The 60,948-nt window shown below is 35.0% G+C and overlaps 3 protein-coding genes and 1 pseudogene across 3 annotated transcripts; all 4 read left to right on the top strand.

Annotated features, from left to right (window-relative positions):
- Positions 1–1,271: 1,271 nt before the first annotated feature.
- Positions 1,272–13,518, top strand: LOC134376341 (olfactory receptor 52Z1P-like). Its single transcript, XM_063094926.1, has 3 exons — positions 1,272–1,383; positions 6,948–6,993; positions 12,615–13,518. The coding sequence occupies exons 1-3, from the start codon at positions 1,272–1,274 to the stop codon at positions 13,516–13,518; spliced, it is 1,062 nt and encodes a 353-aa protein (XP_062950996.1).
- A 9,921-nt stretch (positions 13,519–23,439) lies between these two features.
- On the top strand, positions 23,440–32,705 carry LOC134376340 (olfactory receptor 51I2-like; annotated as a pseudogene).
- Positions 32,706–32,850: 145 nt separating this feature from the next.
- Positions 32,851–33,801, top strand: LOC134376339 (olfactory receptor 52A1-like). Its single transcript, XM_063094924.1, has one exon. It carries the CDS (start codon positions 32,851–32,853, stop codon positions 33,799–33,801), a length of 951 nt encoding a protein of 316 aa, XP_062950994.1.
- A 23,589-nt stretch (positions 33,802–57,390) lies between these two features.
- On the top strand, positions 57,391–58,329 carry LOC134376964 (olfactory receptor 52A1-like). The gene has a single exon (XM_063095564.1). The coding sequence runs from the start codon at positions 57,391–57,393 to the stop codon at positions 58,327–58,329; it is 939 nt and encodes a 312-aa protein (XP_062951634.1).
- Positions 58,330–60,948: the final 2,619 nt, after the last annotated feature.

Below are 60,948 nucleotides of genomic sequence, written 5' to 3'. Positions count from 1 at the left end.
GATTGTTTTCCACAATTTATAAGAGAATAGTGAAAACATATTAATGGGAATTAGAAAGGAATAAGAACAACGAACCAAAGAGAAAGTTGGTTGTATAAGGATGAGTGATTGACACAGAAAAGACAAAAAAGTCCAATGTGTATAAATGGATTTCCTGAAAAAGCAAAACCAAAGACAAAAACAACAACAACAAAAAAGCAAAACAAAACAATACTAAAATTAAAATTATAATTTATGAAGTATTTCTGAAAACAAAAAGAAACAAAAATTAACTTTTGCATTGAAAGAGCTTATCATATACCTGAGTACCTGAAGCAAAATAACTCAGAAAATTTAATATATCTAGAAAAATTTTTTTAAAAAAAAAATTATTGAGAAATAATGTTATAATAAAATAGAGTATATTAAATAATAATAATTTATTGAGAAAATAAAATAATAATAATAATAGTATATCAAACATTTACTTTGCCATTCATAAGGCAAGAATAAAAATTATGGATAAAATCTGTTCCAAAGTTAACAGGAAACTATAATCCTTTCAAGGACAAGCTACAACTGTAATATGTTTTAATAATCCCTTTCTTTGGGAAATTACTGATTTCTTGCTCAAGGGGAGACTGATTTCTATAATCAAAGAGTATCAAAAGCTTTGCTGTACTAAATTATATTGAGAGAAATAAAACATTCCACTTTTCTTAGGAAATATATGCCACTTTGACACAAAGGAGCAGCCTTGGTTTACAACTCAGGTGCAGAGCTTCAAAGAAGGAATACCTGAACATGGCTTTCCACATTACACTTTGCAGTTCAAACCTGAACCCCTTCAAATAGCCCTGTTTTGCTTTAAGTTGATCAAATCATGACTTTATTTAAAGTTTAGCTAAATTTCATCCTTATTGAGAATCCTGTAATAACAGTCAATTTTTTTTTTTTTTTTTTTTGATTGAGGAATGCCTCTGTCTTCTCTGGTATGCTCTCTTTCCCATTGAAATGAGTCAATAAACCTGATTTTGTCAGACTACAGTTTGTTCCTTGTATCTTCATATGTCATATCATGTTTTCTTCAATCTTCTAATTAGGTTATTTATTTATTATTTTTCAATTAACTTTTACTAGAGTTTTTTTTAATTTTTATTTTGTTATTATTATTATTTATTTTATGCTTATTTATTTATTTATTTATTTCTTGTTGCCAAACATAGACAGCATAAGGACTGCCATTTTAAGCATTTTAAACATACAATTGCTTGGAATTAATTACATTTACAATGCTGTGTAACCGCTACCTCTCTCTTTCCAAACGTTTCCGTCATCCTAAATGTAAACTCTGTGCTCAACAAGCAATGACTTCTCATTATTCTCCCCCTGCCCCCATTTCTGGTAACCTCTAATCTATTTCTGTTTCTGAATTTTTTTCCTTTACATTTATTTTTTTTAATTTGTCCATGATAATTATATATATTTATGGAGTACAATATATTTGGGTACATTTATACAGTGAGCAATGATCGTATCTGGATATTTAGCATATCCGTCATCTCAAATATTTATCATCTCTGTGTTGGGAACAATAAACATCCCCTTAGTGAGCTACTTGAAGTTACACAGTAATTTGATGTTGACTGTAGTCTCCTTACATCGCTGTAGAACACTAGGTCTTCCTATCTCTCTATTATTTTGTATCTATGATTCCCCTTACCAGTCTCTAGTAACCACTATTCTACTCTCTACTTCGTGAGATCAACTATTTTAGCTTCTATATATAAGTGAGAACATGCAGTATTTTTCTTTCTGTCCCTGGCTTATTTCACTTAACATAATTTTCTCTATGCTCATCCATGTTGTTGCAAATGGCAGAAATCCATTCTTTTTTTGTGGGTGAGTAATATGTCCATCAACTGATGATTAGGTATTCATTTCCACTATAATTATATTCCACACTGAATATTCTCTATGACACATGAACATACTAGTATAAATTTGAGAAAAACTATTAACTAAATGCTTTTTGTATACTATATTACTTAATTCACTTTCTTTAATAGTATGTATCATTCTCCACCTGTTACTCTGTTAAGATATCTCAGCATTGAAAAACATCAATCCCTATATTCCATTGTATCCTTCTTTCCTGATCATTATTTCTCAATCAAATCTGAATGTTTACGAATAGAAAAATAGTGAATAAATTATGGTACATCCAGCTTCTTAGCATTAAGCAACTGTCACAGAGAATGAAATAAAATATTTATTGAATTGAGGAATGTTCACAATGTATTAAGTGAAATAAATTAACATGCTAAATAAAACATTTAGTGTTTTGCCACTAGGACAACACACACTTAGACAAAAGTTTCATGTTTCTTTGAGCATAAAGAGGAATGAAATGATTCATCCCACCTTAATCATACTGAATATTATAAGAAAAAGAAAGAGATGGTTATTAATGTTTACATTACATATCTTTTATTTTTTGACTTGTTATAATGGGCATACATTACTTTTGTAATTAATCAAAACCAAATAAAATATATAAAATTGAAACAACAAAACCACAAGACAAAGGATTGAAGTATGTTTCTTTCAGTACAAGCAGTCATGTTAGTCTCCGTGCAAATTCGTCCATGGACAACAAAGATATTATGATATATTAGAAAGAGCATAAACCTCCTCGAGACTTAAAGGAAGGTCCTCGGTATATCCTTCCTCAAAACGGGTTACCTAATAACCTAACATTAGCAAAACTAAGAAATACTAATTAGTGATTCTTCTCAGATGAAGATCCTCTCTAAAGTGGCTCTCCAACTTCACCTGGACAGAATAAAACTATTCTTCAGTGTGGCAGGACAAAGTACTTTGAGAAAACCACAAGACTCCAGAAATACTGCTCCCAACCACTGAGAAACTCTACAGACTGCAAATGAAAAGAAAATAAATTAATAGTTCTACTCTCTTTTCTGGCACCAACTCACAGCTGCATTAGCTCACAAATGAGAAGAAAGCAGGGATCCAGTTATATTTAAATTGCTTGTTCAAAATAAGGACCATCTTTTACTCCTCTATTGGACTTTCCCTATTTACTTACCTACTTACCTATAGTAAGGTGAAAGGTTCATTTGATCTTCTCTCGTCTACTTTTAGGTTGAAATTCTAGCATTCAGGGTTTGATTTCACCTGTAAAACAACTATCTAAGCTCAGCTCAATCTGAATAATTTTACATGTTAAAGCAGAATTATAGCTTAAATCCCAACCATTCCAACATCCTTAATTTACAGAAAAAAATAATAGGCTCAAAAAATTTCTACCACTATTTTAGTTAACAGAGGCCTAATCCCTTATCCATTTTTTTGAAATCTGTAGAAATTTGAAAACTGAATCTTTTGGCAGCACAACCTGATGTAAAGTGATGGTAAAAATCTGACATAAACTGGTGTGAGGATATTTAAAATCTTTATTTATTCTACATAGTTAAATATTTGTATGTTTTCCGTAGAAATATCTGTATGATTATAAGGAGCTAGCTAAGACTCCAGTGACACTTTTTGGTAATATCAAGAATATGATCATGAAATTTTCTAAAATCTGGAAAAATATTTTTCCAAAATATGTGACCCAAGGACTTTAGAAGATGGACTGCAGATCTCTGTAAGAGAAGCTAAATGTATTGAAGGTCATGAATAACGATCAATTCATCTGCCTAGGATATTACTGTAGGTAACTTTCAAACTAGCAACAGGCTGGATTAATGCCTTGTTGCTTATTATATGTATCTGACATCATTATCTACCAAAAAATTTTGATGAAAAGTAGAATTTATGAATCTTTAAGGGGAGGGGACAACTAGATCTATAGAATTCCAATTTGAAAGTATCAGAATAAGTTATCTGCAAAGCCATACAATTAGATAAGTACTGTTCCTTTTTTATGTCCCAAACTGCAAGGAGATGCTATCTGATTAACTACCATTCATAGTTTCAAGACTTTTGGATGGGAAGCATTTGAAACACAGGGAACATTAAGTGTCTCTCTCTCCATTTAGCACTCATGCTTACATACCACCTTTCTTAGCCACAGAGCACAGGGATGTCTAGATAACTGACTAGGAGATTTGGGCACTTGCCTAACATTGATAATCCAATTAAAATCAGATGATGGTTAAACATCATATTTCTAGGGAAGTTCTACTAATATGGGTGAAAAAGTTTTTAGGGAGTCCTTAATAAATACCAGAAAATCATGACTATTTGGATGATTCCAGTTGAGAGAAGTTAATGAGAAAATATCTTCCAGCTTAACTCATCTACATGGAGTCAGTTTCATTTCTCATAAATACCATAGAACTTGTCTTTATCTCTTTTTTCTTCTATCTGTATCACTCATTAAAATGTTTTCCAAAGGCTGAAAGGAATCTCTAGAGTAGCTGACAGGCATTTCTGGACCCTTCTGATGCTGATCAGTCTTACCACGTGACCAATAGAAGAAAAGGCAGGACAAGGAGCTTTAAAATGTCAAAGAAAACAAATGAGATAATCTTTTAGGAGCCTTCTAACAAGCATAAAATCCTTCCATATATGGAACTGTCAACTATATTTGCAGATGACTCCATGGGAACAGGATATGCCTGCAATAGCATGAGTCGGACATGCAAAGAAGACCTGGATATGTAGTTGTATGTGTTAACTTGGGTGTCTGAGAGTGACAGCCAGAGAAAAAGTTGCACAAATTAGAGAAGAAATAAAAGCAAGGATAGTTCTCCCTGTGGACTAAATACCAGAACCAACTCTGAGTCACCTCCTTGCATAGGAGAAATAAGATTCAATCCTCTGGGGCTGAAAATATTGGGCCCAAGAGATGCCTAGAAAGTGGTATAAATAGACAGTTCTAGATTTCTTATCTGTGTTTTGGACATCTCCTTGAATTTAATCTTTCTTCTCTCAACTGGTTAAATATCTTCAGGATCCTAAAAATATACAGGTAAGTAGACTAAGTTATACTTAATGAAGTCATGTAGAAAATGATACCAGAAAAAAACTACCAGCAAACTGCAGAAGCTGGTTATTCTTCCAAGAGCTTAATCATCTCACATTTTCCTCAGTTCTGATATATGGGGTACTGGACTTGGCTTTAGCTGGAGTTGATCTGCCATTGCACTATCTTTTTGTTTTTTTAATTAATTCAGTCATCTGTTAAAAATAACTTTTTTTCTGTTGAGAATATGTTTACACAATGATCATCTTTGATATGCAGATCTGAATCTTATGCATAGATGCAAAGAAACGATATCTCAGTAGCTAAAAACAAGGCGCAATGATTAAACAGTTTTAATAGTTAAGAATAATTTGTATACACACACACACATACACACACATATGTACATGCATGCATTTTTTTTCTATAAAATTTACTGAGTATTCATCAGGTGCTAAACTAGGAGCAGATTAAAAAGCTGAAACTAATACTTTAACTCTTTCTCTATGTAACAATGACGATGCATTGGCGGTAGGGCAGGAATGAAATTCCATTGCAAAACCTTTGTGATCGTCAGTGTGCTGAACTGTCAATACCTTGTAAAAGTAAAATGACAGATTCAGGGTGAAAATTACCAATTGATATCATGTGACCTGTATAATAAAATGTCTTGTTCTTTATGACTACCCTGAACCAATTCAGTCTCACTATAGCAAATCATAAGCCTGAAGTCCAGAAAGTTAAACTTGCTCAAAGAAGCAATTATTCTGATTTTAAAGATGACAATTTTACAAGTCCCTTAATATCATCCGTTTTGGGTATAAAAATATATCTGATTTATTCAGCTACCATCCTAAATGCTACCTTCAGAATTCACTGGAATTTTTAATTGATACTTATTTTTAGGTATTTTGCAAGCTAGGAGACTAACATTCAAATTAAGTAACTTTCCCAGGCCCATTCAGCTAGAATATGATTTAGCCTGGATTTAAATCCAATTATATGTATCCCTAGAACCACACTGTTTCTGTTACCCCATACTGCTTCTGTGCATATATTCATGATATAGTCAGACTATGCCATCAGTAATATCATAGAATAATGATACATGGAGCCCAGGCCTATCATGTGGGTTATCACAGGTGATAATGTTACAGTGAAAAATAAAACAAAATATCATTGGTGTCCCAAAAGATACCTACCAAAGTTAAAAGAAAACCTGCAAAATTTTGGGTTTTTTCCCTCTTACCTCTATTTCTGTGTTTCCTTCACTTAGACTCTCTTTCCCCCAACCCTATTGTCCTGACTCACTGCAACCCTATCCTTTACCCTGTGATTACTCTTCACACACATGCATGGCTCTTGCATAAATCTGTGTCAGACATGCTTCAGAATTAATTCTCTTTTTCTCCCTTTGAAACATCAAAATCCCACTTAAAAATATTCAGTGTCAGCTATATGTTAAATGATTAAACAGTAGTATTATGTAAACAAAATAGATCCACAGACTTAAAGACCTTAATATTTTATTACAATATTTTTAAAAAATTGTATGCCAATGTAAAGCAAGGCCAAATTGGCTGACCATGTGGATGTTATATATTCTAAGCTGTAACTCAAACAAAATGGTCCAAACATTTCAATCATATAAAATGTGAGATCAAGATATTTAACACTTAATAAAAAATTGAATTCAAGTTGCAAGACTATATTGTACAATGGTTAGTATACTGAACTGCAATGGAATGAAGGAATGAAGAGGTAGTCATGTCTTAAGCCCATGTACTGTCTTGAAAAATAAGAACTTTAGCCATCTTTTATTTGAGAATGGGGACTGGAGGAGTATAGAAGACAATTGGCATTCACATATTTCATAATGTGGATATATTACATCTGCACTCATGTTTATTTCTATAAATATACCTCTATATAGATATAGATATACATAGATAGAGGTATAGATTCCCTATCCTAGTGTTACCTTCTAACCTACCTTTTTACCCAACATTGCCCTTGCTTCTATTCACATTCCTTTGGAACTAGTAATCAGTAAATTACTCCCCTTTCCCTTTGTTGAAGGGCTATGCACTCCTGCTTTATAATGTGAAAACATTAAGATATTTGCTGCTGTGGTGATAGTTGCACGTACTGTGTATTGTTTAATGTTCAATTAGTGATCTAAGTGGAATAGAATAATACTAACCATATACACAAAAGATCCCAGCTCAGTTTGACATTGCTAATAGTTTAGATTTTAATGTCTCATCTGACAGTTTGGAGAAATTGATTGACTGGTACATGGAAATTGATTTAATTCACCTGTATGTCCTCCATGGCTAGCATAGAGTTAGCATTAAGTCAGTGGTCAATGAATGTGGAATAGAGCATCTGTGCTATATTTCTTGAAATCTAAATTTTGTCAAACATAATCCCTCCTTCTTCCATGGGCAGTACAAATCAATTTAATGTATATATATTTTCCTCAGGGACATAGTCAGTGAAAAATCTGATGCTATATTTTTGCATCTAGTTTTGTCTTGGTGGGCAGTATTGGATGGTGGTTAAGATCAGAGCTTCCAGATTTACCTTGCCTGACTTTGAGCCCTGTAGGACCTAGAGAAAGAGGCTGAAAGTCTGTAGGACTTTTTTTTTTTTTTTCTTTTTTCATTTGGAAGAATAACAGTATACATGACATGGGTTATTGTAAGCTCTTTTCAACAGGCTGTTGTGAATATTTAGTAAGTTAATATATGTAAAGTGCTGTTGCTTTGTCCCCCATGGATATGTCACCCCTCTTCCCCTGGGTGACGGAGCTGCAAAGGATTACTCAAAGCCCATCTCTTCTGAGCAGTGAAAAGCCCCGAAGTGGTTAATCTCCTGGAACCCTCAAGAGCAAGGCATTGCTTCCATTTGGGAAATTAACCACAAATTGGGGTTCTCTTCCTGCATTTATTCTCCAGACCAGGAAGTAACAGGGAGAGAACACAGGTGGGGTTATAGTTTAACAACATAGGCTGGTAACATTTAGTAAAACAAGCAAAATGACATTCCCTAAGGCAATTTAAGTGATCCACCCACAAAAGCTTGACCTCAGCAAACATTCCTTCTTCCTAGAGCAGCTTCCCAGTATCTTTACATATCAATCAGTAACTTGTTTGTGTTTGAACCAGCAGCCTTGCTGTGTTACAATTCTTTATCTTACAACAGAGACTATATATAACCTGCAGAAAATTTTCTATTTTTTGCAAGGTGAACATTTTATATGTACTTTTAAGAAGTTAGACTAAACCTGAAAGGACAAGAAACTAGGCCCTGTGAAATATATTTGCTTTGTAGTATACTGCACATCTCCCCCATTTTATTTATTTAAAAGAAAAAGCAAAAGCTATAGGTCGGGTTTTTACAGTTAAGACAAAGCATTTTGCTAAAGCAAAGTTAGTATCATTTAGCATGGCAAGTCCTTTTAATTTACTTCAGGTGAGGACTGATGATGTCATCTCCCAGAGCTGTTGAACGGGCATCATTCCAGGTGCTGTGAATTGAAGTGTAATTACCAGTTGTTGAAACTCCAGAATGGGATTCTGCTCCACATAATAATTGATTGAGTCCAGAGAGTTTGTCAGTGTTCACCTGTCCAGGACATTACTGTTTTTAAAGCATCTAGTCTTTTGTGAAATTTTTTGATTGATTACAAATCTTTTGTTTAAGAACAGGATGTCTCATCCAAGTTACAAACACCCTCTTTAAGGCTGAAAAAATTTAGAGAACTGCTTTTGTAGAGAAGATGTTATTTCCCCCTTAATGATAAAGGCATTCCTCATAAAAGCATTGATGATCAATATCTTGATTGAAAAGGTCTTACTTTTTTTGTATAGATATCTCCATGCTGGGAATGCTGATTTTTAGGTTGTCTGGTCCCATGTCAGGGATGAAGCAGCAGTTAGGTGAGACATGCTATCTTATAACTAAAGTTTTAAATTATATCCTGTTATAAAGAGAGAGAGTGAATTTTTATTGAACTTATAAAAATAGCCACATTGTCATAATAATCATAAAGATACTTAAAGTTATTAAATTTGGGGGGAATCAAATAGGGAGAAAACAAATGCTTTACTTTTGTCTTAAATGATATTTTACAAAATTGTTGTCAGTTATAGATAGCTTAAAAGAGAGATTTCTTAAATCTGGAAAACAAAACATTAAGAGAACCAGCAGTGTTTCAAAATAAGGAAATTGCAAAAAACCATAATTCTTTTTAACTAGTTCACTAATTAACTTTTGTTGTTTTGACCTTTATGAACAATTTCACAAACCCATCAGTATCTTCATTAGAATTTTGGAAATTTAGTTTAAAGGTATGAACTCAAAGTTTGTCAGGAAACTGTACCTATCAGAGTTTTTTCATGAAGTATTTGAAGATATAACATTTTAAAATTATAATTGAACCAAGATTATGACTGGTAGCGTTTATATCAAGACCCAGATTTTTAAGAACCTTACAAGATTTGGGAACACATATTAATAACATTTTAGTACTGACAATGCTTTCCCATAGAGTTCAATTTATTAAATAAGCCAATTAGTTTGGATACATCTTTTATATATCCTTTGAGAAGCTCCAGGGCCCTTGGAACTCCTCAAAGTTAAAATTAAAATGTTGAGCTTTCAGAATTTGGTATTGCAAAGTTTTGTTAAAGAACAAAAGGCTTAAAACATTTAGTTGAATAAGATCACAAATTACTACAAAAAATAAAACCGAAGTGACAAAGAGTTTCTAAGGCAGAGAGCACAAGAACTTATCATGAAATAAGTTTTTTAAACCAGTTATCTAAAGGACAAAGAAAACCTTTTACAACTTTGTATCAAAAGAAGTTAAGTGAAAAGACCTTTAGTAATCTTGTTTGGTGAATAAGCACAGTCAGCAAGGTGTGCTGATGAGAACATTTTTACACATACAGGTTAGTAAATAGTCGTCCATTTGTCAGAGCAGATTACACAAAGCCCAGTTTGAATTTTAGCTATTTTTACCAAATAAATATTTATGGTTTTTCAGCCAAAAAACTTGGTGTATTAAATATATTCCCTTATCAGTTCATGTTAACTAGGGCCTATGTGATATTGCGCATGGGTTTCTTTGTGTTTTTTTTGTTTTTTTTCACTAGCTATTTTGGGTCCCAGGTTTCCGCGTGGCATTTAGAGCCAAGTGGAATCCAGAGATACAGAGGTCAGTATTCACAAAGATAATGTCAAAAAGATATTGTTTCTCCCAGCATGGCCAGGAGGCAGAGCTGAGATAACGAGGAGACATATTGACCCAGAGATAGATTTAGGTAAAAGGTTTAAATCAAATTTTGAAAATATTTTTATTTTGTCAAAACTTTAGAAAATTTAAGTCACGTGGACTTGAAAAGTATACTTATTTATTTAATGAGCGTGCATTAATTATAAGCCAATTTGGTACCATGTAGACACACAAATACACACACAAACATGAACATATAGACATAACATACAGCTTACATACACATATATGCAGAAATAAACAACAAAAACAAATAAGGGTCTTATTGGTTTTGTTTAAAATGTAATAAAAAAGCTCACTAGTAAAAAGGAGAGTCAGGTTTAGATTGTGACCCTGTTTTAAAGAAAGCAAGGTAAAAAATTTACATTGTAAAGCAAAGTATGCAAGCCTTTTCAAGAAGATGCAGAGATTTTCTTCCTTTTAAGAAAATAGCATAGAATTCTACCATAGGATTTTGTGAAGAAATACCTAGATGGGACTAGAAGAGAATTTAGAAGTCTGTTTAAGACAACCAGCTGGATGTCAGAAAATTTGAGACCATCTAGTTAAACAGGTAGATTTTAGTCTAGTTTTTGTTTCTTAAACGGGTTACTGAGCTCAAGAGCTGAGCCACCAATCAAAGATGAAACCATTTGACTCTTGAGGTTTTTAGGAAAAGAGGAGTAGACCCAAAAGGGGTCTGGTTGGCACCATGACTGCTTTTCTTCATAAAACCCCAGAGTCTTCAGCGAAAAAGTGTAGCATGTGCAGTTAAGAAAAGAACCATTGCTTTTAAAAGAGGAGAGAAGCATTGTGCTGATAAGAAAGAAAAGCATGCTCAAGCAATACCAACAGTGCAAAGACATATTAACTTTTTTTTAGTTTAGACTGTTTAATTTAAAGTTCTCTCAGTCACTGGCAAAGATTAAGTTTTATACTTTTTTGGTGACATAAACATGTCTTAGTTTTTTGTTAAGGTCTTGAACAGAGGTCTCAGAGCAACTTGACATAGGTTTCTAGTTGTTAGGTAGGAAGCCTTAACGAGACCCAATGCATAATTAACCAGTGATCAATTTGTTCCCAAATTTTTATGTTAAGGCTCCCTTCCTTGAGGTATCAAGGACATGGTTGTTTAATATCCACTAACAGTTTTACAAGCTGCCATTCAGTTACTTACACCCTGCTGTTTTAAGGAGACATTGGAGTTGTGATATATGTTCAGTCTCCCCTTTTGTTAATGAATTATCCATATTTTAAAAGTGAAGAGAAGGGAAAAATACCTTCAGGGTTGAAAAGATCTTACTTTGACCTGCCACAGGCGTGCAATCACTAATCGAAAGCCACCAGTGTTCCCTTACTGGGATGCATCTCCCTTTAATGGCACTCCCTTACCAGGATGAATCAGACGTTCTTTTCCTCTCCAATGCTTGGCAGGTCAGTCTCTGATCTGTGGAGAACATCCTCACATGGGGCACCATTTTGTTGCTTTGCCCCCAATGGATTTGTCATGCCTCTTCCTCTGGGTGACAGAGCCACAAAGGATTACTCAAAGCCCATCTCTTCTGAGCAGTAAGAACCCCAAAGTGGCTAATCTCCCGGAACCCTCAAGAGCTAGGTATTCCTTGCATTTCGGAAATTAACCACAAATTGAGGTTCTCTTCCTGCATTTATTCTCCAGACCAGGAAGTTACAGGAAGAGAACATAGGTGGGGTTATAGTTTAACAATATTGGCTGGGAACATTTAGTAAAACAAGCAAAATGACATTTCATAAGGCAATTTAAGTGATCCACCCACAAAAGCTTGATTTCAGCAAACATTCCTTCTCCCTAGCAGCAGCTTCCCAATATCTTTACATATCAATCAGTAACTTGTTTGTCTTTGAACCAGCAGCTTTGCTGTGTTAAAATTCTTTATCTTACAACAGAGACTGTATAGCATGGGGGAAATTTCCTGTTTTTTGCAAGGTGAACATTTTATATTTACTTTTAAGAAGTTAGACTAAACCTGAAAGTACAAGAAACTAGGCCTGTGAAATATATTTGCTTTATAGTATACTCCACAAAGTGCTATGCCATATTAAGCAGTTATTAAATGAGAACTTTTTTCAAGATGCGAGAATGAATTAGTCAATAAAAGGAGTAGAGTTTTAGGCTAGTTGATTTATCTTACTGTCTTTTCACACAGAAGAAAGTATAAGAAAGAAAAAATTCTGATCAGACCTCATTTGGTCTAATGTGGTCCTCCTGAGTCCTCAGCCCTGTGGTCTTGTATTAAAGGTACTAGGTCTGTAACGTACATCTCAGATGGCTCCTGCCTTTTACAATCACACAAATTCCAAGGATGTGTGGTATGTCCTGACTGGAATTCCAGGACTAGAAGACTTGCATGCCTGGATCTCCATCCCTATCTGTTCTATGTACATTGTGGCTGTCGTGGGCAATATCTTCCTGATCTTCCTGATCGTGACTGAGTGCAGTCTCCATGAGCCCATGCATCTCTTCCTTTCCATGCTTGCCTCTGCAGATGTCCTGCTCTCCACAGCCACAGCCCCCAAGATGCTGGCCATCTTCTGGTTCCATTCCACGAGTATATCCTTTGATAGCTGTGTGTCTCAGATGTTCTTCATTCATTTCATCTTCGTGGCAGAATCTGCTATTCTCCTGGCCATGGCATTCGACCGCTATGTGGCCATCTGTCATCCACTGAGATATACCACCATCCTCACCACCTCGGTCATTTGGAAGACTGGCATAGCAGCTGTGGTCAGGAGCTTTTTCATTTGCTGTCCATTCATCTTCCTGGTACACCGACTTACATATTGTGGAAGAAACATCATTCCCCATTCCTACTGTGAGCACATGGGCATTGCCAGATTGGCATGTGACAATATCAATGTCAACATCATTTATGGCCTAACAGTGGCCCTTCTCTCTACAGGATTGGACATAGTGTTCATCATTATATCCTACACAATGATCCTTTTCACAGTGTTTCAGATTCCTTCCTGGGCTGCCAGATTCAAGGCCCTCAACACATGCGGCTCCCACATCTGTGTCATGCTTCTGTTCTACACCCCAGCATTCTTTTCATTTTTTGCCCACCGCTTTGGAGGTAAAACTGTTCCTCTCCACATCCACATCCTAGTGGCCAACCTCTATGTGGTGGTGCCCCCTATGCTCAACCCCATTATTTATGGGGTAAAGACCAAACAAATTCAAGATCGAATGATTTTGCTCTTCTCCTCCATCAGTGTCTGTTGCTAAAATGAAGAATAATATTAGATATTTCTGAATAAAACACACACACATTTTCTCTCTCTCTCTGTTTCAGTTAGGAATAGGGATAAATGAAATCCATAAAAGCGTATCAAACACACTTTAAAGGATAGTATTTTTTTTAAGTTTTATTTTATTTTTTCACCAGACACATGTGATGTTTCAATACATGTATGCACTGTGAAATGATCAAATCAGGCTAATTAGCATACCATCATCTCAAATATTTATCATTTCTTATCAGCTAAGGAGGAAATTTTAAATTTTTTAGCAATGTTAAAATAAAGTATACAAAACATTATTATTAGTGATAGTCACTATGCTGTACAGCAGAACACTTGAACTTTTATTTTTTTTGGTGGCAAGAGAATATTTTTTTCTTTTTAATTTATTGGTTATGAGTATTCATGAGATATAAAGCTGATTGTCACCACTTGTGCCCAAGATGTGATGGCCAGATCCATATTGGTAGCATGCCCATTACCACAAATTGCAATTGTACCATGTCCCCCACCCAATTATTCCCGACCTCCCTCCCCATCCCCCTTTCCCTACTCCACTTTGTATCCCTTGGTATGCTTTCTCCCTCTGCAAGTCTAATGTACTTCTGTGGTCTTTCTTTCCTTCCTTCTTTTTCTCTTAGCTCCCTCTTATGAGTGAGCACATGAGGTATTTATCCCTCTGTGCTTTGCTTATTTCACTCAACATTAAGTTTCTCTAAGTTCATCCATGCTGTTGCAAATGGGAAGATTTCATTCTTTTTTATGGCAGAGTAGCATTCCATGGTGTATATATACTACATTTTCCTTATTCAATCTTCCATCAATGGGCATTTAGCATGGTTCTATGTCTTGGCGATCATAAACAGAACTGCAGTCCACATGGGAGTGCAGGTATCCCTTCAACATGATGATTTCCATTCCTTTGTGTATATACCCAGAAGAGAGATTGCTGGATCATATGGACGATCTGTCTGTAGTTGTTTGAGAAACCTCCACACTCTTTTCCATAGTGGTTGTACTAATTTATGGTCCAACCAACAGTGCAGGAGCATTCCATTCTCTCCATATCCTCACCAGCCTTTGTTATTCTCCATCTTTTTGATTATAGCAAGTCTAACTGGGGTGAGGAGAACACCATAACTTATCCCTCCTATCTGACTGTAACTTTGTACCCATTGACCCATTGTACCATTGACCCATCCTAAAGCACTTAAAGACTTTGAAAAAGTACTTTAAAATAATTGTATTTTTAATTCTTTCAGACACCCTATTACCATACATTTTAACTTATTTAAAGGATATATAAAGACAACTGAGAAAAGATAAATATATTTTAGGATTTAATTCAGATTGACTTTTCCTTTGTTACATTAGGAAGTGGGGGAGGTAAGTAACTGAGCTTTTTTATAGTCAGCCTAAAATTTTGCTGAAATGTAAAACACTCCAACTGTAATCTTTGAATACTTGGACCAATAACAAGAAATCATCATATTACAATGTAGTTATATTTGTTGACACCTATTTCTTAAATTAAAATATTATTTCTAAAATTACATATTTCTTGAACCACTATCTCACAACATCTGTTTTATGGATTAGGCACATACTACATATATATTGAATGAATGGATAACTCTTAATGAAAATAAATTATAACCAACATTAAATTAATTTACATGAGACCTCTTGGAAAAATTTAAGGCTGATTTTTCTTTCTACATATTAAGGATTTTATGTTCAAATCATCAATGGAGCATCCTGGTTGTAACAGAGGCTTCACAAAAGAAGTAAATTTCTGAAAAGTTCCATACCCAAGCAAATAAAATAAAATAAAATAATAAAAAAAAACACCTAAAAAAATCCAGTAGAAAATTAAGTAGGATATTTACGTAGAAATTTATATAAAAGTAAGACCATAATCACACCAAATCTATGAACTTGTCTCCAGACTATACCTTAATTTCTTTATACCAATAAACATTTTTACCATGTCTCCCTAAGGGCCTACCATAATTCCATGAGAATGTAAAAAAAAAAAAAAAAAAAAAAAAAAAAAAGACCTGATTTACTCTTAAAAAATAATTTTAAAAAAGGTTGAGTAATTTGAGGTACTCTCTTAAATATTTGCAACCTTTTCATAGTTAGTTTTTGGTTTCTGTTTCCCTGTAGAAATACAAGTGTGTGGGTGTGTGTGTGAGAGAGAGAGAGAGAGAGAGATAATATATTTATCGTATTTATGTATGTATATGTATGCATATATGTATGCATATATACATACAAACACAGTTATTTATGTACATACACACACATATTTGACCACCAAAAAATAAGAAACCAAGGGCTTTTCTGTATCCTTTCCATTGTTGGGCAGGGAGAAGACATACAAAATCTGTATTTACTCATACTATGCTAAATATTTAAATACTATTTTTATTTATCTTCAAAGTAGTTGAATTTCACACCGTATTTGTTTAACTTCAAAGTAGTCAGTCTTCTGTTTGTTTTCTTCTACTGTGCTTTGGGCATTCTGCTGTAAAATTTATACTTAGTGCTTTATTTCTCCATCACAATAATACCCTAAGATTATTTAAACTTAAATGCAGGTAGCAATATCTACATGTTATAGGTGAGAGAGCTGCAGGTCAGAATGGTAGGGTAAATTTTTCAGGCTCTTGGAGAAGATGTCATTCTTAAACATTCTTAAACCAGGTCTGTACCTTGCAAATACCAATATTCTTAGCTGGGATACAATGCTGCCTGGTAAAAGAAACAGAATTAGTTTTACAACTGGTAGCTGCAGGATTAGTTTTACAACTGGTAGTGTATGCCAAAGCAAGAAGGGCACACTGCTGGGCTCCATTAGTTCTCTTACCACACATATCAAAAACTCTTCTTCCAGTCAGATAGAAATCAATTTCCAAAATCTTATTGACTGTATGTTTAAAATTTACCCCATTTCTCTTTTAAATCTCCAGTTGTTATTTATTTGTCTAATTCTATCTACATGCATAAGCAAATCTAAAAATAGAAGCTTTGTTGCAATGATTGAATTTTGTAATTTGTTTAACACTTTTATCTACTTTTTTTGGTTTGATAGATTATTGCACAAACTGTAAACACAGGACTTTTCTGCTTGTTTGTGTCATGAATAAAGAAAAGTATAGTTGAGTGTAAAGACACAGTAAAAGATGGAGTAGTGATGAGAAACAAATACGAGGGTTCTTCAAAAAGTTCATGGAAAGAGTCATATTATATTTCAATTCTATTTTTCCACAAATGTTGTTTTGCCCCCCACGGATTTGTGACCCTTCTTCCCCTGAGTGACAGAGCTGCAAAGGATTACTCAAAGCCCATCTCTTCTGAGCAGTGAGAAGCCCCAAAGTGGTTAATCTCCTGGAATTCTCAAGAGCGAGATGTTCCTTCCATCTGGGAAATTAAACACGAATTGGGGTTCTCTTCCTGCATTTATTCTCCAGACCAGGAAGTTACAGGAAGAGAACATAGGTGGAGTTATAGTTTAATAACATTGGCTGGTAACATTTAGTAAAACAAGCAAAATGACATTCCATAAGGCAATTTAAGTGATCCACTCACAAAAGCCTGATCTTAGCAAACATCCCTTCTCCCTAGAGCAGCTTCCCAATATCTTTACATATCAATCAGTAACTTGTCTGTCTTTGAACCAGCAGCCTTGCTGTGTTACAATTCTTTATCTTACAAGAGAGACTATATAGCCTGTGGAAAATTTCCTGCTTTTGCAAGGTGAACATTTTATATGTACTTTTAAGAAGTTAGACAAAACCTGAAAGTACAAGAAACTAGGCCTGTGAAATATATTTGCTTTATAGTATACTCCACACACAAACTTTTTGAAGTACCCTTGTAGAAGACTAGATCATTGTCGTGGGAACTAAAGCAAAGGTAGAAGGAGAATACAGAAACAGTCTTGATCTCTCACTGGCATATTAATGAGAGGGATGTTCTATTAATTCCTAAAAGCACTCTGAAAATAACCTCCCAGTATTAGCAAGCTGAAAACTCAGCGTTTCCACATATGAGGATGTGATTTCAAGGAAAAAGACCCACAAGACAGTTGCATTATATCCTGAGTATAGCAATTTTTCCCAATCAATCAGCATTTATCATGATATTTTCTTTAATCCCGTGGTAATATTATTCATTGTCAGGCCTCTCACATAAACTCTAATGGCCCACAGGTCATAGGTCTGCTATGAATGTGGAGTATTTCTTTGTAGGTGCTCAAAGAATTTGAGCTTTTAGAAGAAATTCTCCTTATGACATTATAGGAAGACAAGGAAGAAAATGATAGAGGTAGGGGGTAGGAGTTGTTTGAATATTCTTGGGATATTTATATTACACATAGTAGGATATAAAAGGCATTAAAAAGGCAATTTCCCTGGGAGCTTGAGCAGCAGGCTTGAATTTCAGCATTACTTGTATGTATTACACTTTATGTTGAACAGCAATATCTTCCTTTTTAGAAAAATGGCAAGCATGAGTATTAATGACTCTCTCAGGGTCAGGAGCATGGACAGATGGCCAATCCTGGGTATTCACGGTAAAAAGACAAGGCTGGTTTTAGCTTCAAGAGGGAAAAATGACAGTTTTGTTTTAGTTGGAGTTGTGGACTGAGACATAGGATGCTACATGCCCAGGAAGTTCACATATATGACGCATAAAACTTCAGGCAATCCAAACTGTAAGGGTATCTTAAAATTGTTACAGTTTGCCAACAGAGATGTTCTAGCAGGTTCTAGATGGCTGTCACATTAACCCATCCATTTATTTATTTATTCAATAAACATTTCTTGAACATCATCTGGCAGACATATTTTTTTGATGCCGAGGTTATAGATGCAAACAAGAAATGCTCATTGAATTCAAGATCTAATAATGAAGATACACATACAGGGAAATGAATGCATTAAGGATGTTTTGTTTATTTGAAACAAGTATGCCCAATGTGAGTGAGGAATCAAAGGATGAATGTCAGGGCTTTTAAGAGAACTTTTCTTTTTTTCTATTTTTTTTTAGAATAGTTTTATTTTTAAATTTAATTTATGTTTTTCATTGTACATGTTGATGGGGTACAGTTTGTTGATTCAATGTATATATTGTATAATGAGGACTTTCCATGTCCTAGTCTGTCCTTTGATCACTAAACCTTTAGGTAGTTAAAAATGGACAAAAAAGTGACAGAACACCACACAATTTGGAAATAGTTTCTGACATGGCTTAGGAAAAACTGACACGCTCTTCCAGATAGAATTAACCAAACCAAAACCAAAAATGACTAGGGTGCTAAGAGATTGATAAAGTGCAAAAAGTATGTCATATGAGTGAGACACTAGGTAATTGTTATTAGATATGGGACTCAGAGATGCAAAGGATACGTCACCTAGGTAAAAGAATTGCAGCTTCTCACTGGAGACAGATTAAGAGAGACTGCATAGTTGGAGAAAGAAAACTTCCTCCATGTGGTTTTTGCTCAGCTCTAAATGGCCTCAGACATGATAAAACTGTGACGTAAAGCAGAGAGAATTAAGAAAAGGGGTCCAAAGCTGTGAAGAATGGTAAAAACACAAGGACGCGCAAGATAGATGAATACTACTGCAGAATGGTGTAGCATAATTGAGGTCTTAGCTAATATAGATCAAACAGAAAAGGTAGAGGGATTGGAGGAAAAAGGACAATTCTGGAATCTGGAATGTCTTTATCTATCTATCTATCTATCTATCTATCTATCTATCTATCTATCTATCTATCTATCTATCTATTTATTTATTGCAGATGATATTCTCAATTAACTATAAAGCACAGATCAACAGATTTTCACAGGGGCGACATAAAAATATATAACGTTTTACACAGCAACAATAACTGATGGGAAACTAAAATAAAATAGAAATAAGGTTAAATTCAAAATGGTAACAAAATATATTAATACCTAAAATAAATGTGGTTGTTCATCCTTTAGTCTAATGATAATGATTATCTCCAAAATGATCTATAAATTCAATGCAATCACACTCAAAATACTAATTTGTTTTTATTGTGATTTGCCTGTTGATTTTTTTCAATTTTTTAATGTGGTAAAATATATTTAATATAATATATAATATAATATTTCATATATGTAATAAGATTTGACTTATTAACCATTTTCATGTACAATTCAGTAACATTAATTATATTCACAATGTTGTGGCATCATCCCCCATATCTAATTCCCAGACTTTTTTATTACCCTGAGCAGAAACTTCATACCTATCAAGAAAAAACTCTCCAATCCCCTGGTAATCTCTAATCTACTTTCTGTTTCTATGAATTTTCCCTATTTTAGATAATTCATATACATGGAATCATACAATATTTGTTGCTTTGTGTCTGGCTTGTTTCACTAAATGTAATGTTTTCAAAGCTCATCCACGTTTTAGCGTGCATTCACACTTCAGTCACTTTTATGGCTTCATAATATTCCATTATGTGGATATACCTCATTTTGTTTATTCATTCATCTGTTAATGTACATGTTAGTTGTTTCCACCTTTTGGCTATTGTAGGTAATGTTTTGATGAGCAGTTGAATGCAAGTATCTGCTTGAATCCCTGTTTATGATATTTTTTATGTCTGTTTACAATATTTTTTCTGTATATACCTAGGAGTGGTATTGCTGGGTCATACGGTAATTCTTACTTAAATTTTTGAGGAAGTGTCAAACTATTTTCCAAAGAGGTTGCACCATTTTACTTTCCTACCAGCAATGTATGAGGGTTCCAATTTTTCCTCATCCTTGCCAAGACTTATTAGTTTTTATTTATTTATTTTTTATTTTGAATTATAGACATCCCAGTAGGTATGAAGTCATATCTCATTGTGGCTTTGATTTGCATTTCCTGTGCCAACGGTCATTTTTAAATCTTATTTGAGGAAATGACCATTCAAGTCATTTTCCCGTTTTTAAATTGGGTCGTTTTTCTTTCTCTTTTTCAGTTGTAGGAGTTCTTTGTATATTCTAGGTACTAATCCTTATCAAATATATGATTTGCAAATATTTTCTCCCATTCTGTAGGCTGTCTTTTTACTCTCTTGATAATGTTCTTTGTTGCATAAAAATTTTTAATTTTGAGGAAGTCCAATTAACCTATTTTCTCTTTTGTTACTCATGCTTTTCATGTCATCTCTGGGAATCTATTGTCAAATAGATGTTCATGAAGATTTATCCATAAGTTTTCTTCTAAGAGTTTCATGGTTTTAGCTCTTATACTTAGGCCATTGATCCATTTTATGCATTCTGGCTTTCAATGTTTATTTGAAAGAATAAATATGGAAAAATTAGCATGACAATTCAAAAACGTAACTTGACCAATTAGACAAGAATTTATATATTATAAAAATGGGATAATAGCAATTTATACATGACAAAAAAAACACAACACTTAGATAATTGTGGTTACTAGAGGCTAGGAAGGGGAGAGGAGAAGGGGATAAGGGGTGAGGTGGGTTATAGACACAAAATTACAGCTAGATAGGAAACATAATTTCTAGTGGTCTGCAGTAGTGCTAGGCATCAATAATTAACAATAATTTATTGTGTGTTCTCAAATGGCTAGAAAAGAGGAGCTCAAGTGTTCTCTTCATAAAGACATGGTAACTTTTTGTGATGATGAACATGCTAATTACCCTTATTTGATCATCGCACATTGTATATACGTGTACTGAAATATAACTCTATACCCCACAAATATGTACAATCCAATGTGTCAATTAAAAATATTTTTTAAATAAAAAATTATTAAAAAGACACTTAGATCTAAGAGCAGACTAGAGACTCAAGAAATAGAACTATATTTATATGATAATTTAAAATAAAATATACATAGTCCCTCAAAATGGTCAGGAAAAGACCAGATGACCATTAAATACAAGGTATTGAAAAAAATGCTTATATATTTGAGAATATTTAAATAAAACCCTTAATCACCCAAGTTTCCAAAACAAATTTTAGATGAAATCAAGGCACTCTCTCTTTCTATAACACTATTACTATTTCTCTTTATCACTATTACTATCTCTATCTCTCATTATCACTATGTATATCACTCTATTGGCACTTCTATCTTCAGATATAGCTCCATCTCAGTGTCTACCTAATTTTTAATTTGTGTATGAAATAGCTTCCTAAGAATGAAAAGTTTAAGTTATAAAGCAAAAATGTTAAGTTGGCTACATAAAAGTTATTTGTGACAAATAATTTTATATGACAAAATTAACACGGATGAGGAAGGAGAAATATATGTGAAATATGAAATCACATGTTATATTTAAATTATTATTAATGATTTTGTAAAGTTAGTAATTTCTTTTATATTTTCCTTTGTCTTTCATTGGAATGTTCTTAAGTATAGTCCCCGGCATGCCTGCCGGTGGAAATCATTCCCTCCCCTTCTCTATAATCCACCTGAAGATCAAGGGAATAATTATTCTTGATTAATTGCTCCTTGAGGGATCCTGACTCTTTCTGTGTCTGCTCCCTCCAGTCAGTTAAGCACATATAAGGGGAGGTAGCAACTATGTCCATTGCCTAGTTAGGAAACAAATAGCAACAAAGAAGATGCACAAATTGATGTCCCAGCTCTCAACTCTACCTGGGTAAGTATGTATCTGAAAGCTAGAATCAGCTGTGGTTATGCCTCATATAAGGTATAAGGTGCTGGCTTGCACCAGCACTGGAAAGTTGATTATGCACATCTTAGCTCTGCATTTAGTGGCATCATGTTGGTAGCTTGAAATTTGTCACAGTAGGTATATTTAAAGCATAGATATTGGCAACTGGTACAAATCAAAGCATTTTTATTTGGAGAGCTGATTGTTAAACATTTATTTGCACTCCCTGATTATACCAAACCAAGAGCCCTGGCCCAATACGGGAGGAAATCTCCACCCTCAGTCACCATCTCCATCTCTGAGCCCCATCTTGAAATCCATTGCTGGTCCCTAAACTTAACACCCAAGGGTCTAGTAGAGATGCACGGAATCTTAGTGTTAATAAATTTGTCCACAATGAATACCCCTAGCCCTACACTCCAACTGCACTATCACATTCAGCCTGTGAGATACTGAAGGTTCTGGTGTTGCTCTCACCTCTGATCTCGGGTTCCAGCATGAGACTCTGACCTTCATGCAAAATACAGAGGAGTTTTCCCAATCTTCCATGGATAGCAGGTGGAGAAAGAGCAAACTGGTAAGTTAAAAAAAAAGACATTTAAAATACTTCACTCTGGGAGAAACTATCCCTGTGCCCTAATATATTAAACTATTCTTTTTACTTTATGTGTTAAATATTTACTATGTTCTAAATATAATGATAAATAATATAGACATATTATCTTATTATCTATATCAAATATCTGGGTCTCAAATATGTCAAGTACCTCACCAAGATCACATGTCTATTAAGTGTTAGGACCACGAAATAATGCTCTTTTTTGCTGTTATATTAATTTTGCTACCAATTCTCTCCTTTTACAAACTACAGCAAGATACCCATTCTTTCAATCTTAATTTTGACATGAAGGTGTCATCTCTGTGCTCATCATCGCTTTCTCTCACTGCCATAAATGGCACAACTAGAGATTTTTATTAATTTCTTCTGTGTTTTGGCATGTAGCCCATGTGGGAATACTCTTCTGCATATCTAATCAGGTTCTAATCAGTGTTTTCCATATACTGTAGTTTACATGTGTCCTTGTTTCAGAAATAATTTTTCCACCCCTTTTCTCAGGAAGTGTTTTCAATATGACTGTCAGGAGCTCAGAATTTAATATAGAATAATTGACTAAAAATGTATATATTTCAGTCCCCATGTGCTTTCCAAAATCTTCAGATGAAGTCTCACCATGATATTACCAATGGTTCCATAGAGTTCACACCTGCAGCATTCACTCTTGTTGGCATCCCAGGACTGGAAGCAGAACATATATGGATATCTGTCCCCTTCTGCCTGATGTACACCATCTTCTTCCTGGGCAATGGCATCATTCTTCACATAATCCAGATGAACCCTGCTTTGCACCAACCCATGTACTTCTTTCTGGCCATGCTGTCCTTTACTGAGCTTGGTGTCTCTACTTCCACCAAGCTCACTGTACTAAGCACCATCTTCTTTGGTATTAATGATATCAGTTTTGGTAGTTGTCTGCTACAGATGTTTTCCATGCACTCTTTCACCCTCATGGAGTCAGTGTCCTTCTGGCCATGTCTGTGGACCACTTTGTGGCCTTCTATAGCCCACTTCACTACACAACCATCCTGACAATTCCCCACATCACTGGGATGGGTGTCACCATTGCCTTGAGAAGTGTAATACTCATGTTCCCTCTACGCTTCCTCCTGAAGCATCTGCCTTTCTTTGGCTACAATACCCTCACACACTCCTATTGCCTCCATTCAGATCTGATCAAATTGCCCTGTGGAGACATACACCCCAATAGTATCCTGGGTCTGTTTGTCATTATCTCCATATTTGGGCTGGATTCATTGCTCATTGTGGATTCCTACGTGCTGATTCTTCACACAGTACTGGGAATTGTTGCTGGGGAAGGGCGGCGGAGGGCACTCAACATATGTGTGTCACACATCTGTGCTATGCTTGTGTAGTACGTGCACATGATCAGCCTCTCCTTGATGCATCACTTCGGATGGCATTTACCTCCACTCCTTCAGACTGTCATGGTCAATGCCTACCTCTTTTTCCGACCTGTGGTCAATCCCATAGTCTATAGCATCGAAACCAAAGGAATTCACAGTAGTGTTGTTTGTACACTGTCCAGCAAGAGGGGTGAGGTCTGGTAGAGAGAGATAATGCCCTGAGAGCACAGGAACTTGGATCAGACCATATCACCTGGATATCAGGTTTGCAAATGTGGAAAATTCCACAGTTTATTATTGCTTGTTAGTGAGCTTTAATATTTAGTTGATGAAGGAAAGAAAAATAATCCCACACTTTGCCCTAAGGATAGAGAATGTTATTATTTTTGAGTAAAATTATAGAAGGAGGCATGGGACACAGGTTTTGTCTTGGTGACATTCAACTAATTTAATGTCAAAATATTAGAACAGTACTTGCCTTAGAGGGATATAGAGGGGAGAGAATGATGGGGGAGACATGAGGCAATTTCTGGGAAGATGGAAATGCTATGTGTTGTATTAGGGATGTAGGTTACACAGTTGTATCCATTTGTCAAAATGATATAGTTAAGATGTGTGCACTTTAACATATGTCAATTTTACCTCAAAACTTCTAAATAATAATAAAATAGTAAAATACTGATGATTGGATTGCACAGTGGGTGGAAGTATAGCAGACACAAGAATGGCATGACGTTGATAATTGTTGAAGCTGTATGATGGGCACCTGAAGTGCATTAATCTGTTTACTTTATAAGTATTTGAATTTCTGTAATACAAAGTTTTGTTGTTTTTTAAATAATATACTAAGTGTGGTCATATTCAATCTTTGCTTGCCAACTATACATCTGAGAAGGGGCTGATATCCAGCATGCATACGGAACTCAACTCAATAGCAATAAAACAAGTAATCTGATCAAAATTGAGCAAAAATACTAAATTGACATTTTTCAAAAAAAAAAAAAAGACATACAAATGGCCAGCAGGTATATGAGAAAATGCTCAACATCACTATTCAAGAGGAAAATGCAAATCAAATTAAAAACTGCAAATGAAAACTACAATGAAATATCATCTCATCCCAGTTAGAATGGCTATTATAAAAAAAAAAAAAAAAAGAGGATATTTTTGGTTAGTGAAACTACTCTGTATGATACTATAAAGGTGAATACATGTCATTGTACATTTATTAAGGTCAGAAGAATGTAAAACACCGAGAGTGAACACTGATGTAATCTAGGAACTTTGGATGATAATGATAGTGCAGGTTCATTGCTTATAACAAATGCATCACTCTGATGTGAGATGTTAGTAGTCATGGAGGCTAACTGTGTGTGAGGGTGAAGGTTATACGGAACTCTGTCCTTTCCACTCAATTTTGCTATGAACATAGAACTACTCTAAAGTGGTCTATTTTTAAAAATTAAAAAATTTTTAAAAATAAAAGAATAAATGTAACAGGCAGTGGGTTTCTTGTTACTATAGTGAGAGGCTCCTATCCCCTAAAGTGGTAGGGGAAGAAAAGCTAAAGACCAAGTCTAAGACTTCATGGTAAAAGTAACTGAGTTTCAAAGAAGGTTAAACTTCCAACATTTGCAGGTCATCTATGCCCAAGTTAAGGCCCTGTTTCAAAAGAATGGATTTTTGGCATATGGGATGGGGACAGTTCACATGCATGTGAAACAGGGAAGAATATCCGTTTACATTCTTGTAACAGGGCTGTATGTTTCCTTTCTTGCCCTCTGTCACTGAAGAAATCTGGACTGGCTGGACATCCCATAGCACATAACACTGTCCATTATGTCAATGATTTCATGCTAATCTGACTGAATGTGCAAGACATAGCCAGTATATTTGGATCTCCAAAAGATACATATGTTCCTGGGGATAGGAGGAAAACACAAACAAATTTAGCTGTCCGTCAAATAAGTAAATCCCTTAGGCATAAATTGTCCTGAAATATTCCAGGATATGCACTCTTAACTACATAAAAAAAAAAAAATGAATGCATATTTCATCTTTCACCATGAAGAAGAAAGCAAAATTCTATAGCGGAAGCATATTTCACACCTGAGAATAATAAGGGACACAAAAGCCTGGCAAGTCTGTGTATGATCCAGTACAGGTAAAGAGTGTTCAAGCAGGTCCAGCCTGTGGTGAAAACAGCCTTCCTGTTGAACCATATGATCTCTCATACTCTATAGTATTATACAGGATTATTAGTTGTTGGAAGGGATGTCATGCATCAGTAATGGCATACCCCAATTTGTGAACTGTAGCGCAGAAGCCATGAGTTATAGGAGCATGACCATATATGTGCTACAGAGAGTTACAGATGCTTTGAATAACAACTCCTGGAATGCTACTGGTTTCTGGTACAGATGAAGAGCCTCACCATCAGATACAAATTAAAATACAGAAAGATTACCCATAATGATCTGGCACTTGTCACAACCCCTATGTCATAAACTCTTCTACAAGATGGAAGTGGTATATCAAGAATAGCACCCAACCGGTGTTATAGACAGTGACAAACATTTGGCCTCCTAGCTCAGGACTTGGAAAGAAAAAAGGCTGGAAAATTAGTAACAAGAAATTATGGGTTAGGTGCACATGAAAGTGTAAATACTTTCTTATATATTACTGTCCACCAGAAGGAAGTCTCTGAAATAGCAAAGAGCATGAAACAGGCCTATAGACAGATAACATGGAAAGTTGAGGTCAGGCACGGTCTGTTATCAAACACACCAGCAAAGGTGTGATACTCATAATGGTGATATTCATGAACATTGTAGCCATGATCTTAAGGATGGAGGCTATGAATGCCAATACAGCATGCATGCGCTCTAACTTAACAAGGCTGACCCAGCTACTCCCATATCAGAATGCAACTTCCCCCTAACTGATACAACTCCTCGGGGAGACAAACTGTCTACTTTGTGGCAATGAATTGATTACATTGGACCTCCTCTGGTTGGAAGGGTCAAGGATTCATTCTGATGGTTATATGCTGGGACAGGTTTGCCTCTTAGGCCCACAAGAATGCATTCAGAGTCTCACTGATACAAGGACATAAAATTTTACCCTCCTGTCTCAACTAGGGACAACGCTAAGTATCATCCAGTCTTCAGAACACTCTATAGGACCAGCTGAAACCTTTAATGAAACTACAAGACAGCCCATCTTTTCTCTAAACTCAACCCATCTTTTTTCCATAACCTTTCTCTGCTATTAGTCCTAGGTACATTTTGTAAATCATCATCTGCTGCACTGATCTCCATGTCAGAGTTTGCTTCCCAGAGAACTCAGTCTGTGAGAAGAACAGCTAATAGTAAAATACATGACACAAGGATTTAATTGTAAAATATAAATTATACTGAGGAAACATATAAATTTGGAGATGAAGACGCTATTAGGAAAATTAAATTAAAGAAAGAGTGTCTAGATCACAATGTTCAAATTTGTCTTTGGAGAACTCATGGGCCAATAGAAAAAAATAAGATATTTAATTATACGGCAAAGGAAGCAACTATTTATTTGTATTTAAATTCTGTGTACCAGTCTAACTGAAGTGAGGTGGGTATCTCAATGTGGTTTTAATTTGCATTTCCCTGATGTATAGTGATGTTGAGCATTTTTTCATGTATCCATTAGCCATTTTTATGTCTTCCTTTGAAAAATGTCTATTCAGCACCTTTGTCCATTTATTTAATTGGGTCATTTATTTTTTTACTGTATAATTGCTTGAGTTCTATTTATAGTCGGGATATTAGTCCCTTGTCAGATGCATAGTTGGCAAAAATTTTCTCCCACTCTATTGGTTTTCTTTTCATTCTGTTGATTGTTTCTTTTGCTGTGCAGAAACTTTTTAGTTTGATATAGTCACATTTGTTTATTTTTTCTTTTGCTGCTTGTGCTTTTTGGTTCATGTTCATAAAGCCTGTGCCCTGACCTAACTGCTGAAGTGTTTCACCTATATTTTCCCTCAGTAATTTTACAGTTTCAGGTCTTATACCCAGGTCTTTAATCCATTTTGAGTTGATTTTAGTGTATGGTGAGAGATGCATATTTAGTTTCATTCTTCTGCGTATGGATATCCAGTTTTCCCAGCACCACTTGTTGAAAGGCAATCTTTTCCCCAATGTAGATTTTTGTTGCCTTTGTCTAATATCAGATGGCTATAAGCCTGAGGAGTGATTTCTGGGTTCTCTATTTTACTCCACTGGTATGAATGTCAATTTTTATACCAGTACCATGCTGTTTGGGTTACAACAGCTTTGTAGTATAATTTGAAGTCAGGCAGAGTTATGCCTCCAGCCTTGCTTTTTTTTCTTTTATTTGCTCAGGATTGCTTTGGCTATTTGGAGCCTTTTGTTTTTCCATATAAAAGGTAAGATTGTTTATTCCATTTCTGTGAAAAATGTCATTGGTATTTTGATGTGGATTGCATTGAATCTGTATATCGCTTTGGGTAGTATGCTCAACATCACTAGTCATCAGGGAAATGCAAATTAAAACTACATTGGGATACCACCTCACTCCAGTTAGATGGGCTATGATCAAAAAGATGGTGAAAAACAAATGCTGGCAAGAGTGTGGAGAGAAGGGAACACTACTGCACTGTTGGTGGGAATGTAAATTAGTACAACCACTTGGGAAAATAATTTGGAGGTTTCTCAAACAACTACAGATACATCTTCCATATGATCCAGCAATCCCTCTTCTGGGTATATATCCAGAAGAATTGAAATCATCATGTCGAAGGGATACCTGCACTTACATGTTTATTGCAGCTCTGTCTACAATAGCCAAGATATGGAACCAACCTAAATGTCCATTAATAGATGATTGAATAAGGAAACTGTGGTATATATACACTATGGAATACTACTCTGCCATAAAAAGGAATGAAATACTCCCATTTGCAACAACATGGATGAACCTAGAGAAACTTATGTTGAGTGAAACAAGCAAAGCACAGAAAGATAAATTCCACATGTGCTCACTCATGTGAGAGCTAAAAGAGAAAGGAAGGCAGGAAAGAAAAACCACAGTAGTCCCATGATCCAACAGAGGAAGGGAACATCCCTAGGGCTACAAGTTGAGAGGAGGGGGGGGAGGTTGGGGGATAATTGAAAGGGGACAAAGGGTACAAAAGCAATCTCTGGTAGTGAGTATGCCCCCAATATGAATCTGGCCCCCACATCATGGGCAGGAGGGGGGACAATCAGCCTTGTATCTCATGAATATTTAAAATCAATCAATCAATTGATTAATTTAAAAATTATGTGTACCAAATTATTTTGATACAAATGAATATTTTCTGACATTATAATTTAAGACAAAGATAAAGTCATTATGAATATCTAATTTCTTCATCTTTACATAACTTTTCAAAATGAAATTCTCTTTTTTTAAAAAAATAAGAGACTGGCAGAAAATAGTTCTGATTGATTTTACTCCAATGAAGACCTAGAGTGCCAGCATGGTCTGTCCTTCCTAATCACTACATATTTATGCATTTAGGGTAAACTAATCAGAACTGATGACACTTTAAATTTCAGGAGCCTAACCAAAAATATGTTCATAAAGATAGGTAGAAAAGTAGGTAGGTATTGATCTATGGAGAAAATGTAAGTCAAATGGGCAACAACTTGAAAAGAGACTCACATGGTAGAGCTTAAAAACATCCATTATAATTGATCTCTGAGAATATTACTGAGGTTAAAAAACAAAAAACAAACAAAACAAAACAAAACAAAAAAACTTCAATAAAGCAAAAATGGGAGAGAATGATACTATAGGAAATGCAGGAGCCTTTGGGGTAAATGTGTGATAAAGAGTAATTACGGACATAGATTTTATTTCCAGAAGTATCCCTACCAATGGGAGTGTCACCAGGGTATTTATTTAAATATAATGGAAATGGCAGAGAAACATGTCTGCTTTTAAGTGGACTTCAGATTTTTGCAAATATGAACAGCAGAAAAGGAACTCAACATATAAAAAGAAAACTTGGGCATATTAATTTCTCTGCATTTAGCCTGTGGGGAATGGAAAAGAAGAAAGTGAGGGGATTTCAAAAGGTGTAGAAATAATTACAGGGATGTTAGGTGAGGATGAACCCAGGGGGGCCGACTTAAAATCTTCTGTGTCCCTCATGGTTTTGGCTAGTGACTAGGAAATCCCTTGTCCTGTGTTTATAACTACACCTCCTTCTCCACACATTCACTACGGAATGTTAAAATTAGTAGCTAGCAGCCACCTTCTCCAATTAGAGCTCAAGAAAATTATACTGTGTCCCCGAATGCTACAGACCTTGCGATGAGTTTTGTTGGAGGAAGAGCACACAAACATTGTCTCAGACAGACTGCAGAAGAGCATGTGCATGATAGAGACAAAAGCGAAGTGTGAAAAGCTACCCCAGAGAGGTCCACAGCATCACTCTGGCTGATGTCCCTGGCACCAAATGGATTAGAGTTGATCACATTAACTGGGTGCTGTTAGAAAGAATCCATATGGAAAGCAGAGGCACACAGAGCACAGAACTTGGAGGATCAAAACTGGAATCCCTGGAGAAGAGTCGACAGATGATGAGATAAAGTGGTTTGGAGAACTGACAATACTCTTCAGGTATCTGGTAAGAGCAAAACCAATTTCCAACAACAACCGAGGAGTAAGTTCCACTATCCTCATGTTTACACCATAATTTGTCATTACCAGCTTTTCCAATAACTATCACTCCATCCAACTAACCAGGCACTTACATACTAGCCCCCTGCCACCCTGCAACCTGTACGTGTCAGGTAATCCTCACATGCCAGCCCTTTATTCTCGAATATGTCAGACACTGTGATTGCTCTGAAAGGATGCCTGTTCTGATTTTCTTTGGAGGAGAAAAACTTTGCCCCATTAGAAAGTGTCATAGAATTAAGTGCTGGGGAATAACCTTGTGAAAATCACAGTACTTATTTGATTGACTAGTTTGCCCAAAAGATATGTTTACGTGACTCAGCCTTCCTGCCAAACAATGACACCTGCTGGCTTTGTTATTTCACTTGAGTATAACAGTATTAACTGCAGCTGCTTCCGGAATTTCTGGCACATTTTGTAACCTTTAGTATATGGTTAGCTGATTTGTGAGCTTGCTAAAATATGCAACTTTACTGGAGATTCTAGGAAAGAATGAGATAACTCAACCCTGCTTTTCACAGAATCACAAAAACTTTTCCAATGTATAGCTTGATAACTTCTTAATTCAAAGTATGTAATTTTTAAAAAGTGATCATTTTGGTCAGACAAATTTCATATAAGATGTAAGAGCTCAAGTTTTCAGAAAATTCAAACATCAGTGAAATAGAGAAGGGAGTAAGTTTTCTTTAGTTATTCTATAGCCTGCCTCCAAATCATCTCCGGTATCCCAAGTTCAATTATCTGTCTTGTCCGCCTATTTCTATACTTGACTGCATTTAAGGAATATATCCTCTCACCCCTGTATTTTCTATGAATTCCTTATTCCTGAGCTTACAAAATTACAAATCATTCCAGATTATTTATTTATTTATTTATTTTTTAAACTAATGAGCCTATATTGGCCAATCCTCATGCTAATAACAGCTGTGAACAGTCAAAGCCTAGGAAACTCGCCTCCATTCTGGCTAAGCTACATATTAGCCCATTTTCCTAGATCTGTACTTCATCAAAATGAATTTTCTCTTCCCAATTGCAGATATCCATTCTGCTATCACCCAGTGGGTACTCCTCTCTAGGTATTCTGTGAAGTGTATTACAGAAGTTTAGCCATTGTAAGCATATAACTAATTTTAATGTTTTCAGCAATGAGAAATAAGTAATAAAGAAAAGAAAAAAATGGAGTTTCACAAGAAAGTTAAAAAGTGGGAAGGAGTTTTGGCTCGGACCCCTAAAAAGTACATGTGTTTAAATTATCCTTTCTAAAGCACTTTCTTTATATTCTTTAGAAAGGACAACCAGTCTAACATAGATACAGATGATATAGGTAGACACAAATATATAAATACATTATGCTCACTTGGGTGTCAGTTATTTATATCTCTAGTCTCTTGCATAGAGAACCTATTACTCTAATACATTGGTCAGAGAATAAGAATTTGTTGGTCTGATCATACTGTTCCTAACTTAAAGACAATTGAGAATAATAAAGTAATAGAAGAGTAGCTGAAATGTGAGCTATACGGAGATTCATCAAACTGGTTAAAAAGCAATTTGCAATCAAAATTAAAAAGCCTATTTTTTTTGCCCACAGGTATAGCAAGAAAATTACTGAGAAGTCAGTACTTTAATTCCTTACCAGATGATTTTGCTGTTTCTAATGCTGTGAGCAACATGCATGTAAAATTTAGTTGTGGCACGGTGCTTGTGGATGCCATTCCTAAAACCAGTGATGTGTCTCTATGGATCTGTCTTTCTCCTTCAATGACATGACTGATATGGATGATTTGATGTTAGAGATCTACCAAAATCAGGCAGGCTCAATATGATGACTTTGGAGAAAAGGAATAAGTAGAAGAAGAACAGTAGCCTGGACTGAGGAACTTCTTTGATTTGCAGCAGGAAGCCCAAGGACACTATGACCTTTTCCAACATTACAGTCTTCATGCCTTCTGTGCTGACACTCATAGGGATCCCAGGCCTGGAAGCTGTGCAGAGGTGGATTGGGATTCCATTCTGTGCCATGTATCTCATAGCTATGGTTGGAAATTCCTTGCTTCTGACCATCATCAAATCGGAGCCCAGCCTCCATGAGCCCATGTACATATTCTTAGGCATGCTAGCAGCCACAGATATTGCTCTTTCTAGCAGCATTATGCCCAAGATGCTTGGTGTCTTCTGGTTTCATATGCCAGAAATCTATTTTGATTCTTGTTTGCTTCAAATGTGGCTCATCCACACATTCCAGTGTACAGAGTCAGGCATTCTGCTGGCCATGGCACTGGACCGTTATGTGGCCATCTGTTATCCTTTAAGACATGTCACTATCTTCACCCACCAGCTGGTCACCCAAATTGGTTTTGTGGCAGTATTCAGGGCTGCCACTCTTGTGGCCCCATGCCTCCTCCTGATAAAGTGCCGGTTTCAATTTTATCACACAGCAGTCATCTCCCACTCGTACTGTGAACACATGGCCATTGTGAAACTGGCTGCAGGAGACGTCCAGGTCAACAAAATCTATGGTTTGTTTGTGGCCTTCACTGTTGCAGGGTTTGACCTCACTTTCATCACATTGTCCTATATCCAGATATTTATCACAGTTTTTCGTTTGCCCCAGAAGGAGGCGAGGTTCAAGGCCTTCAATACCTGCATCGCTCACATCTGTGTCTTCCTTCAGTTCTACCTTCTTGCCTTCTTCTCCTTCTTCACACACAGGTTTGGTTCTCATATCCCCCCTTATATCCACATCCTGTTCTCTACCATGTACTTGCTGGTCCCTCCATTTCTCAATCCGCTTGTGTATGGTGTAAAGACCAAGCAGATCCGCACATGTGTGGTTGAAATGTTCTCTTCAAAAAATACACCTTGATTAATACCTTCACAGTTTCCTCTTTTCCCATAGCAATATTGTTTCAAAACATCACAAACTGCATTATGTGAGATATTTGTATTTTCTACCTAATTGGTTATTGAAGTCAACTAGCATCATAGCTGAATGTCATATCATTACAGCCTTTAAAAGCTATCAGTCAATGGTGTTGTGATCCTATCTATGAAATGAATGTCAGGAAAAAAGAGTAAAATAGTGACTATATATCATGTCTTTTTCTCCCTAATTTTTTAGTCCTTGGCTGTGTTTCCTCCAAGAGACCGATGTATCTGTCAATAAATGTAAATGCACCCAAGGCTGGTTGTTCTACAGTGTCCAGATGCTCAATAAAAACAAGTTGTCAACTCTTTTTGTTTCTTGATCATCCCAGTCATTTAAAACTTAATCAAAGTGCATTTTAACAGTGTTCAGATTAAAAAAAAAAAAAAAAAAAAAAAACTTATTGAAATCTGATGAGACAATGAATTCTAAAAATTTAAGTAATTCTCAATGTCATTCAAGCAGTTATAATTGCAAAAATCTTGAGAACTCAGGTGCTGTATTTTACACATAAATATTCTTTTTGTCATTCCCATTTATCATTGATTTCTTTATTAATTTATCAAATGTTATCAAAAACCTACAGTGTTATAAATATAACACTTGAGAAAAATGGTATAGTGGTAAGCTTGACACAGAGCTTATGTTTCATGAGTTTGTAGCCTTTTATATATGCAGGAGGGAGAGTAAGAGTAGGAGTGGGGAGGAAGGAGAGAGAGAGAGAGAGAGAGAGAGAGAGAGAGAGAGAGAGAGAGAGAGAGAGAGAGAGAGAGAGAGAGAGAGAGAGAGAGAATAGGGGTATGCAAGGAATGTGGGCCGAAGAAAGAGAATGAAGCACTGGAATCTGAGAGCAGAAAGGACAGTTGAATTAGATTTGTTTCATTTTTTCGGCTAGTTAATCTGATTAATCTGACTTTTGAGGAATAAGAATCAGTAGCCATTGAATCAAGGATACATCATGACAGCTAGTTGACAGAGGAAACTTAAATGCACAGTTTTTCAATATGGTTTGAATATAATGTAACATTTGGGGAGACAAGGAAATTATGGATAGAAGAGATGGCCATGAATGCTGTGCAAAGTTACCGTACTTTCCTTTGAGAGCTATAATGTTTTATTAGAGAGTTTTTATCTATGACAAACTCACATGTGTGTGTATGAGCACTACCTGGTTATGTGACAGTACAATGTCAGCTCATCATGTAAAACATCACGCATTTAAATGATTCAAGAATATTATATCAATGAAGAGATGGAGTGTATTGTCTAACACGAATGACCTGAGAACTTAGGGTTAGTTGTTTGTGTGTGTGTGGAAAACCTTCAGCTCATATATCATTTTATAAAGATTATGAAAAATATTTACATGTATTCAGATACCCAGACTTTGATTGACAAGATTAAAATCACCACATATGTATGCAGTAGTGAACTGCTTGTCACATAGCTGATGGGTAATCTGACTGGATACAGGGACTGCACTTTATCAGATATCTGTGGCTGTTGAGGATGATTACATTGTAAATATAGAGACTATCTTGAGGTATCTTTCGAGACTGTTTTAAATGTGAGTGTTTATTAGAGCTGATTGGATTGGATTACTGATTGGAGTGCTGTTCTAGATAACATAATTTTCTTAAGAATAAAACTAATATAGGCCTGTAGTTTTCTATTTCTGATGCATCTTTGTCTGGTTTTGGTATCAGGGTGATATTTGCCTCATAGAATAGGTTTGGGAGAATGGCCTCTGTTTCAACCTTTTGGAACAGTTTATAGAGAATTGGTGTCAGTTTCTCTTTGAAGATTTGGTAGTACTCTGCAGTGAACTTGTCCGGTCCTGGGCTTTTCTTTGTTGGGAACCTTCTGATAACAGTTTCAATCTCTTTTATTGTTATTGGTCTGTTCAGATTTTCTATATCTTCTTGGCTCATTTTTGCTAATTTGTATGCATCCAGAAATTTGTCCATTTCCTCCAGACTTTCAAATTTGTTGGCATATAGTTGTTGATAGTAGTCTCAAATGATTACTTGTATTTCTGAGGTGTCAGCTGTAATATCAACTTTTTCGTTTCTAATTTTTGTTATTTGGGTCTTCTCTCTTCTTAGTCTTGCTAAAGGTTTGTCGATTTTATTAATCATTTCAAAGAACCAACTTTTTGTTTCATTGATCTTTTGTATTGTTTTTCGTGTTTCTATTTCATTTAGTTCTGCTCTGATCTTAATTATTTCTTTTCATTTGCTAACTTTAGGTTTGTATTGTTCTTGTTTTTCTAGATCTTTAAGGTGAAGTGTTAGGTTATTTATTTGCCATCTTTCCATTCTTCTGAAGTAATCATTTAATGCAATAAATTTCCCCCTTAAAACTGCTTTTGCAGTATCCCACAGGTTTTGGTATGATATGTCATTATTTTGATTAGTTTCAAGAAATAAACAAATGAGATTATATCAAACTAAAAAGGTTCTTCTGCACAGCAAAAGAAACAATCAACAGTAAAAAAAAAAAAAAAAAAAAAAAAAAAAAAAAAAAAAAAAACAGAGTGGGAGAAAATATTTGCTAAATATACATCTGGCAAAGGATTAATATCCAGAATATATAAGGAACTCAAACATCTTCACAACAAAAAAAACAAAATAACCCAATTTAAAAGTGGGCAAAGAGGCTGAACAGACATTTCTCAAGGAAAGATATGTGAATGGCCAATAGACACATGAAAAAGTGCTCAATATCACTCAGCATCTGGGAAATGCAAATCAAAACCATAATGCGATACCATCTCACTCCAGTTAGGACAGCTAATATCCAAAAGACTGAGAATGACAAGTGATGGAGAGGTGCAGAGAAAAAGAAACTCTTGTCCACTGCTGGTGGAGCTGAAAAATGGTGTAGCCTTTATGGAAAATGATATGGAGGTTCCTCAAACAATTACAGATATATCTACCATATGACCCAGCGATCCCACCTCTGGGAATATACCCAGAAGAATGGAAATGCCAATGGGATACCTGTATTCCAATGTTTATTGCAGCTCTGTATACAATAGCCAGGAGCTGGAACCAGCCAAAATGTCCATCATCTGATGAGTGGATAAGGAAACTGTGGTATATCTACACAATGGAATACTACTCTGCTATAAAAAAGAATGAAATGCTACCATTCGCAACAACATGGATGGACTTAGAGATAATTATATTAAGTGAAACAAGTCAGGCATGGAAAAAGAAATACCACGTGTTCTCACTTATTTGTGGGAGCTAAAAATTAATAAATAAATAAATACACAACAAATAAAGGGTGGGGAGAAGAAGACAGAATAACCACAAAAGTTCCCTGAACTATTTAAGCTAAGTGCACAGAAATGATGGGGGGAGAGGTGTGGAGGGGGGTTGAGGAATGGGTAAAGAGGCATGAAAATCAAGTACAATGCATTTTGAGAAGTAAAATAAAATAAAATAAAAAAACTAATATAGCACAAGTTATTATTTCCTAGTTTTTAGCCAGTGTTCAATAAACTCTTAAGTAAAGGTACATGTAATAAATAGCTATGCTTTGTTGGAAAAGAATTTAAGAATATTATGCAGGTATTTATCTAAAATGAGATAAAATACATTTCCACCAAAATTTTTTGATAAAATTCAAAATAAAATAGTTATAATAATAATATGAATTATGTAGTTTTTCTGTAATATCAGTCTAATAAATAAATAAAATTCATTTTTTCCTGAAGATAATATTTTTTTAGTGCATGTGAAAGTTAGAATTTCCCTATTAAAAAATAATGAATGCACATGTTCAGCCAAGAAAGGCAAAAACCATTCTTAACTGGTGAGCTATAAAAAAAGCAGCAGCCAGTCAGCTTTGGGTTGTCCATGATGGTTCTAAGCACAAACTTTGAGAAGTTTGGAAATATTTCAAACAATTACTACTGCTAGCAGATGTCCTGAAAATATGTGGCAATATAGGACATGCCTAGAGATGGAATGTAAAATTATAAAATATTTGTACCATCTTTAATTGTCAATATCTCATCATATATCTAGCCCAGAGTTCTGATTGTCAAATATTATAGCCTTCAAATTTCAGGACCAGTTTCAAACTAAAGCATACAAAAGAAATTTCCCTGTTCTTCAGGACTTTATAAGAGGTTTCTTAATAAGCCACTGGTTTTTCCCATTAGGAGTCATATCAGACAAAGAAAAGGTCTTAAGACTGGGGACTTTGAACCATTGATTTTTCTCACTCTTCACGTAGACTTTTAGGTGAGGGAGCAATAATTCATTGACTGATCTGGCTTTTTGCAGACCTTTACCTAAATGTTCAATTTGGGAAAAATAACTTGCAACATTTGGCTCATCTCTAGCCACCTTCTTCATTTTAGTAGAGAACTATGCATAGGTATCCGGTCTTCTGTGCTGATCTTCCAGGAGTGATCTCTATTCCAATGTGGGCATGGGATCATGACATCAGCATTACCCTCAATTGATAAGTAAAATGACCTTATTTTGGAGTTTCAGGCAAGCATATTGACTTCTATACTAAGCTCTCTTTACATTTAAATGGTATTAAAAATCAGGAGTTATTTTGTCCTACCACTTTTAATTCCTAAAATTGTTCAGAACTTGTATTAGTTATGGCTTACCTGAGAAGAAAAACCAATAGGTGACACACACACACACACACACACACACACACACACACACACACACACACACACACACACACACGTTATTTACATAATCACCTATATGTAAATATATATTGGTGATAAGTATATAGAGATAGTAAATATATATAGGTGACATATATGTGATATATCTATATATCCTATTTATTAATAGATGTCTAATTTTAAGAAATTGTCTCATGTGTTTCTGGAGGCATGCAAAGCCTAATTCTGCAGGGTGGACCTACAGGCTGGAGTCCCAGGAAAGAGACAAATATTGCAATACAATTCATGTCCAAAGGCCATCTGCTGGGAGAATTCCCTCTTGCCTCGGCATTTAGCCTTCTCCTCTCAGGCCTCCAAATGACTGTGGGGCACAGTATGGAGCCATTTGCTTCACTCAAAGCTACCTATTTAAATGTCAGTGTCATCCAGAAACCCATTCTCACGGGAACATCAAAAATTATATTTCACCAAATATTAAGACTATGGCCCAGCCAATTTGACACATAAAATTAAATATCACAAAACCCAGAAAGAAAGCAGGTAACAAATTTTCAGGCTCCTACAAACACTCAACATTATGGTCTAGAAATCTCTAGAAAAAGGATATTAGAACAAAAAATAATACTTGTTGCAATTCATCCACACTCAGTCACTGAAATGCTAATCTCAATATTGTTAAGATGCTAATGCTCTCTAAATTTATCTGAAGATTTAAAGCAAACCAAAATAGAGTGCTAACAAACATTTCTGGCATGAATAAAAATGTTTAAGAAAAAGACTTTTAATTCAGGAAGTCAAAACTGAAAATGAAAGGTTAGATGGGGTTCTGATAAATACCTCTGCCTCATCTTCTAAGACTCTGTGTCTTTTAGATGACAGCTCTCAAAAGAATTGAAGAATGGAACAGAAAACAGCAACAGATTTCTCCTGTAGGCAAGGCCTGAAGTTAACATACACAATGCCAATTTTGCAGTATTTATTTGTAGTGTGCACCAAGGTTATAAGATATGAGGTCCATATAAAAGTTGCTTGCAAATCTATATACTGAAACAAATAATTGAGAAATAATAATAATTTTCCATAGACTGTAAAAACACAAGACACACATACATTTAAGTGTACAATAAAATAAAATACTTGCAAAAGCTCTTTACTGAAAATGACAAAAAATTGTTGAGAGAAATTAGGAAAGACCTAAAGAAATAGAGATCTGTGCACATTCATGGATTGGAAATCTTATTATTGTGAAGATGTTAATGCTCTTTAAATTTATATAAAGATTCAAAACAATCCCAAATACAATCCTGACAAACATTTTGGGTATGAATTGAGAAGCTAATTCTTTATTTAACATAGCTATTTAAAGGACATTGAGCCAAAGCAATCTTAAAATAAAGAATAAATTTTGAGTCCTGACAATATTTGACATGAAGACGGTCTAAAACTGTAATAATCAGACAGTATGGTATCATCATGAGGATAGACTAATGAAACAGAATAGAGGACCTGCATGTAAGTTCACATTTGCATGGTCAGTTGATTATAGACAAAAGTGTGAAAGCAATTCAATAGAAAATAAGAAGCTTTTTCAAAAAATTGAATTGTGAATTTAGATATTCATATATGCTTGTATAAATGTGTATAAGCTTATAAACATATATATATATATATATAAAATCTCAAAATCTACTTTGTAACATACAAAATATAAATCCAACTTGGATAATGTACAAGCCAAAAATAATGCTTTGAAAAAAAAAAGTAGGATATTCTTATAAATTGAGAACTTGCAAAGATTTTCTTCTTAGAATACAGAAAGAATAAGATACCACGTGATCAACAATTTGGACATCAACAGAAGTATACTGTTAAAAAATTAATAATCAATACATAGATGGTAGATCACAAAAAAGATTTGTATCTAAATAATACAAACGGCTATTATTTAATATATAAAAAACTTCTAAAACTCCATGAATAAAAACATAAAAATAGGCAAAATGCTTAACCACGCACTTCATACAAACATATACTACTAAGCCACCCGATAACATGGATAAAATGAAAAGATTGGGGAGTAAAATAAGCTGAACAGTTCATATTTTTGTGATTCTAATTATATAATGTTTTAGAAGAGGTAAACTAATCTAATGTAAAAAAATATATATTTAAATAATGCTTTTCTCTGTAGAGGAGGGAAGAGACATGGTCAAGGAACTTTCCGGAGTGATGGAAATGCTCTGTGTCTTGATAGACTAGTGAGTAGCACATTTGTCTAAGATAAAATTAAGGTTTACACATTTTGCTATCTTTCCTCAACAAAAAAGCAGTGTAAACAAAGACTGAACATGTTTTATGTTTGCTTTTCACAGTGATATTGAATAGCAATCTGGAGATTATTTAGTGTGTATTCCACTCTTGAAGAAATGAGAAAAAAAAATATTGAGTATATTGGAATATAGTTTTCATACTTTTGGAGAACATAGCTACTTCAATGGAAAGGGTTGAAATTAGTGACCTTTGAGAGTTTGGATTCTGATTGAATTCCTTAAAAATTTATTTATTATGAATATTCATGAGATACAAAGCTGAATGTCCCCCCCTGCCCATGATGGGCAGGGCAGATTCATCCTGGGGGCATACCCATTACCAGAAATTACTTTTGTACCCTTTGTCCACTCCCAATTATCCCCCAACCTCCCTTCCCCTCCCCCTTTCCCCTACACTCCAATTTGTAGCCCTGGGAATGTTCCCTCCCTCTGTTGGATCACAGCACTGCTGTGGTCTTTCTCTCCTGCCTTCCTTTCTCTCTTAGCTCCCACATATGAGTGAGCACATGCGGTATTTATCCCTTTTTATTTTAATAGAATTATATACATATATGTACATATGTATGTATAATTATATAATTTTTTGTGTGTTTCTGTCCATATATTTCCTAGATTCTTCCACTGGTATGAGCCAAAGGCCATGAATAAACAATGGCGAGATGAATAATTCCTGTTGTTCTTGGTTTCTCCATAACTTTGTTCACTAAAGGAGACCAGGAATCTTTGGAAGAATGCCTGCTTCTGTGGATTGGGGTGGGGAAGTACAAAGTAATTTTGGAAACAAAATGTTGTGCCAGAAAGTAAGGAAGTGTACAAAGTATGACTGGAAAGTATCAAAGTGACCCAAGATCTAGTTTGAAGGGGCTCCTTCTCACCAAATGTGGAAAATTTTGAGCAATAAAATAAATGGTAATAGCAACAGATTATAGCCCTTTGAATACAATCAGGTTCTGTGAATCCATACAGATATGAGTAAAGCAATACATAAATAAATGGTTGGAGGGAAATCTCTTTTTTATAATATAATGTCAATGAAAAAATATAAAAGATATGATGGATTTAAGAATTAATTAATAGACTGATAAAACTAATGGGTGAAAGTTTATAAGGAGCAGACTATTTAAATACTCTTGAAGTATCTCTTCGTAGGTTTCTATGAATTACAAATGGAAAATAGTGACATTGCAATGAAGAACCAACATAGGCATCTATTAACCAAGTGATTGAAGTTATAAATAATGTTAGAACACATGAATATTATATAATTAATTATCTGAACAGAGAAAGGTCATATTATTCTGTGGTATTCAAAACAAAAGCAAAACAAACAAAAACACACAACCTTGATTCTAATCATGAGGAACTATCAAATGAACCAAAATGATGAACATTCTACATAATAAATGATCTATGTACTTCAATAATTTCAGTAAAAAGAAAGAAAAAGAAAGGCCGAGGAACTGTTACATATTCAAAAAGACGGAAGAGATATGAAAACTAAATGTACCGGATGATCCTGGATTGGATACTGGACAAGAAATATACAACTGTAGAAATCATGTTAGGACTATGGTCTAACTTAAAATATGGACTATTGATTAGGTTATAGTACTATTCCAATGCTGAATGTCCTGATCTTGGTAACAGTGATATAGTACTACAGTTATGCAATGATATATGTATATTTCCCTTTGGAAATGCACACTAAAATATTTAGCTGTAATTTTTTCATAAACAATTCAGAAAAAAAAAATCTATCTATATGTTTATCTATCTATCTATACACTTACTAAGTGATAAAGCACAATTGGTCAAATTATTAACAATTTGTGAATCTGGGAACATGTTATAAGCAGATTTCTTGTAGTCTTCTTGCAAAATTCTGTAAATTTAAAATAATGCCAATATAAAAATAATTTTTAAAAGGCACCATTCCTCAAATAACCCCAATTCAGAAAATAGTACCACTATTCACTCACTTCACCAATCCAGAAATCTAGTCATTCTATTTGAAATCGAACTGAATTATACACGATACACCTACTCTGTCACCAAGTACTGATGATTTCTTAAATAATTCTGAAATATTTTCTCTGCTTTCCACCAGTTATTAGTTCTTCCTTGTTGCAATTATTCATGAGATTTAATGTTAAATACAATGTTATATTTTTAATTTTGTTACTTACTAGCATTTTTTGCATAAGCCATGCTTCAGAAAGTTAATTGGTTCTTGTTTAGGGTATCTACCTCTTTGTTTATTTTCTCTTTCAGATCATGAATTGTTTTTTATGATTCTGTTGTGTTGTCTATCTGTACTCTCTTGCATCTCACTGCACTTGCTTAAATTTATTATTCTGATTTTTTTTGTTTTTTCAGGCATTTCATAGATTTCTTTTTGTTGGAGATCCAGTACTAGAAAATTATTGTATTTTTTGAGGGAGTCTCTTATTTTCTTTTTTCTTCATGTTTCTCACATCCCTACGTTAATGTCTATGCATCTGGTGGAAGAGTCACATCTCCTAATTGTTGCTTTACGTTGCTTCACCCCCCACTGATTTGTCACCCCACTTTCCCTGGGTGACAGAGGTGCAAAGGATTACTCAAAGCCTATCTCTTCTGAGAAGTGAGAAACCCCAAAGTGGTTAACTTCCCTGGGACCCTCCAGCGAGAGGGATCCCTTCCTTGGGAAATTAACACTGAATTGGGGTTCTCTTCCTGGATTTATTTTCCAGACCAGGAAGTTACAGGAAGAGACATAGGTGGGGTTATAGTTTATCAGTATAGGCTGGTAACTTTCAGGGAAACAAGCCAGATGACATTCCAGTAATACAATTAACAAAATCTTTTTTTTTTTTTTCTTGTCTTTTTCGTGACCAGCACTTAGCCAGTGAGTGCACCGGCCATTCCTATATAGGATCCAAACCCGCAGTGGGAGCGTCGCTGCGCTCCCAGCGCCTCACTCTCCCGAGTGCGCCAGGGGCTCAGCCCAACAAAATCTTGACCTTAGCAAACATTCCTTCCTACAGCAATCTCTCAGTATCTTTACATAACAATCAGTAACTAGTCTGGCCTTGAGCCAGCAAACCTTGCTGTGCCACAAATCTTTATCTTACACCAGAGACTTTATAGCCTGAGGAAAATTCCCAGTCCTCCACAAGGTTAATATCTGAAACTGCAAGGCTTTGGAAAACCAGGCCCTGTGAAGTACATATGCTTTATAGTATATTCCACACCTAATTTTCTAAAGTAGCTTTTGAAAGGAGAGACCTTTTCCTGCAGTTGTGTTCTATAGAGTCAGTTGAGTCAGACGTTTTCAATTTTGTTCTGGGTAAGAGCAGTAGTGTAGTTCTCATATGATTTCTTTGACTGCCTTCAGTACTGGAATTGTCCGTGTGTGCCTCTGTGGCCTAGGCCCTGTGACACCTGGATCTGTGAAAGACAATCACACAGCATTCCCAATTCAGCATTAAGTATAACTCAGTGAAAGAAAGAACCATGTTGTAGAACTTGCATTCATCTTGTTGAAATTCTGCTTTGTAATAAGAATAGAAAAATGCTGTTATAAGCAGCATTGGAACCACTTGATTTCTGCTTCAAGCCCTCCACTGTCAGAAACTGCCTTTTTTCTGAGATAGTATGCCACATTGAGGACAGCTCCAAATGTCAGATAGGTCTTCATTACATTAAACTCCAAACTGCCTCTTTATTAATTTCTCATAGAGGTCTTAAATCTACATTCCAATAATATATTTGGCCATGGGTCAGTTGATTGTACAGAATCAGAAGCCAATAAAGAGATTTTAAATCCCATATCTGTCATTCCTTAACTTTACACACTCTTGAGCCAGTTGTAAAATGACTAAGTACATTAATTGCCTCATTGATAAAATAAGGCCAATGGATGAAAACACTTTACAGAGTGAATGTGAAAATTAAGTGAGTTGATCCATTCTATATATTAGAAAGAAACAAAATATATTGATCTGACAATAAATATCAACTATTAAACCACAAAAAACTTATCCTTTCTTTTTCATAAAATAACTTCAGGTACATAAAGAAACAATGAGCATTTTTCTGAATTTTTACCAGTCTAAGCATGTATAACATTCTGACCTTTTAGCAAATATGTATTCCATTCATCTATCATCACATATGTCATTGTTTAAAAGTCCTCCTATTTGTCAAATTTATTTTAATATGTATCAACCAATATTGAATTAATTTGACTCAGAAATATTCAGGGAAGCATGAGTTACCATGAGACAACACTTTTGTAGAGTGTGAATGCTCAAAAACCTTAAGATTCTGTTACTTATTTATCATCCTGACATCATATTGGATCACACAATACATATTCTCTTTGAAACCAATCCTCTGTCTCCCAAATACAGTGCAGAATCTCAAGCCTAAAGACTTACTAGGAGTCACCCATGAAAATATAATATACTATTTTATATATATATATAGAAATATATATAATATACTATTATAATATACTATTATATATATATAATAGTATATATATAATAGTATATATATATATATATATATATATATGCCATAGAATGAGAATCTTTTTGTTAATTCAGGCAGTGAAGGATTAGTGTTTTGTACCATACTATATAGTATGGTATATAGTATAGTCCCTTGGGGATTGGGCTTTACCAATCCCTGGTGAGACTTGAGGTTCACCTGGGGCAAGGGTGAAAAAGGAGGCAAAATATGGTTTAGAAGTTAATAGATTAGTTGTCTAATAGGAGTCAGTATTTTAAAAATTCTCAAATTCTAGTTTCTCTTCAAAATTTAAATCAAAATGAACTTCCTTTTACAAATTCATAAAACAAGACAATGTCCCAAGATGAAAAAATCAAGTCAATGGAACTTATTTACAAAAATAATGAGCTAATGAAGGGAAATAAATGCATCTTGAGTTATTCAGACTAGTCAGTGTAGATACATGTTAACAAAGAAATAAAGGAAAACTTTGTGCAAATTTATTGCAGTAAGATAGACAACGATTTCTTATTAGGCACATGAACAGGGATGACATTGGAAAATGCATCTCAGAGCCTACATCACCCATTACTCTCTAAGCATCTTTCACATGAACTTTTGTGACACAAATCTTTCCTGTATGCAAACAAGCTACTCCCAAGTTTTCTTAACCTAGTTAGAGTTTTTACATTGGTATATACATTTTCAAAAAATTTAGTTTCAGTCATAATATCTATATCCTTGTCTCAGCTGGAAAATAGCATTTGTGGCCTGTATTGACTTAGTTAAAGAAGGGTTTGTGCCTTAGAAAAGGGATGTAAAAAGTCATAGCTGTAGATACAAATAGTAAAATGATGGTTGCCAGAAGCTGGGGGTGGGGAGGTTTGGGAGATTTTGTTCAAAGAATAGAAAATTTCAGTCATAAAGGAGGAATAAGTTAAAGAGATCTATAGCACATCATAGTGACCACAGATAATAACAATATATTGTATACTTGAAAAATGCTAGGAGAGTAGGATAACAATTTTCTACCATCCATTAAATTATGATAAGTATTTCAGGTAATGCAGGCATTAAATTGCTTGATTAAGTCATTCTGCAATATATACAGGTGTCAAAATGAATGGACCCAAAATAAAATTAAATATCTCCCAGGAATACAAGATGAATATTTTAAGACAGAACATGAATTAGGCTCAAGTGAAATCTATACACATGTGAAATCTATAAACTACTCTTTATATATTGGGTAACTACAAAATAGACATGTTAAATAATTCCTGAGATATTTTTAGAAACTTTTGAAAAAGGTTTGAACCTCAAGGAATCATAATGCTATAGAATGCTGAAAAAAAGTATTCTGAGAAACTGATTCAAATCCATTGGAAAAATAGAGCAATAACCTGTTTTGGAGAGTGTGACTCATAATTTTGGTGACTGATATGGATGCTTAGAACTCCTAATATTAAATAATAATAATTGCTCCTGCATGCATTTTAATGATAATGTATACCTCGGCAAAATGTAATATGAAATCGAAAAAGTACATTTTCAGAAGAGATTCATATTTCCACATGTTTCACCTAGAAAATCAGAACCAAATGATTAATTTTAAAATATAACACAGCTAGGAAAGGAAGCTGAGTAGCTTTTTACTACAGATGGTTAATAGAATTCAGCACATGAGGACAAATAAGTTTTAATGAAATATGGAAATATAAAATACAAAGGCCTGGCCATGCATATGAGTATATTATTTGTGAAATTGTCCTAGTTAAGATGGATATCCTTACTATGTAAAGAAGAGAGGAATAGTCAAATAGCTTATCTTGGCCAGAGATCTGACTGCTAGGTTCAGAAGTACACTCAAGTATATTTATACCATGGACTACTATCCAGCCATAAAAAGAAATAACATTCTGATTTATGCTAAAACACGAATGAACCTTGAAAACATTGCACACAGTGAAAGAAGTCAAGCATGAAAGGCCACATATTGTATGAATCCTATTATATAAAATGGCCAGAATATATGAGTAAACAAAGATGGAAAGGAGATTAGTGATTGCCAAAAACTGGGAGCAGTAAGGATTGCATTTATTTAGCATTGAAATATGTTATGACTGAATCAGAATACATTATGCATTTGAGTAAGCATATCTTCTTTTCTGAGTTGGATTTTTGTTATTTGCAGAATAAAAAATTCTAACTGACATGGACCATGAACAAACCAAAAAAGACAATATGGGAGAATATATACATACAAATGGCAAATAGTTAAAATTCCTAATTTATAAAGAGCTGTTAAAGAACATAAAAAAGAAAACCACCTTTTTTTTAAAAGGGCAGAATATAAAGATAATCAATGTATTCATACAAGGAGAGATACAGATATAAAAATTGTTCTTTCAAACAGCTGAAGAAGATGGAAAAAAGACAACAGCAACAAAACTACAAAGCAATATCCCTAACAAACATAAATGTAAAAATCCTCAACAAAATACTAGCAAACTGAATACAAGAACATATGCAAAAGATCATTCATCATGATTAAGTGTGATTCATCCCAAAGATACAAAGATGATCAACATACTCAAATCAATAAATGTTACCACATTAAGAGAATGAAGAACAAAAACCATATGATTATCTCAAAAGACACATAAATGATTTGATAAATTCAGCATTCCTTTATGGTAAAACATTCTCAACAAGTTAGGTATAAAAAGAAAATATCTCAATAAAGTAAAGGCCATAAATGACAAATTCACAGCTAATATTATACTGAGTGGAGAAAAGTTGAAAACTTTTTCTCTGTGAATAGGAATAAGAGGATGCCTACCCTCGGCACTCTTAGTTAACATAGTACTAAAGGTTCTAGCCAGAGCAATTAAGGAGCAGAAAAAAAAATAAATAGCATCAACACTAGAAAAGAAGAAGTCAAATTGTTCCTTTTTGCAGACAATATAGTCTTATATATAGAAAATCTCAGAGAATCCACCAGAAATCTTCTAGAACTGATACACAAATTCAGGAAAGTTGCAGGATACAGAAACGACATAAAAAAATTGTTAGAGTTTCTATGCACCAACAAGGAACTAGCTGAAAAAGAAATCAAGGAAGCAATCCCATTCACAAAAGTTTTCCCCCCTCCCAACCAAAAACAAACAAACAAAAAACCCTAGGAATAAATTTAATGAAGGATTTGAAAGATCTCTGGAAGGAAATCTGCAATACTCTGATTAAAAAAAAAAAAATTCAATACTCTGAAATAAAGAGAACACAAAAAAATGGAAAGACAAAAGACTTTCCATGTTCATGGACTGGAAGAATTATTATAGTTAAAATGATGATAAATCCAAAATGATGTAAATCAAAAGGGATTTACAGATTCAATGCAATCCTAACGAAAATATTATGACATTCTTCATAGAAATAGAAGAAATAATTCTAAAACTCATATGGAACCACAAAAGACTCTGAATAGCCAAAACAAGCCTAACTAAAAAGAATAAAACTGCAGGTATTACACTATTTGACATCAAAATATACTACAGAGTTATAGTAATCAAAAAAGCTTGGCATAAAAACAGATACATAGAACATAGAGAATTCAGAAATACACGCAACTATTGACAGCCAAGTCTATTTTGACAAAGGTGCCAAGAACATCCATAGGGGAAATGATACCCTCTTTAATAAATGGTGCCTGGAAAACTGGATAAGCATATGCAGAAGAATGAAGCTAGACCCCTATCTCTCATTCTATATCGAAATCAATTCAAAATGGATTAAAGACTTAAAAGTAAAACCTCAAGTGATAAAACTACTATAAAAAGACAGGGAAAACACTCCAAGACATTAGAATGAGCAAAAATTTTATGGAGAAGACTTCAAAACCACAGGCAACAAAAGCAAAAATAGACATATGGGATTGCATCTAAGTAAAAAGCTTCTACACAGCACAAGAAACAATCAGAGAAAACCAGCAGAATCAGAGAAAATATTTGCAAACTATTCATCTGACAAGGGATTAAGATTCAGAATACACCAGTAAATTAAACAACTAAACAACAAAAAAACCCCAAATAATCTGATTTAAAAAATGGGAAAATTATCAGAATAGACATTCCTCAAAGGAAAACATATCAATGATCAGCAGGTATAAAAAATAATGCTCAAAATTTGTGAGCATCAGGGAAATGAAAGTCAAAACCACAATGAGATATTTCATGCCAGTTAGAATGGCTGTTACAAAAAAAGAAAAAAATATATAACAAATGCTGGCAAGGACAGGAAGAAAGGGGAGTCTTATATACTGGTAGTGGGAATGTAAATTATTACAGCCATTACAGAAAACAGTACAGAGGTTTCTCAAAAATTAAAAACAGAACTACCATATGATCCAGCAATCTCATTGCTGAGTATTTATCCAAAGGAAAGGAAATTAGCCTACCAAAGAGATATCTGTACCCTCATGTTTATTGCAGTACTAGTCACAATAGTCAAAATATGGAATCAACCTAGGTGTCCACTGACAGATGAATGTATAAAGGAAATGAGGTATATGTGTGCAATGGGCTACTACTCAGCAGTTAAAAATAATAAAATCTTTTCATTTGCAGCAACATGGAATAGCCTGGAAGATATCATGTTAAATGGAATGTCAGGCAAATAAAATACATACTATATGTTCTCACTTATATGTGAGAGCTAAAACACAACAACAAAAAAAGAACTTTCAGAAGTAAAGAGTAGAGTTGTCATTAGTAGAGGCTGGAAAGGAGAGAGCAAATAAGGGGATAGAGAGTAGTTGGTTGATGGACACAAAATTACATCTAGATAGGAAAAATAAGTTCTAGTGGTGTATAGTAGTCCTTGACACCTTCAATTAACAATAATTTAATATATGTTCTCAAATGTCTAGAAGACAGGTGCTCAGGTGTTCTCATCGCAAAGAAATGATTAAGTGTTTTGATGATGAGTATACTAAATACCCTGACTTGATCATTACAAATTATATACATATGTTGAAATATAACTCTGTGCCCCATAAGTACAATCAATACATGCCATTAAAAATGACTTCCTTTAAATAAAAACAAATCAAAAATCCTCTTACTACCACTTCTTTTCACTGATAGATCCAATTAGGAGACTGACCAATAGAAAGAGGAAGTAAATGTGGATGGGAAAGCTGAGACTATACAATACAGCTGGTAAAATATCTATATCCAGATCTAAGGAATTTAATTCATGATTATTTCCTTATCCCCTTTTGAAATGACACCACGGTGGCTTGTCCAGAGCCCTATTCAGGAAAGAATGACTTATGATAGAGCTACCAGCAGACAGTCCTTAGCTGTTATCCCCTGTGGGAATTGCCAAGGCCAAAGTGGCCTGTCACACCCATGACCAAGTCGCTTTGGCAGGACAACCTACAATCTAATCCATTGACTAATGAAAAATGAAAGTGTAAAGTCCTAGCCTCTCATTCTAAGAAAGGATGAATTAGAAGCGTCACTTCCGATTCAGAACTCTCTGTAGGACTGGTTGAGACCCCATTAGAGACTCCATAACAGCTTTACTTCTATCCAGTCATGCTTCATTGTCTTACTTCACAGGTGTTCACTCTGAGAACACTGCCTAATACATTTCCTGCAAGATAATCTTTATTTTAGAGCCAACTTCCTGGATAACTAAACTCATAAACATTAATGCCAGGGATGGTCTGAGAAGGCAGATATTAGGATGGGATTTTAGAGTTGAGTAACTCATCACCAGCTGGAAATGGGGACCTCATCACTAGTGCCCCAGATATAACTCCTGGCTATTAGTATTGAACTGAAAAAGTGTAATTGTGGAAGAGTGCAAAATGAATCAGGCATTTCAGGAAAAAGGGGAAAATGGTAACTAAAAGTACAGAGGAATTGGGTGGCTATTTGATTGCTACTTTAGGGAAAAAACAATAGAATGCTGAAGTGATTAATTGGTGATTAAGAGCTAAATGTCTATGAAGATGGTAAAATGACCAGAGGTAACCAGGGTTTGGTGGAAAAATAAATTAACAAGTGGAACACAGAGGTTTTTTGGCCAGTGAAACTACTCTGTATGATATTATAATGGTGGATACATGTTCTTATACATTTGTTAAAGACCAAATAATGTAAGGCACTAACAGTAAACTCTAATGAAAACTATGGACTTTGAGTTATGATGATGCAGGTTCATCAATTAACAAACTTACCACTCCACTGTGTGATGTAAACAGTGGAGGAGACCGTTTGTATGGAGGAAGAGGTTATCTGGTATTCCCTGTTTTTTTTTCCATCAATTTTACTATGAACCTAAAACTGCTAAAAACTGTCTATTTTAAAAAATTAAAAATAAAGTTTTTAAATGGTTAAATGCACCAGCTAGAGAGTTCCTTGTTAATGTATTGAGTGGCTCCTATTACCTAAAGTGATTGGGGGGAAAAAGATAAAGACAAAGTCGCAAACTTCATAGTATAAGTAACTGAGTTTCAAAAAAGGTCATAGTTCCAACATTTGTAGGTCATCCATGCAAAGACTAAGGCTCTATGTGGAAAAAAATGGATTCCTGGCATGTGGGATGGGACAGTTCACATGCATGTGAATCCGAGAAGACTACTGGTTTACTTTCTTGTAACAAAGCTGTGTGTTTCTTTTTTTACCCTTGAAACCGAAGAAGTCAGGAAAGGCTGAACTTTCCATAGCACACAACACTGTCCATTGTATCGGTGAATTTATGCTAAGAGGACTAGACATACAAGAATTAGCTGGTATATTGGGGCCTATCACATATTGTCCTAGTGATAAACGAAAAAAAAATTATACAAATTCAGGTGTCCATCAAGTAAGTAAACCCTCTAGGTTATAAATATCTTAGAGCATTTTGGGACATTTCTTATTAACTCAAGAAAAAAAAAAGTATGAATGCATCTTTCATATCTCACAATAACACAAAATTCTTGGAGTTTGAGTTATGGAGGAAGCACATTTCACACCTGAGTATACTTCTTCGACTCATATAAGTGACACAAAATGCTGTCAGGTTTGAGGGTGATCCAGTACAGGAAAAGGATGTTTCAGCAGGTCCAGGTTGTGATGAAATCAGCCTTACTGTTAAACCACATGATCCCTTGTATTCTATAATATTAAACAGAAATATTAGTGACTGGAAAAGATACCTTTCATCAGTAATGGCATGCCCCAACTGGTGAATTATAATGTAGAAATCAAGTGTTGTGACTCATGACCATGCAATGGAGAAAATTACACACGTTTAGGAAAACAGCTACTGGAATCCTACTGGTTCCTGGTACAGATGAAGAGTATCACCATGCAACAGAAATTAACCATAGAAGAAAAAATATCAATCACAATCTGGCATTTGACAAAACCCCTAAGTCATATACTCTTGCACAGATGGAATATCAAGAATATAGCACAAACTGGTGTTAAAAAAAGTAGTAAATATTTGGCCAGCTAGTTTGGGACTTGGAAGAAGAAAGATTGGAAAATTAGTAACAAAAAATTAAAGGTTAGATGCATGGCATAGGCATATGGGATTAGGAAAGAAGTATGCATATGCTCTTGTACATGATTGCACACCAGAAGGCAATCTTTGAATGAGGAAAGAACATGGAAGAGTCCCTAACAACTGCAGACAAAACAGTATAAAAATTTGATGTCAGCTAGAATCTGTTATCTGTTATGGTGTGATACTCATGATGGTGATACTCATGAATATTTTAGCCATGATCATAAGAATGGAGGCCGTCAATGCCAATACAGCATGGGTTCTAATTAACAAGCTGTCACAGCTATGCCTATGGCAGAATGCAACTTTCCCCTAACTGCTACAGTTCCTCAGGGAGACAAATTAGCTACCGTGGCAACAATTTGATTACATTGGACCTCTTCTAGCTGGAAGGATCAATGATTCATTCTGATAGTTATAAATACATATTCTGGAACAGGTTTGTTTTTAATGCCCACAGGAACAATTCAGGGTATGACTGATATGAGGACATAAACATTCTGCCCTCCTCTCCCAACTTGAGACAACCCTAAGTGTCATCCAAGCTTCAGAACAACACATAAGGCCAGCTGAGATCTTGAATGAAACTACAATACAGCCCATCTTTTCCATAAACTCAACCCATCTTCTCTCTTTACCATTTCTCTGATATTAATCCTAGGTGCACATTCTAAATAATCTTCTTCTGCACTTATCTCCATCTCAAAGTGTGCTTCCCAGAGAACCCAATCTGTGAAATTTATAATTAATAGTAAAAACCTCAACAAAATGTCTTAACTGTAAAACATAAATTAGAACAAGGAAACGTATTCAAAGATAAGGACAAAAAAGGGGCAGGAGGACTATTAGGAAAAAACAAAAAATAAGGAATGGGTATACAACTCACAATATTAAATGTCAAATTTGTCTTTGGGGAATTCATGAGTCAAAGGAGAAGAGAGTCAATTATATAGCAAAGGAACCAAACATTTCTTGGTATTTAAATCTTGAAAAGTCATCAAATTGTATTTCACAGTGAGATGTATCTCTCAGCAAAATCAACTGTGGAAGTAGAATTCATAATAATATTATTTTATCCCTATAAATAACACAAGGGTGTGATGCTGACTTATATTCTTCTGTGTAGTAAATCATTTTGGTACAAATGAATACTTCTGATATTGTAACTTATGACAAAGACAAATACATCATGGACATCTAAGTTCTTCATCTTTTAAACAATATTTTTAAAATTAACATCCCTCACTTTTTAATAATAAGAGATGGGCAGAAAATAGGTCTAATAGATTTTTACTCTGCCAAACATCTAGAATGTCAGATTATTTTATGCTTCATAATGAATACATATATATTAATTTGGGTAAATGAATTAGAATTGATGACCCTTTAAGCTTAAGTAGCCTAATAAAAATACATACATACAGACAGAGACAAAAGGAGGAAGGAAGGAAGCAAAGAAGCAAGAAAGATAGACGATAGAGAGACAGATAGACGGACAGATAGATATTGATCTATGAAAGAAAGTTCAGTCAAATGTGCAACAACTTGAACAGAGATCCACATGGCAGGACATAGAAATGTCTATTGTTATTGCTCTCTGGAAATATTACTAAATTTACAAAAACAACTTCAATATAATAAAAATGGAAAGCATAAGACTGCAGGAGACTTTGAGGAATCAAAGGGTAATTATGGATGCATTTTGTTTTGTTTTTTGAAGAGCCTCAAAGAAAGGGAGTGTCAGAGGATATTTATTCAAATAAAAGGGAAATGGTAAGGAACACATCTGATATTAAATGGTATTCAGATTTATACAAATATGAAAAGCAGGAAAGGAACCCAGCTTGGAAAAAAAGGAACTTGGGCATATCAATTTCTCTCCATGTAGCCTGTGGGGAAAGGAAAAGAAGAAAGTGAGGAGATTTCTACAAGTGTGGAGATAATTACAAAATAATTACAGGGATATTAGGTGTGGATGAACCCAAGAGGACTGACTTAAAATCTGCTGTGTCCATCATGGTTTTGACTAGTGGCTAGGAAATCCCTTGTCCTGTGTTCATAACTAATCTTCCTTCTCCATACATTCATTAGGGAATATTAAAATTAGTAGCTAGCAGCCTTCTTCTCCTATCAGAGCTCAAGAAAATTATACTGTATCCCTGAATGCTACAGACCTTCCTATGAGTTTTTTGGGGGGAAGAGTACACAAATCTGTTGTTTCAGACAGACTGCAGAAGAAGAACATGTGCATGGCAGAGACAAAAAAGAAGTGTGAAAAGCTACCCCAGAGAGGTCCACAGCATCATTCTGGCTGATGTCCCTGGCACCAAATGGATTAGAATTGATCACATTAACTGGGTGCTGTTAGAGAGAATCCATATGGAAAGTAGAGGCACACAGAACACAGAACTTGGAGGATCAAAACTGGAATCCCTGGAGAAGAGTTGACAGGTGATGAGAAAAAGTGGTTTGGAGAACTGACAATACTCTTCAGGTATCTGGTAAGAGCAAATCCAGCTCCCAACAACAATTGTGGAGTAAGTCCCACTGTTCCCGTGTTCACCCCATAATTTGTGATTACCAGCTTTTCTGATAACAATCACACCATCCAACTAACCAGGTCCTGACATGTTAGCCCCCTGCCATCCTGCTACCTACACCTGTCAGGAAATCCTCACATGTCAGCTCTTTACTCTAGAATGTGTCAGGCACTGTAACTGATCTGAAAAGATCCTGTTCAAATTCTGATTTTCTTTGGAGGAGAAAAACTTTGCCCCAATTAGAAATACTTGGCTACCTATGAATGAGAGTGTCACAGAATTAAGAATTAGAGAGCAAACTTGTAAAAAGCACAGTACTAGTTGCCTGACTAGTTTGCCCCAAAATATGTTTACTTCACATAGCCTCCCTGCCATTCAGCGACCCTTGCTGGGTTTGTCATTTCTCTTGAGGTTTATCAGCATTAATAACAGTTGCTTTCTAAATTACTGGCATGTTTTGCAACCTTCAGTATATAGAAAGCTGATTTGTGAGCTTGCCGAAATAAGAAATTCTATCGGAGAGTCTGGGAAAGAATGAAGTAATCTAACTGTACTTTTCATACAAACAAAAATATTTTTCTAATGTATAGCTTGCTTCAAAAAAGATGTAATTTTTAAGAAGTGAGGATTTTTATCTGAGAACTTGTATATAAACCATCGATCTTATGTTTTCAGAAAATTCAGTCGTCAATGAAATTGAGAAGGGAGTAAATTTTCTTCATTTATTCTAAGACCTCTTCTGTCATTTCCGGTATTTCCAATCTTCTGTCTGTCTTGCTAATCCACTTCTACATTTGATTCATTATAAGAAATTTGTCTTTCACCCCTTGAGTTTCCATGAATGCCTTATGCTTGAGCTTGCGAAATAACAAAACTTTCCAGATTACCTACATTGTATTAAGAACTAACAGGCCTATATTGGCCAACTCTCATGCTAATTGTAGCTCTGAACAGTTGAAGTCTAGAATTCCAGCCTCTATTCTGGCTAAGCTGGCCATTTGCCCATTTCCTTGTATCTGCAGTCCATCAGAATGAATCCTCTTGGCCCATACAATGTCCATTCTATTGTCTTTTGGTGGGTTCTCCTCTCTAGGTATTCTGTAAAATGTATTACAGAATCAGGTGTTTTAAGAACACAAATATTTTAAGTATATCAGCTGTTAGAAATATAGGCAAAAAAAAAAAAAAAAAAAAACCTAGAGTTGCACACTAGAAATTTAAAACATGGCAAAGAGCTTTATTCCAGATTCTCAAAATTATATGGATTTGAATTATCTTTTCTAAAGCACTTCCTGCATATTCTTAAGAGAGGACATTCAGTCTTACACAGATACAGATGCCACAAATAGATAAAGATATACAAATACATTATGTTCTTGGGTGTCATTCTTTCTAACTCTATTCTCCTGCGTAGGTAACGTTTTACACTAATACACTAATCATAGTATGAGAATTTATCAGTCTGATCATACTTTTCCTGACTTAAAGACAATTGGGAATAATAAGGTAATAGAAGAGTAGCCGAAATGTGAGATATAGAGAAATTTATCAAACTGGTTAAAAAGCAATTTGCAAACAAAATTCAAAAGCCTAATTTTTTTGTCCACAGGTCTGGCAAAAACACTACTGAGAGGTCAGTAGTTTAATTCCCTGCCTGGGTGATTTTGCTGTTTTCAATGCTGTGAGCCACATGCATGTAACATTTAGTTGTGGCACGATGTCTGTGGGTGCCATTCCTGAAAACAGTGATGTGCGTCTATGGATCTGTCTTTCCTCTTCAATGATATGACTGAGATGGATGATTTGATGTTAGAGTTCTAGCAAAATCAGGCAGACTCAATATGATGACTTTGGAGAAAAGGAATAAGTAGAAGACGAACGTAGCCTGGACTGAGGAATTTCTTTGGTTTGCAGCAGGAAGCCCAAGGACACTATGACCTTTTCCAACATTACAGTCTTCATGCCTTCTGTGCTGACACTCATAGGGATCCCAGGCCTGGAGGCTGTGCAGAGGTGGATTGGGATTCCATTCTGTGCCATGTATCTCATAGCTATGGTTGGAAATTCCTTGTTTCTGATCATCATCAAATCAGAGCCCAGCCTCCATGAGCCCATGTACATATTCTTAGGCATGCTAGCAGCCACAGATATTGCTCTTGCAAGCAGCGTTATCCCCAAGATGCTTGGTGTCTTCTGGTTTCATATGCCAGAAATCTATTTTGATTCTTGTTTGCTTCAAATGTGTCTCATCCACACATTTCAGGGTATAGAGTCAGGCATTCTGCTGGCCATGGCACTGGACCGTTATGTGGCCATCTGTTATCCTTTAAGACACGCCATCATCTTCACCCACCAGCTGGTCACCCAAATTGGTTCTTTTGCAGTACTCAGGGCTGCCACTCTTGTGACCCCAAGCCTCCTCCTGATAAAGTGCCGGTTTCAATTTTATCACACAACAGTCATCTCCCACTGCTACTGTGAACACATGGCCATTGTGAAACTGGCTGCAGGAGACGTCCAGGTCAACAAAATCTATGGTTTGTTTGTGGCCTTCACTATTGCAGGGTTTGACCTCACTTTCATCACATTGTCCTATATCCAGATATTTATCACAGTTTTTCGTTTGCCCCAGAAGGAGGCGAGGTTCAAGGCCTTCAATACCTGCATCGCTCACATCTGTGTCTTCCTTCAGTTCTACCTCCTTGCCTTCTTCTCCTTCTTCACACACAGGTTTGGTTCTCATATCCCCCCTTATATCCACATCCTGTTCTCTACCATGTACTTGCTGGTCCCTCCTTTTCTCAATCCACTTGTGTATGGTGTAAAGACCAAGCAGATCCGCATTCATGTGATAAAAATATTCTCTTCATAAAATCCATATGTATTAATTATACATGCTTTCCACTTTGTGCAGTAGTAACTATCCATTAATTAAAGTGCATTATTTGACATCTTTGTTTTTCCATTAAAATGATTTGTGAAGTTTGCCAAGATCATAGCTGAACGTCACATCAATATAGCCCATGAAAGCAATCAGTCAATGGCATTGTAAATCCTACCTGGGAAATGAGTGTAAGAAACATAAAACAAGTGAAATAATGAACATATGCTAGGGTTTTTTTTTCCTCCTTTTTTTAATCCTTAATTTTGTTTCCTACTCTAAGAATCCTATTTATCTGTCACTAAATTTAAGTGCACCCAATTCTTGTTCTTCTGGAGTGTTCTTGTGCTCAGTGAATAGAAGTTGCTAACTCTTTTTGATTTTGATCACCCCAGTCCTTTAAAAATTAAAGGAAAAACATTTTAAAAAGGGTTCTTATCTAAAAAGTTCTATTTATATCTGATGAGACAATGAAGTATAAAAGTTTAAATACATTCCCAAAGTCATTCAGGGAGTTATAAACACAAAAAGCTTGAGAACTCAGGTATTTTATTTTACACATCAGTACTTTTTCTGCTATCTCCATCCACCAATTTCTTCTTTATTATTTCATCAAGTGTTATCAAAAACCTACAATATTATAAATATAAAGCTGGACCACAGTGACATAGTGGTGAATTTGATACAGAGCTTTAAGTTTCATGAGTTTGTAGCCATATAGCTTCAGGAAATAGGGAAAGAGAAAGAAAGGGAGGGAGGGAGGGAGGGGGAGAGAGAAAGATAGAGAGAGAGGAGCATGGACGTAAAGAGAATGAGTATTGAAATCTAACGCAGAGCAACGTGGCCACTTAAATATGTTCGGTTTTACTTTTTTACTTAGGTAGTCCGACTGTTGAGGATCCATGAGCAAGTAACCATTGAATCAAGGACACAGCATGGCAAATGGTTGAGAACAGAGATTTAAAGCAGAGAATGTAGCTGAAAGTAAATGCAGCTTTTTCAATATGGTTTGAGTGTAAGGTAAATTTCAGGGACACATGGAAAATATGGATATTAAAGTTGGCCATGAATGCTGTGAAGAGTTTCTGCACTTTCCTTTTCTTCTGAGAACTATATTATGTTATTAGAAAGTTTTTCTCTAAAATAAACTCGTGTGTGTGTGTGTGTGTGTGTGTGTGTGTGTGTGCGCGCGTGCGTGCGTGCGCATGTATGTATTCCCTGAATATTTGGCAGTGCGCTCTCAGCTCATGTAGAACATCATGCATTGAAATGAGTCAACGCTATTATATTAATGGAGAGATGGATTATTTTCTCTGAGATTACCGATGTGAGAACATAGGGTTACTCAAATGTTCTGGAAAAATCTCAGTTCATATACCATTTTATAAAGGTTATAGAAAATATTTGCATGTATGCAGATTCCTAGACTTTTAATGAGAAAATTAAAATCATCACATATGTATGAAGTAGTGGACTGCTTGCCACATAGTTAGTGGATACTCTGGCTAGATACAGGGACTGGGCTTTATCAGATATTGATGTCTGCTGAGGATGATTATATTGTAAATATAGAGGCTATCTTGAGGTATCTTTTGAGACTGTTTTAAGTATCAATATTTATTACAGGTGAATGGATTGAATTAACAGTAGGGGTGCTGTTCTAGAAAATACGATTTTCTTCAGAAAAAAAAAAAAAGCTAATGTGGCACTGGTGAATCCTGATAAACATATCTTTAACAAACTGACTAAGGTTAACTTCATAATGAATTAGTCAACTTGATATCAACATCAAATGCCCTATATTGTTTTTTTCCTTAAATATGTAACCTCTGCGTAATCATGAATTTATATAATTATGAAAAAAACATAAGAAAATACAAAATTGAAGGACACTGCAAAAACTAACTTACCAGTAAAGTTCAAAAGTGTAAAGATAAAGAAGATGAAGAATCAGTAGAGAGTAGAGCAATGGTTATCAGAGGTGGTCGGGGGCGGGCAGGGAGGAGAAAGAGTGGACTAAAGGGTACAAGACTGTGCTGTCTACCCTGAGTGAGTCACTGTGCAGTGTAGGAATGCATCAAAACAACACACTGTACCCCACAAAAATAAAAATAAATAAAATTGAAAAAAAGAAAAAGAGATTGGAGGATTGGAGGAGACTGAAGAAGATGAATGGGACATAACCACTAACTGCAATGTTGTATTCTGGATTGAACCTTGGATAAGAAAAAAGGATTTTAGTGATAAAAATAGAGAAATGGGAAATTCAAATAAATTCTGTAGTTCTGTCAATACCGTATACCAATGTTAATTTTTATTGCTGTACCTTAGTTACAGAACATTTTATATTAGAGGCAGCTGTGTGAAAGATATTAGGAACACTCTGAACTATCTGTGAAGCTTTTCTTGCAAATTTATTTTAAGATGAAACATATTAAAATACCTAAATTGTAAGAAAAAATAACAATTCAGTTCTGCCTAACCACACATTTAGCTATAATAATTCATGAATAAAATTAATTACACCTTATGCATATTTAGTGGAAATGTTCATTGTACAACTTAAAAACACTCATCCTTTCAACAAAAGGGGAACACAAAGGCTATTTG

This window comes from Cynocephalus volans, chromosome 4, assembly GCF_027409185.1.
Source record: "Cynocephalus volans isolate mCynVol1 chromosome 4, mCynVol1.pri, whole genome shotgun sequence".
In the NCBI taxonomy this organism is placed as follows: Eukaryota; Metazoa; Chordata; class Mammalia; order Dermoptera; family Cynocephalidae; genus Cynocephalus; species Cynocephalus volans.
This window is presented reverse-complemented; position numbering and strand designations above follow the sequence as displayed.

Bases quoted from the DNA above. Each gene is read 5' to 3' on its own strand.
- LOC134376341 (XM_063094926.1), top strand. From the start codon at position 1,272: ATGCTGTGTAACCGCTACCTCTCTCTTTCCAAACGTTTCCGTCATCCT. The intron at 1,384-6,947 runs GTAACCTCTAAT...TCCCTATCCTAG, and splicing joins TCCCCCTGCCCCCATTTCTG to TGTTACCTTCTAACCTACCT. The intron at 6,994-12,614 runs ATTCACATTCCT...GTATGTCCTGAC, and splicing joins CCAACATTGCCCTTGCTTCT to TGGAATTCCAGGACTAGAAG.
- LOC134376339 (XM_063094924.1), top strand. From the start codon at position 32,851: ATGACCTTTTCCAACATTACAGTCTTCATGCCTTCTGTGCTGACACTC.
- LOC134376964 (XM_063095564.1), top strand. From the start codon at position 57,391: ATGACCTTTTCCAACATTACAGTCTTCATGCCTTCTGTGCTGACACTC.